General features: G+C 38.5%; 10 protein-coding genes across 12 annotated transcripts; 4 read left to right on the top strand and 6 right to left on the bottom strand.

Moving 5' to 3' along the window:
• Positions 1-1,242: 1,242 nt before the first annotated feature.
• On the bottom strand, positions 1,243-3,560 carry LOC108149914. Its single transcript, XM_017277827.2, has one exon. The coding sequence runs from the start codon at positions 3,149-3,151 to the stop codon at positions 1,838-1,840; it is 1,314 nt and encodes a 437-aa protein (XP_017133316.1). The 5' UTR covers positions 3,152-3,560; the 3' UTR covers positions 1,243-1,837.
• A 3,351-nt stretch (positions 3,561-6,911) lies between these two features.
• Positions 6,912-7,551, bottom strand: LOC108149916. Of its 2 annotated transcripts, XM_017277830.2 has the most exons (2): positions 7,270-7,551; positions 6,912-7,205 (listed from the first exon to the last, which is right to left on the bottom strand). In XM_017277830.2, exons 1-2 carry the CDS (start codon positions 7,441-7,443, stop codon positions 7,026-7,028), a joined length of 354 nt encoding a protein of 117 aa, XP_017133319.1. In that variant the 5' UTR covers positions 7,444-7,551; the 3' UTR covers positions 6,912-7,025. The 2 variants fall into 2 exon arrangements, with proteins under 2 accessions (XP_017133319.1, XP_017133318.1); XM_017277829.2 differs by having other exon boundaries at positions 6,912-7,548.
• A 7,986-nt stretch (positions 7,552-15,537) lies between these two features.
• LOC108149922 (piggyBac transposable element-derived protein 1-like) lies at positions 15,538-17,761 on the bottom strand. Of its 2 annotated transcripts, none has more exons than XR_005977277.1 (3): positions 17,489-17,761; positions 16,588-17,411; positions 15,538-15,800 (listed from the first exon to the last, which is right to left on the bottom strand). XR_005977277.1 is itself a non-coding variant. In XM_041708425.1 (3 exons), exons 2-3 carry the CDS (start codon positions 17,345-17,347, stop codon positions 16,371-16,373), a joined length of 912 nt encoding a protein of 303 aa, XP_041564359.1. In that variant the 5' UTR covers positions 17,348-17,411; positions 17,489-17,761; the 3' UTR covers positions 16,074-16,370. The 2 variants fall into 2 exon arrangements, 1 of the variants encoding a protein (XP_041564359.1); XM_041708425.1 differs by lacking the exon at positions 15,538-15,800 and adding an exon at positions 16,074-16,522.
• A 9,165-nt stretch (positions 17,762-26,926) lies between these two features.
• On the top strand, positions 26,927-27,232 carry LOC108149911. Its single transcript, XM_017277813.1, has one exon. It carries the CDS (start codon positions 26,927-26,929, stop codon positions 27,230-27,232), a length of 306 nt encoding a protein of 101 aa, XP_017133302.1.
• A 4,735-nt stretch (positions 27,233-31,967) lies between these two features.
• Positions 31,968-32,415, bottom strand: LOC108149920. The gene is made up of 2 exons (XM_017277836.2): positions 32,359-32,415; positions 31,968-32,290 (listed from the first exon to the last, which is right to left on the bottom strand). The coding sequence occupies exons 1-2, from the start codon at positions 32,396-32,398 to the stop codon at positions 32,133-32,135; spliced, it is 198 nt and encodes a 65-aa protein (XP_017133325.1). The 5' UTR covers positions 32,399-32,415; the 3' UTR covers positions 31,968-32,132.
• Positions 32,416-33,018: 603 nt separating this feature from the next.
• On the bottom strand, positions 33,019-33,480 carry LOC108149919. Its single transcript, XM_017277835.2, has 2 exons — positions 33,381-33,480; positions 33,019-33,310 (listed from the first exon to the last, which is right to left on the bottom strand). Exons 1-2 carry the CDS (start codon positions 33,418-33,420, stop codon positions 33,117-33,119), a joined length of 234 nt encoding a protein of 77 aa, XP_017133324.1. The 5' UTR covers positions 33,421-33,480; the 3' UTR covers positions 33,019-33,116.
• A 2,455-nt stretch (positions 33,481-35,935) lies between these two features.
• On the top strand, positions 35,936-37,320 carry LOC108149910 (cell wall protein DAN4). Its single transcript, XM_017277811.1, has 2 exons — positions 35,936-35,987; positions 36,047-37,320. Exons 1-2 carry the CDS (start codon positions 35,936-35,938, stop codon positions 37,318-37,320), a joined length of 1,326 nt encoding a protein of 441 aa, XP_017133300.1.
• A 1,745-nt stretch (positions 37,321-39,065) lies between these two features.
• LOC108149915 lies at positions 39,066-39,938 on the top strand. Its single transcript, XM_017277828.1, has 2 exons — positions 39,066-39,141; positions 39,235-39,938. Exons 1-2 carry the CDS (start codon positions 39,093-39,095, stop codon positions 39,798-39,800), a joined length of 615 nt encoding a protein of 204 aa, XP_017133317.1. The 5' UTR covers positions 39,066-39,092; the 3' UTR covers positions 39,801-39,938.
• Positions 39,939-61,559: 21,621 nt separating this feature from the next.
• Positions 61,560-66,334, bottom strand: LOC108149921 (uncharacterized transmembrane protein DDB_G0289901). The gene is made up of 13 exons (XM_017277837.1): positions 66,166-66,334; positions 65,425-66,036; positions 64,691-65,017; positions 64,595-64,618; positions 64,401-64,529; positions 64,187-64,333; positions 63,996-64,124; positions 63,757-63,927; positions 63,465-63,665; positions 63,271-63,402; positions 62,504-63,208; positions 62,304-62,438; positions 61,560-62,235 (listed from the first exon to the last, which is right to left on the bottom strand). The coding sequence occupies exons 1-13, from the start codon at positions 66,332-66,334 to the stop codon at positions 61,667-61,669; spliced, it is 3,450 nt and encodes a 1,149-aa protein (XP_017133326.1). The 3' UTR covers positions 61,560-61,666.
• A 932-nt stretch (positions 66,335-67,266) lies between these two features.
• On the top strand, positions 67,267-67,740 carry LOC108149917. Its single transcript, XM_017277832.1, has one exon. The coding sequence runs from the start codon at positions 67,293-67,295 to the stop codon at positions 67,713-67,715; it is 423 nt and encodes a 140-aa protein (XP_017133321.1). The 5' UTR covers positions 67,267-67,292; the 3' UTR covers positions 67,716-67,740.
• Positions 67,741-69,685: the final 1,945 nt, after the last annotated feature.

Raw genomic sequence — 69,685 nt, 5'->3', positions numbered from 1 at the left:
AGACTTATATTATATATCTTAGGTTTCTATGTTGATTTGCAGTAAACTAGGTTTCAGTTAACAGACTTTAACTAGGCAAATATAAGTTATAAATGAAAGATTTCGACAACTAAGATACATCTTAATGAATTTCCATTATTATAATTGAAAAAAAAACTTAAGTAAGGCTAGCTATTTTCCATGCTAGTCTTTGGCGCTATTTGCGAACGGTTGTTGCCAGCACAGACGGGCGGCTTTTGGAGAAGGAGGCAGTTGTTCCGGGCTCAAAGGAGCAGTGCGTCGCCATGCTGATTACCAGGCCATACCCCCGGGCCACTCTGTCCACTGTTTACCCATTTCATCAGCGACAACAGCAACATCCAGAGCAACAGCAGCATCTCCCTCCTTTTATAAGAACAGTGCAACCACCCACTAGCTTGGCGCCACTTTGTCGCGACGCTTTTTATAATTGAAGCAAATTGTTAGTTGAGTTGGCATTCACTCGTCGTCATCGTTCTCCACCTCCTCCTCCTCCTCCCCCCCTTCCCCTCATCTTTTCATCCTTGTGCTGTTGTTATTGTCCTTGCATTCTGAGAGATGCCACCAACCACCAACCATCCTCCTTTCTGGCCTCGCGTTGTGGCATTCCAATTACAAAACAATCATGATGAGCTCTAGATACTCGCCACTCTGCACACAATAGCTAGTTAACTGAACAGATCCGAACAACCGCCGACCGCCTAAGTGACTGAATGACTGCCCGACGACCAACTCATCGTACTGGGTGGAAAGATGAATGCTTAAATTGATAAACACAAAGTTGAATGCAAAAATTTAATGGCTGGGATAGCACAATTTCAATGCGAATGAGAAGTTGGGCCATTAAAAAGATAAATCAGAGGGTTGGCAAATAAAATACAAAGTTTATAGGTCGAATTAAAGTTGAATTGTTGGCTTAGCTTCGAATGAACTAATATGTACGTGTTCATCTTCATCATACAATACTAAAAGGTGCTAGTTCGTACAATTTATAGATGTACTCAAAAGTTAGGTATTAATGGACCTTAAAATTATTTAATGGAAGATTACAAATAAAATACTAATGCCGCGAATTCTTTATGAAATTATTTAGAATTGACACTATAGAATAAAAAATAGAATGGCATTTGCCCCGTTTTAAATACTTGGCTCACCAATCCGATCCGCCTTCGCCCGCCCATTAATCGAGATGCATGGAAAACTACAATTTTTTATTTACTTGAATAGCTTGCAAATATAAAGCGCTGAACCAGGACAACTCGATTGTATGTGGTTGTTAGAACACCAAAGGGAACATCAGGCAACGAAACATCCTTTGGAGGCAGCAGCTCGACAAATGGCCGGCCCCATTGGGCTTCTATATATATATATTTATATATATATACAAAATTAAATATATATATATATACGTATATGTCATCGTGACTTCATTTGCGGACAGTGGATCGTGGATCTGAGGATTGCGGATCACGCATCACGCATCGGGGATCGCACGCATCACTGGTCCGCGGAACATAGTTCACTTACAATAAAACCATTATTTGCAAGCTCGTCTTTGTGGCACAGGACTCGGGGCTCTGGGGTGTGTGCAACTCACAGGACTACAGTCTCTCACAGCCGCGAGAGCTGTGCTAGCTCAAATATAAAAGGTATGAAGCCAAAGCATATGAAACGTTGAAGTGGTAGGATGCGGTATGTGATATCCAGGATGCAGATTGCAGGATGCAGATTGCAGGATGCAGGATGTGCGGTTTTAGATATGTATGTATCACGGTTGCGGGCGCACATTTCGCAACCGTATAGAGCTTCCTACAATACCCTATCGCTTGCGCCAGGATAATGGCTCCTTCTCCAGCTCCTTGGCGCGTTGGGCGGCCGCCTGATTGCGCCGCATGATCTCCATCTGATCAGTTTCGGACATGAGTGTATACCGATTGCCATCCTTCTTTAGATAACCATTTATGACGGCGGTGTGCAATGTATGCGGCAAATGGCGCTTCAACTCCACCTCCGGCCTTTGGAGTCTCACTGCCAGGGTATTTATAATCTCCGGATAGCTTACGGATCGCATAAGTTCGCGCATCAGTGAGATAACGGCTCTAAATAGATCCGGCAAAGGCTCTTTGCGCCAACGGATACTTTGCCGGGAGGTGCAGCCATTAAGCTGCAATCCCTGCTCCGAAAACTGTGGTGTTGAAGGGTTTAGCGGATTTAGTGGTGCTGCCGGCAGTACTGAGGTCGTCGGCAGAGCCAGCAAGCCAGCGGGTTTGAATACAGGCGCCTCGACATTGAGCCTAAAATCACCAGAATTCTTCGAAGGTTTCGGCAAGAGTCCTCTTCCTTCAGTGGTGGGCATGGTATAAGCAGTGGCATTGGCATTTAACGTGGATTTGGCCGCCGTCAAAAAGATGGATGCAGAGGGCTTCTCCGTTGACGGAGGTTTGCAAAACCAAAGCTCATCCTTCTCCGTTTCTCCATCATCGTGAACCAGCGTTAAGCAGCTCGGACGACCCTTCACATTTAGCGAATCACCATTATTGTCCTGGACAGGGTCATGGGCCGAGTGAACTTGGGCTTGGGTGGTCCATCTTCGGCCACCAAGACCAATTCCAGATCCATGATCGTTGCTCGTGGTGCTGGTGCTGCTGGTGCTACTGGTGCTACTGCTAGTACTGTTCGTACTGCTAAGATCCAAATTGACTGCTAGATCCAGATCAAGATCAAGACCCAGGCCCATTTGTATTTGGTGGGGAAGTGGGCGTTGCTGCTGCATCAGTTGATGGTGATGATGATGATGATGATGATCACCAGTTAGCTGATGATGATGATGATGATGATGATCACCAGTTAGCTTGTGGCTTAAACCCAAATTGAGATTAAGACCCGATGAGAGGCGATTCAGATTAAGTTGTTGTTGAAGTTGCTGCTGCAACTGCTGGTTCAATTGACTTAAATGATTTAACTGGCTCAGCTGATTGAGCTGATTGAGCTGATTGAGCTGATGATTCAAGTGATGATGCGACGCTTGCTGTAATCCAATTGCAGAACCCAATTTCTGGCCCAAAATTAAACTGTGCCGGGCGGCCAGCGCCTGCTGCGGCAAATTGCCGAGCTTATGATGCAAATCTTCCATCGCTTACCTCTTGCCGGGATATTAATTTGCTATCCAATATGTTCCCAAAAGCGTTCTTCGGTAAGAATTCGTTTTAGGAGCTGATCACTGGATGGCGGCTTTAGATTTTTGGGCTTTTGTAGATTTTTGAAATCGTTATCGGTGATGTAATCTTCTTTAAATTTCCTTATTCTTTAATCGTCTTCGTTGGGCTTATCTGCGACTATCTTGTTACGAAAGATACGTTCTGGAGGAAAACCGGGAAATTGGTAGTCTAGACACTGAGAAACAAAAACCCAGCAGAAGAACACGGTACAGATACGTTAATTTACAACAGTTTGCTGTGTGCTGCCGAAAGAGAAAATTTTGCCGATTGAATGAAGGGTGTATGTGTCGTGTTTATATTTTTAGAAGGCTCGAAGTGAAGTGAAGTGAAGTTAGATCGAAAACTGCCTAACTGCCTAACTGCTGAGACCTAGCTGTCTGAGTTTTTTTTTTTACATACAGCAACAAAAATATAGTTAATTGTGGTTAAGCTTAGTGAAAATAAAAATGCAAATACTCAGACAAATAAAATAGTTTAAGGGCTGTTTTCATCAATTTCATACGTTTTTTTTTTCAGTTTAACTCCCCGCAATCATTCTGCGTTTCTGAAAAATGATCTAAACAAAAATACTATTTGCTAAATTGTTAGATTAAATATTGTAAAAACTAAAATAATTTTGGCGACAACCAAAGTAAACTGTAAAATGTTTATAGCTGAAGTACCAAATGTAGCTCTTTTGACCCCAAAAAGAGAGACCAAATGTCTATTATGGGGTGAAAAATGTAACTTTAATATGTACAGTACATAAATAAAAAGAAAACCTCAACAACAAAAGGGCATAACAATTTTGGGACCCGAGCTTTTCGGTTGGGTCGCTTTTAACCCAAAAAAGGATGACTTTGCCGCGGGCCAAAATACAAGCCCAATCCGTTTACCCAAAAAACCATGTAAAACAATATGCCACCGAAGGTCCCAAGATTATGCGATATAAACGAAATGAAAAGGGGGCGCGCGTTTGTTTAGCCTTTGTGATGAGGTGCGAAAAATCACAAGAATTGGATTTCGTTCTTGAATTATGGCCAATCTCGCTCAAGGGGTTTATTCATTTTTTTTTTGTTTTTTTTTTTGTTGCTCTGGTGGGGGGTTTGGGTGTCTGGCAATTGGAAAGCACTAATTTGGTGTGTTGGGATGGAGAATGGGGGGTTGGGCTCAGAAGGGATAATCCGACATTAGTGAGCGACTTTCAATGAATAACCAGTTTGTATTTCGAGTGTTAATGTGCCACGTCACTTCGCTCCATCATCACTGAACGGGTCCGCAGTGTTGGGTAATTTCACAATTTTCAAATTACACACCGCAAAATCTCATTTAGCTGAGTAAAGCCAGTTGACTGGACTAAACTCTGGGACCACACTGCACATACACAGGCACACACACAAATTACTAAATGAGTTGCCCAAGGGGGACTTAGAGTTTGGGCGGTTTCATGGTGGTGGAGATGCTGCATCATTGTAATGTGCTTCGTCCCTCACGCTCGCTTGCCCCGTTCAACGGGCGTGAAAACAACGCACTCGAAGCTGGGAACCTAGGACCTCTAAAAGCACCGAGCTCTCCGAGTCCAAACAGGTATTATCACACATTAAAACGAGTGTGTGTGTGTGTGACAGTCAGTGTTGGGAAGTACCTAGATACTTATAACTAGGTACGTACCCAAATAACAAAGTGAGGTCATTAAAACCTTACCTAGCTAAACAAATACATTTGATTTGATTGAATTGATTTGCGCATACCTTAGAAAAAAGCTAAGTATTTAGCTTCTGAAATATTGGCCTTTAGTTTTGTTTTCAAATTTTTACATTTTGTATTGTGTTCTAGTACCTTTAACAACTCTGGTGCTTCTGTGTGAGTGGGGTGCATATGGCCAAGGACATAAGCGTGACTAAACCCTAAGCGCAGTGACTTCCGCCTCCTCCTTCAGGGGGAAAGGGATGGAGGGATGATGGAGGAGCGTGGCCGCATCCTGTTTGGAGCCTTTATATGCCAGTTGGTGTCGCAACAATCAGTGAACTCAAACAGTCGCTTACACACATGCTCTCTTAGTAGCACAGAGCTTTATATATATACAACAGGGATGTTAAAGGCTACGGAAAATTCCGATTAGATATTTATAACGCTTTCAAAAGGTTTGAAAACCCCAAGTACTCATATAATAATAAAAGTACTCTTTTATCGATAAAGGGTATACTCTAGCAATATATTCAGGAATAATAATACATTTTATATTAAAATAATATCGGACTTAAGCACAACGACAATAAATCGATAAGGAAATAAACCGATACCGAAATAAATCGATAAGGAAAAAAACACTCTTGTATCGGGCTATAACCCAACAACAAATGATAGCTTGGAAATATTTTGGGTATTACTGAAACGACTGAATCTCTAAATTGCCGAAAATTCAGCAGAAATATACTGAAAAACGGGCGGCTGCTACTTGCGATGAAAAATAAATCGACTAAGAAAGAAAAGCACTCTTATATCGATAAAATTTATATAACCCAGCAACAAATGATAGATTGGCAATATGATTTATTTGACCTAACACTTGTATTTGATCATTTATTTCATATGTCATTGATTGCAACATTATTAAAGCCATCTATGCTTTTGTCATCGCTAATCGGACCCAACTGGACCATGTATGCTGCGTACATATACTACATGGTGGGTCAAGGGGGAGAGTTCAATATGCGCCCGAAGCTGACACCACATCAAACACAAAGGACGCGATTGAGGTCGCCCGTCTTAGTCAACGTATCCTTGTTGATATGACCGCAAGCTCAAGGCACTCATATGACAGCATCACACCTCAGGAGGGGTGGGGATTGTTGGATTGTTGGGTTGTTGGATTGTTGGGTTGTTGGATTGTTGGGATGTTGGGTTGTTGGGCTGGGCATTCTGCCTTCGAGTTGCATTTCAATTAGCCCGTTTAGCTACTGGCAAGGAGTCGAGGAGGTTGAGAGACCAACGCAGTTGACACACAAGACGTTCGGGATACGGGGAATGCGTCCACCGATGCCGCACGTCGATCAGCTTGTAGGTGTAGAGCAGAGTAGAGCAGGGTAGAGTGGACTTTGCGGACCGCATCGTCCAGTTGGCCGTTGCTTTGCGGGCTTAACTCCCCGCTCAGTCAGTTAAGTGGGTTGCCATGGGGAGCTGGGAAACTAATTGAGGATTACTTGAAGGAATAATTCTCTACAGGAAACCGATTCTCTCTATCTCGTTACTGTGTTGTTTAAAGCCAGAACTTATTTACCTCAACCAAACGTCTCTAGTACATTAAGTAAAGAATTCTCTTGTAGCAATAGGATAGTGACAGAAAGAAATAGCTTAATAAGTAAGACCTTTGTGAAAAAAAAAGGGAAACGAGCAATTCAGAGGGTTTTAAATTTAAGTACTTACATTTTTATATTTAATATGGAGCACAGTTTATTTAAAATTGTAGCTGTGATTGAAAAACGAAATCCAGGGCACACCTGTTGTCATTATTCAAGTGAATGCAACAATGCCTGGTGCTTTCATGCTTATAAAAAAAAGAAGAACTTTTAATGTATGACCATTGAATTGCTAGTGTAAAATTTTTTTAGTGCTATAGTTCTAGCTCTTTATAGCTTTGTCCCACATTTGAGTAACTTATTATTAAAGTGGTATATTAAATACATTTCTTGGTAGTTTTAGTTGATAATGGTATATTTTTCGATACATTTAAAATTTGTTTTTATCAATTTATTGGCTTTTCCGGCTCCGCCGTCACCCTTTTGATGGCCTGCTCCGCTGACCTGCTCATTAGTCCCTCCTGATGGTTGTTGGATGTGGATTGTTGATTGTGATACCGCTCCCGATCCCGATTTTGGCCACTGGTTCCACTCGAGATCCTCTCCTGCGCTCGGTGGTGTTCCGCGGTGGCGGCGATCGATAAGCTCTCCGGATGGTGGGGATGATCATCGGGGTCCAGGCGACTGGGAACTATCGAGTAGCGATAGTTCTTCACCCGCAGGTAGCCGTAGATTAGGGCATCGTGGAGGCTTACCGTGATCTGGCGCTTGAGCTCCTCATCGCTGCGGTCCAATCGATCGGATACGGCCTCCACGATCTCGGGCTCGGTTAGTGGATGGTCGGCCTCGGCGATCACCTGCAGGATGTTGCTGAAAAGATTCGGGATGAGTTTGCGTCGCGGTGCCCGGTTGTAACTGCTGTGCAACATCCTGGGATCCTTGGGCTATGGGGCGGAGGACAGAGTTCTGAGCTACAAACTACAGCTTGATAAACTGTATTAGGCTTTGCTTTTATGTGACACAAAAAACCACGATGCCCAGTCTCACTTTCGAGTGGAACGAATTTATACTATAGGAAAGTCAACATAATATGTTCTTCCAACACAAAAAGTTTTGCCTAAAACTACGCTTCAGGTGTTTATTAAAGAGTCACAAACTTTTCTTTTGTCGCCAACCTAAAAAGTTTGCCTTTTTTGCGGTTCCCATTTCAATTCGACTGTCTTTCTCTTGCTTTTTAGCTATGAATTCAACATTTAAAATGTCATACAAATTTGTGAACCCCTTGTTTTGTTTATATTCCGAACTAAACTGTAAAAATCTTTATCCCTTTTAATCTTTTAATGAAAACTTGTTGTCTGCTAAAAGAAAAAAATAAAGCCAGAAAACCGAAACTAGATAATGTAATTTTAAATATTGATTCCATTTGAAATATATTCGTTTAATTGGCAGTGACTTGAAAAGTTTATCTGGTAATCGTAATGAATAAAGGCAGCCAAGTTATCCTATCCTTGAGTCGCAACCACCGACTTTACGCTTTTTCGCTTTCCTCCGTCGAGACAGTCAGTTAGTCAGAGGTCGGAGGCCAAAGACGATTTTGTTGGCAGGGGGGCAGACAACCAGACGGTCTCAATATCGATTTACAGTTAAAGTTGCTGCTGCGGATGCGGATGCCAATGCGGATGCCAATGCGGATGCCAATGCGGATGCGAATGCGGATGTTGCTGTATGGGTAATCAAGTACAAATGCGGGGATCGCAAAGTAAGAGCCGATGACGCCATAGACACAAAAGAAGAAGGAACTGTGCGCGACACAGGCGCTTCAAATTTGCATGGCACATCGCAACGGAAGAGGACCATCGCATCGTTGTTAGTGTAATTTGTTATTGTTGTTGTGTCTGGCACGTGTCGCATGGAATTTCAGATAGCAGAAGATTTTTTTAGTGGGCGGACTACTGGATGGTTAAACAAGGCAAGGCAGGCGGCATATAACACAATAACCGCAACCCGATTGAAATCTCCACGAATGCAGAATCGCATTAATCTGGCCGCGAGGGGCGGCTAATGAGTTTGGCATCCGCAAAAATTCCTTTTCAGCTGGCGCTCTATGTGCATCTCACAGTGCGTTCGCATTCCTAATTACACCACCATCAGATGAGGCCAAAGCCGTCAGCAGCAGGTAGGACATACACTGCGAAAAAGGCTGCAAAAACATATACACGAAGTTTGAAAAATTTTGAATAAATATGAGATTTTATGAAGAAATATCTATATAAAATTTATGATTCAGATTGCCTTTTCACTTTTCCTTGTGTGTGTGTGTGTGTGTGTGTTGATATAAAGTTGTGTCTTAGGCTTCACCTTTCACTTTATAAAAGATTTTCACTTCGACATTTAAAAAGATAAATCAAGCAAAAGTAAGCAAGATTGTAAACTGATATATAGTATATATTAGTTATATTCTCCCCAGTGCATGTGTACAGAGAATCCAATCACTATCTCCACATTCCCCTTAGCAGCTGTCAAGCTTGATTAGCAACTTTGAGCAGTTGGAACGAAGCAAACTTTTGTTTCACATCCATTTCGGTTTCATATTATTTTCCACCAACTCTCCAACTCTGCAACTCCAACTTCAAACCGAAAGCTAAAACTGAAGCTCTGAACTCAAAGCTGGGGCTGCAGCTGAGTGTTAATTATGACTGACAGCGTTGGCAAGCGCTACACATTTCAGCACTTGGACACCACCCAACCACCGAGTTAGTGAGCAACTGAGCCACCGGAGCCACCCAGGCAATGAGCCACCCAACTACCCACGTCCAGTGGCTGCAAGTTTGACTAATCCGGCGCCAGTGATTAGGCCAGGCTCCAAATGCGACTGCTAACAATTAAAGCCAGCCAGTTGCGGCTGGGAAAGTTTATCCTCCTAAAAATCGCATCTTCCATACACGGAAAAAAATCACATATATGTAGGGTAAAACAGAAAGTCAGAAAAATTTTAAATAACAATTGTTTAATAATCCAATCAATAAAATGGGAATGCATTATTAAATCGATACTTTTGACATGCTTATGTATGATTAAAATGGTCGAAAAAAAAGTTTTTTTAAATAGTTAGCTGCGCCTACACTTCTTAAATCAGTTTTTAAATCTATTTTGAAAAATATATATTTCAATTTGAAATTGTTTGGGTTATTGCCTAATGGAGGATAAAACAATAATTTGTTTTACTCGAAACGTACCAACTTAAAAAAACAATTCTAAAATTGTGTACAATCTATTCATGTAATGATTTTTCCTCAGAATATTTTTCTCAGTGCACTTCTCACTCATGCAATTAACTGGAACTTTTATGCTCCATTTGGGTAGGGGAGTGATGCAAGAATTATGACTCGGAATCAGGCGAGCAGCGCACACATGGAAAATAATTTATTTTACGATTAGCGGACAACGATATAGCCCTCCCCTCCGCCATTCTCCTCTGGCCGACGATGCGAATAAGTGACTGGGCGTCATATAGTACACCCGCTGGTCCGGTGAATAAGTGCCAAAGCATATAGTAGTAGTAACTGGACATTGTCCAATGCAAAAGCGGCGTCGCTGTCGTCAGCAATTCCATTCCAACGGAAGTTTGGCCATTCAAAAGCAACTGGCAATAAACTGAAACGTGAGTTATCGATGTGGGGTAGTCAGTTAGAGATAAATCTACGCAATGATAACGTCAAAGTTGCTTTTGATTAATGGTTTATTTTAACCTTTTGAATAACAGTTTTACATAGCTAAGATCGATTTATTTTGAATTGGTTTTTTGAAAATGATTCGTATTAGTTTAGAAATAATTGTAACGTCTTCCCTTCAAGCTTAATGAAGATTTGACATATTTAAAAAATATTTAAATATTTATTGCCTTAATGGACCTGCATAAAATTATAAGGTTTAAGAATTGGAGTCATAATACCAAAACAAAACAAAAAAGTTGCTGGTTAAATTAACTAAAATTAATTGAAATTTAATGTTTTGCGATATAGGAACTACTTTATTAAGTTCTATACGTTTTTGACATAATCACATAATTTTCTCAACCAAAGAACATAAAACCATGACATAATCAACAAAATATTTGCAAATAAAGGCCAATCGTAAACATGACGCATACTTGTCGGGCAGAACGTTTCCCAAGTTGGCTCCTAAAGTTTTGCCCCAATTGCACTTCTTCAGTAAGTAGTTAAGTTCATTTCCAGTGTGCTAACATAATCGCACGGGTAGGTGAAAGTACGAGTAAAAGTGAAAGTGAACCAAGGACAGAGAGGCACACTCAAATAATAATAAAAATCTTTTGTGGGTGGGCATCTTAATGGTAACGCTAAGCGGAAAAGTTTTTATGAATTTTATTAGTTTCGTCGCGCGATGGGATGCCAAAACAAATGGCCATTCCAGTCCCTTCGTAATATATATATGGGCATCCGGGATTGGATTGGATTGAGTGGGGTTTTAAGCATATCGATTTGCCGCCTTGGCGTTTTCCCGTTCAGATTTATCAACGCCACACGCGATGGACAGGTTTGGTGGATTTCCTCTGGCTGCATGTCGATATGGATGGAATGGTCAGCTGTCGATAGGGCGGTTGGCATGGGTTCGAGTCCCGGTCCACCCTCGAGGCGTTGCTAATCTAATTTGCAGTTATTGGCGGGCCAGATTAGCACACGCGCACAAGGCGGACACACATGTGTGTGTAATGCGTATCGCGTGTGCGGAGATTCCATTCCGAATTGCCTATAATTTGGCGCACAATGCGCACAAAAACAAATTTTTTTTTTCCAAAATGCTTAGGATCTTTTTTTTTTTTTTTTTTGATAATATTTTAATGAATTCGATTTTATATGAAAAATTCATTCAGCCGAATATAAAACACTAATAATAATAATAATAAATGCTAATTTTTAACTTAATGTATTAGTTGAATCAAATTTAAAGGGATTTAACGTGACACTTAAAAGAAACCAACCAACTTTTAATGTCAATTTGATACTTTTACTATTTCAAGTTGAAAATGATTAGTAGCCGAGTACACTTTTAAAATTTAGGAGTATCAAATTTATACATACTGTTATCGACAATAGCAGTAGTTTAAATATTTTCTTATTAATTTTTTTTTGGGTGTATCTAATTTTATAAAAGTTTTAATCAATCTATGAAAAATATAGACCAGTGTTTTAATACTCGCTAGTCCTCTCAAGAGGAAATCTTATAAAAATATTTCAATTTTAAAAACAAAGGTAGTAATTTTTTTCTAAGTGTGGCAGATTCAATGTGAGGCACAAGGACATATTACCATCTCAGGGCTGAGGCCTCGGAACTACAAACTCGAAGGACTCAGCCACAGCCTGGCACCCACATATACATTAGTCGAAGCTGTGCAAGTGCAAAACATAATGAAAATGATGTCAGTTTGATAAGATTTCGCCGCAGGGTGTACGTACGTACGTACATACACATGTGGGTGGTGCGATATTGTGGGTGTTCGTGTATGGCTGCCATTGTTTTTGTGCGAAATGCTCGCATGTTATGAGAAAAGTTTCGCCGCTTAAAGATGTTTCGATGGGAAACTTCGGCACCGCATGCTCCAGCGCAAACCCAACCCAAATGTGCTGTTCGCATGCACATTGAATGTATCACATTTGTTTTTCGAGGGAAACAAATCCCATCGAAATAGTTTGTATGCCAGTTGGTAATAAAAAAATTGGACAATAAACAAATTTCGCTATTCGTGTGAAACAGTTTATTGTCGTTTCTCTGTGGAAAATTAAAGTGCATATTAAAAGTTTACTGATTAATATTATTATTAATAATTTTAGTACAAAATGTATAATATAATGACGAAACCCTTAAAGAGCACAAACTTGAATGCTGTGAAAATGGAAAGAGTGCATATTCAAAATGCTGCAACTGCAATAACAACAGACAGAAGCTTAGTCAGTGCATTCAAGCTAAACTGCATAAATTACTCTGAACGGTTTTTGCTTATCCAAAGGCCAACTATGCCCAGTAAAACAGTTTATTTTGGTAATATCTGTCTGGGCCAACACCCCGGACACAGTGGTTAATAGCTTTAGTAGAAGTCCCTTTTCCCTTTCTGTTCGCACAACACACACACACCTCCGAGCCTTGGAAAGTCCTGCAGCAGACACTCAAAACACGTCCAATCAGCCGGACCATCAGTTGCTGTTGCTGCTGCACCAAGTTGCGTGTTGCTGCTGTGTGCATGTGTTGCTATTGTTGCCATTGTTGCTGCTGTTGCTGCTGCTGCTGCTGTTGCTGCTGTTGGGAGGACACATTGTCAGGATGGCAGCGTTCAGCTGACAACACGCCTATCAAATTAAGCAAAAACAAAATTGCATTAGGTCGCCAAAGTTGCAAGCAGTGCACAAAAGCATGGGGTGTGGCATGTCGTCAGCGCGCCACCAAAATTATTCATTGCACAATGCGGTCCAGACAATTTATGCTAATCAACATCAATCGATTTGCATCCCGTGCCCCGGCCTGGGCCTGTTTTGTCCTGTTCTATCCATGTCCTACCCTGTCCTTTTCCGTCCTTTCCTGTCCTTTCCTGTCCTATCCTGTCCAAAAGGATAAACGACGTGCACCCTAGCCACTGGAGCCATCGTCCTGTTTATTGGGCGGTTCCGATGGCTGCGGTTCACTGGCAGCCTCTGGCTTCCACAGTGGCTCCTCGACATATCGCACATCGACAGCCAAAGTGGACAATCACTGCATGTGGCTGATTGCTTATGTATATGTGGAGTGGGCGTGGCGGGTGGGCAGACGTACACTGTTGCCATCTATAGAGATCGGATTTTTGGACTGGGGTGATGGTGCCTGCGGCAGCAATAATTTCATAATGTTTATAAAAAGGGAATAAACAGAATCCCAGACGATGTGGAAGGGGAAAGGTTTTGAAAGTGGTGGACAGATCCTATGCATGGGGAAAAAGTGTGAGTGGGAAATTCTGGTGATTTCGTTAGGTTCGATTTACTGCACTCGGTTAATTCCATTGTCTAGTTTTTGTTGTATCAAATAACTTAAGTTTAGGTTCGTAGTTTTTAAATACATTGTATTTTGTATGGTTTTTTAATAAATTTTACATATGTACATACATCGTAAATATTTCGTAAAATACAATTTTTGAAAAAAAGACGAAACCGGATTTCGAAAAAAAAATACAATAGTTCTAAAAAAAAATTTATAAATTGACGTTTTTATAAAAATACAACTGAAAAATCCTTTAATTTTTAATTGTTTTTGTTGTTCAAAACCTTGTTTGTTAATTAATACAATTCTTTATAACAGCTAAGTTTTCATCGTCAAACAACAGTTTTAAGTTTTTGTCTTTTGTTTATCAATCCAATATGGAGATTTATAACCATTTAAAAATACATATATCTTATGGCATGTCAGGCTTACTTTCATTAACTCTTTTTATAAAAACCACTTCATATGCATGGTAAAATCAAAGTGCTCGCTCATCTCGCTTATGAAGTAGCTGAATCATACTAGGCTGACCGCGCCCATCTGCCCATTTTGAATGGCATGTAGCGACACTTAACCCAACCGCCCACCAATAATAATCAACCCTTTCGCCACCCACAATCACCCACAATCCAACAACACCCACCGCGATGTCCGGTCGTCCGTTTTGGTCCTTGCAACGCAGTTTATAGTCGGCGCTTAGGCACACATGTTGTCATCATTGCCATCGCCATGGCCATCATCATCAACATGAGAGTGTGCAGTGCTGTAGTGGTGTAGTGGTGTAGTGGGTAGGGGAGTGTGTGGGATGCATGCTGTTTTGGTGGTCATAGTTGACCCCCAGTTGAGCATGCTCATGAATTTGGGCTGTATGGCAAATGAAGTCGAGCCCCAGCTGGAACCACGAGAAGCGAGAAAAAAGAGACTGCAAATTTACTCAATTTTCCCCTAGTCGTGTGTGTATGTGTGTGTATGTGTTAGTGGGTGGTTTGAAAATTTTTGTAAATTTTGTTTGCCAAATTGTGTGGGTGTGTATGTGCTTGGGTGTGGGTGTGGGTGTGTGCGGGCAATTTTGTAATTGTTGGACATTTGTCATGGCTGCAAAAATTGGGCCACAATCAGAGCTATGGAACGAAAGGGAGAGTATGCAATCACAGCTCTGATTTCCCAATTTGTTCTTACATTTTCTACAAACTGTCACAGAAAACTATGACCAAATAAAAAATTGAATTTTCTTAGAAGAAATACTTGTGTTTGTTATAAAAAAAAAGAATTGACAGTATTATCCTAATTTTCGGACTCTGGCAAGCTGAGTTAACCTGTAACGCGAATTCTTTAGCATAGCATAATCACAAACAGAAGTGGCCAGAAATAAGAGATCCATGATATTTTGTTGCTGATTCCAGGGGGTGAATCGTAGGTGCAATTAGGTAAATCATGGTATGCTTTGTAATTTGCCACAGGCAAAACGCACTGAGCCACTGACAGGCAAATTGCGTTCATGGCTTCAGAAGAACGGACGGCGGAGCTTCCTGCAAGGACAGAAAGTTTCGGCAATGAACTTCCCCGGCTCTACGGCTTAACACATCCGGTCGGAGATGGAGCTCAGGTGTGCTCTGCACAGACAGAAAAATAAATTTATAAACACAGCAAACTTACACTTAACTTACATTTTTTATATTTTTAATAAAACATTTGCATGGTCATATGACTCTTCAAATATTTATAGAAATCTTATTGAAAAGTAATCATATTTAAAAGAGATTTACTTTAAAACAATAGGCTTTTAAATATGTAAATGTTTGCAAGAATGTTGGTTATAAGTATGTCATTTAATAACTTATAGAACCTCAAACTTAAAGCCTTTCTTTAACCCTTTCGACCCCAACTTTTTCCCTGTCGAAAAAAAAATATTTTTTTTTTGTATTCTGTTTGTATTGGGCCAAGCAGTATTTGAGTAAAGTTTGAACTCCCCACCCCCACTAGTTTAGGCGCTACCGGATGTTGCTTGTGGGCAACGTTGGGCCATAGTGTATATTAAAGAATACATTTTTAGTTGATGGTTATTTTTGTTTATTTTCAATTTTTAAGTATGGTAAGACATAAAACAGTTTTTATTGTTGTTACAGCATAGGTGTACTTTACATTTAATACATTTTGACATTGGGGTTCCTGTCTTACACAGTCTGCAACGCCCTTTTTCAGTAAATACCACCCAATGTTCCATGCAATCGTAACGCATAGAATTTGTAGGATTTGGCTGAAACTTGTATTTTTTGGATTGATTGGAAGACACACTGCTAGTTGGAGAACCCAAAGATATTATTGAGTTTTCTCTTTGCATATTTGATGGCCGACCCCTCTTTTTTCAAATGAAGTAGAGTAAGTACATTGTAGCAGCTCATGAGCAACTTCCATTTGAAATTTGATGAGCGGTATATACTTTTGATTTGGGTTTAGAAAATGAAAATTTTTTCTATACAGCAGCCATGCATTTGTCATTGATGTTCCCAAGCACCAATAAAAAATTCTAATGTACCACTTTCTTGAACGGTGGTTTATTTTATATAGCTCCATAAGCATGTCCGCTAAGTCTACTCCTCCCATACCCTTGTTATAAGAGCCTACGATAGCAGGCCTTACAACATCAATGTAAACTTTTTCTTTAAGACTCCATCGTTTGCACATTCCAACTGGCTGATGGTCTTCATACGAAGATAGTAGTTGAACCGACTTATTATCAAACCATTTGACGCATATCAGATTATTGTTTACTTCATATTTTGTATCAAATGATCCTCTTCCACGTTTTTTCAATTCTGCATCTGAAAGAAGTCTACAGCTGCTTATGCGGCAAGTTTGGGCAAGTGCCTTCGCCAACATACAGTGTGAAGTCATAAACTAATCCAGATGTTCCAGCGCGCGTAAACATTTTTAAACCCCATTTGTGAGGCTTAGCTGGGTTGTATTGCTTATAAGACGATTGGCCTGACAAAAAATTAAAATTGAATTAAAATTAAAATTAAATTTTAATAAAATTTAAATCTGAATACCTTTGTACGCAATGATTTGCTCATCAACGCTTTGATGTTCTTCTTGGGGTAGTTTACCAAAACTTTTTTTGAGAATGTCAAGTAAAGGGCGTATTTTGTACAGTTTATCATAGTTCAAATCACCTTTTTTTAGTTGTTTTGTATTATCGTTGAAATGTAAACATTGTTTGATTTTATCAAACTTTCCTCGTGGCATTGCATCCGATATAGCAGAAAGCTTGTATTCTTTTGACCAAGCCATTTTAAATTGAGGTACTTTTATGACACCCAAGTACAATAAAATTCCGATATACCTTTTTATTTGATCTCCAGTACATTGCAGCTCTATGCCGTGCTCTTGCAACCCATACAAATTAGTTTGATTTGTAATTAAATCAATAACATTATTGTCAAAAAAGCTGCAGAAATACTCTACAGGGGTCTTCACTTCATCGATTTGGCGATTACTATCTTCTTCCCAAATACACCCTGGAGCTTGAAATGGCCTATTTCTCCACTTAAGTGTTTTGGGATCAACTTTTTCAAAGCAATTATCAGCCACAACACTATTTTCTTGAATGCTTTTTTCATCAATCAAATTTTCAATATGCTCAAATTCTATTGATTCTCCCCTTTCCAATATACTTTTTAAATTATTCTCCAACATTCCAGAGATGTCTTCCATTTCATCACCACTTTCTTCGTCACTGGAGACATCCCAATCGAAGTTGACAATTCTCTCAATATCATCATTTGATAAACCTTTTTCTTTTGGTCTCATATTTTGGTGGTGCAATGGCCCAAGGTTGCTCACAAGCAACTTTATTACTTTGAAAATTCCTCAGCTGTTTTTTAATAGAAATCAATTAGATTGAACTACAACATGCATTAAAGAATTCATTTATTAACAAATTTCACTCACATTCTTCAACTTTTAATGCGTAATTAAAAAGTAAATCACTTTCTTTTCAATATACCTCACAATACAACAATCACTTTTTACGCGAGGCACGTCCAGCACATTCCAAATAATTTCGTCAAATGATGCGCAAACTAGAATTTTTTTGCTTACATTCTAAGTATACACATCAAAGCACCGTTATCTCGAAGAATAAGCAGACAAAAACAAAAGCACCGACTACCGATAGCCGTTAAACTTTTGAAATTGCTCACAGGCAACTTCGGGGTCGAATGGGTTAAATACTTTCTTTCTGTGTAGATTTCGCAGACCAGCGATGGCAGTGTGCATGCATGAGCTTTTACAAAGCCTGTGCTCCGCATTGTCCTTGCTTAATTGTCTGCAAGGACAACGGGAGCCGGAGTTCGAAGTGGACTTGGAGTTGGAGTCAGAGTTGTGGGCTTCGTTGCCTAGGCAGGTTGACAACAAGAAGTGCCGTCCTGCGGCTTCCCCAGCACAGCAGTTGCATAATTCTCGACCTCGTCTTCGGCTCACATCCTCTTTTCGCCCCACCTGCGAATAACTCGCAGTAGAACCCATAGTTGAAGGTACACATGTTCGCATGTCCTGACATCTACCGGCATCTCTACTAGAATCTCCAGACATCTCCGGCAGCAGCAGCAGCAGCAGCAGTAGCAGCAGTTGCAACTTCATTTGTGCTCGGCCAACTTGGCAAAACTTTCGAGTGTAAATAATTGCCGGGCACTCGGTGTGTTCAGTGTGTTTTTGCAAAGAGCTCTCCGGCCAGAAAAGAAAAGAAACTCAACCGCAAAAATTTGCTACTGGCTTGGGATGCTCGGCATTTATGGTTATTTATGTGCTCTATGGGGATTTTATGTGATATCGCTCCCATTCTCTCGAAAATGTAACCATTAGCTGCAGCTCCAATTAGTTGCTGTTGAGGATAAGTGTTATCCTTCGGAGTAAGGCGACATCCGCCGATTAATCAGACCTCTGACAAAACGTTTTGTCCACCAGTCCACCAAAAGTATGTGCCTCAGATAGTTCTTTCAACCCCATTGGAGGATGACCTTTTGTAGTTTTCTTTTGTTAATAAATACCTTCAATTAAAAAATAAGCTACTTATTTTTGTTTATCAGTATTTAAAAACTTAAAGTTTTATTACTTATTTATTTGTTATATAATTTAATTTTTGTGTTTTTAGCATTGTGCTACTAAAGTCGCTTATCTTTTATACTTCTAATTATTTTAACTTTATTATTATTTATTTGTTTTCACCATATTAAATAATACTTCTACACCTCTTTCACTAGACTTTTACCTACTACAACAACCCTCACCATTTCATGTGATTTCTGATTGCTGTCGGCTAATCGAGATTGAGAAATAGTCGCAGTGGCCAAAGTTTTTCCTCAGGCTTTGGGCCGCTTTTCCGCCATCAATCATTGTAGATGGGGAAAATGGTGGAGAGAAACGAGATTGGGAAATGGAAAAGCAACCAGTTAAGGGGCACCTGCGAGGGTGAACTGTATTAATTGCAAGTAAAATCACTTTGAACTTCATTAAAAAGCCACTTAATCAAGTCAAGTGAAGTTGCGTCTAAGTTTTTGCCACCTGAGATGCGAGCACCGGCATTCTGCTGAATTGCCTAAAAATTATTAATTAGCCGCCACCCTGAGACTCCATAACCCCACCCCACCTACCTACCCATTTTCCGCCTGTTTTTCCAGCCTGGGAAAAGTACCAGCCAAGGGCTAAGAAAAACCGTGCTGCCAGCTCTTAAATATTTCATATTTAATTGCGCGCGTAAGCAGCACATTTATTGCTACAACCAGCCCCCTCGCTTTTTTTTCATCCCCCTTGGGGCACTTACCTGAACCCCCTGCACCACCACCCGTTGAAAATTGGCAACATTAATAAAATTAGACCCGTCTCACCAGGCGAATGCCGCCAGCCCCCCTTTTTGCTATTTTCCATTTACCATTTTTCACTTGATTTGTGCCCCTCGCCGTGGCTCCTTTGTTTTCATAAATGCCCTTTAAAATCTTATTAGCCACGCGCTGATCAAAGAATGGAAAGGTCTTTAAGTGGAGGAGTGCTCGAGGCAAAGTCGAAAAACCTAAATCCAAATCCCGCCAGGTGACGCCAACTTAGCAAACGACACTTTGATGAGGGTTTCGTCCTTGGCAGAGGGAGTCCATTGAATTCAGTTGACTGGCATTCAAGTGGTTGGGGTTTTTGCTTGCTTACATATTCTTAAGGCATTATAATGGCAAAACAATTAGTCGTCTTCGATGGCAAAATGTGTTGAAAATCGCATGGTTGCATTGGGTGGTGTTACTGATTGAAAGTTCTTTTATAAAGATGTTAAATGGTTTAAGCAACGCTTTCACAATTTACTTCGGTTTGATTATTTTAGGCATATGAAAGGTGCTTAAAAACTCAAAATAAATTAATTGAAACGCGAATTTTTTCGCGCACATACAAATCATCTATTAAATCTTTATTAAAAAAAGAAAAATGTATAGTTTCAAAACATAACGCGAATTCTTCAGCACAGGAATAAACTGAATTCCGATTATCTAAAATGATCAGTAAGGGAAATATTTTGTTGAGATACCAAAATGAATGTTTTTATTTTAATTTTCATATCGATGTTCAAAGCTTTTCCCAATAAAGGGATTTGACAGTCATTTGTCTTCTGAAACTTGTGCCAAGTTCATTGAACGCACAGCTCTCCATCCACTTCAATAGGCCTGCCAGTTCTTCAGTTTTCAATTAGGGCTAATCCAATTTAAATTGGTCACAGTGTGAAAGGCTGACCATGGCATCCGTATCCGCATCCGCAATGGGACGGAGCTCTTTTCACACCTCCGCAGACAGGTCCTTTAAGCCCCCGCCCCCCTCTGTCACAGCATGTCAATTTCAATTTGACATTTATTTCATTATGCGTACATAAGGGAGGGGGTTCGATGGGCGGTTTGCTATATGTGTATAATAAGCCGCATTCGTTTATTCCAAAACCGCTTCAATTGTTGCACACTCGATGCATTTGAATACCCATTGACGGCGATCCATCTGTGTGTGTGCGTATGCGGTCTGCAATTTGATGTTGCGTATGCTGGCCGCGTACCGCCTTCCGACCTTTGAACCACCCACTGATTAACCCTCTTCACTGCTAAAAATAAATTTTTAAAAATTTATAAAAACAAAGCTTATATTAATCGTTTTCACAGAAGCTCATAACTGGCTTGTTATTCATAAAACGCAAATTTAGATTTAAAAAAATATACCGTTTATTAACATACAAATTTTGAGACAATTTTAACAAATTTTTTTTAAAAAACTTTAAAACAAATAATTTTAGTTAGTCTAAAAGTACAAAAATATTTTATGTTTTAAATATAATTTTTACCTAAAACTATCTATCATCCGAAAACTTGTTTATGGCTTTGATTTTTGTTGCTTTCAATGTTTATATATTTCTTATATACCAAATTTAAATAATATTAAATTTATTAAAATTATTTTAAATTTGTTGACCATAAAATAATATTTAAAATATCTGTGTCTGAAATGTGCAAAAAAGGTTAATTCAGAATTGTCATATAAATATATTGCAACAGAAATAAGAAATTTTCTCAATAAGAAATTTAAATCTTATTTTATTTGTTTTTTATTGAGAATCACATAATAATTTGTTTTTAAATGCATTTGATTTCATGGTTTTTAATGGTTTACACAAATTTTATAGTATGATATTAGAAATTTCTCACTGATATCAATATTTTTTGTTTTCTGTGTGCCCTACGGCAACATTTTGTGGTTTTCATTGCTGTTTTCGTTGTGGCAGAAATCCTTTTCCGCTGGACACGGAAGTGGGTCCTGCGGGCAGAGGTGTGGGCCTGGGGGGGAGGAGGTATGGATTGGGGTTGTGATTGCGATCGGCGGGGGGTTCGAAAGCAGGGGGGGAATGCACGCACGACTACATTGTCAAAGTTTTGTGTGTCATTATTGTGGCTGTTGGCGGTTGCTCTGTGCCCTCGTCGTGTTCGGCTTTGTGTGCCCCCAGAGTTGCCCGCTTTTCCTCGCCTTTTCCCACCGTTTCCCTTCGTGTTTGTTGTTGCGGGGTTATTAAAAACTTTTACCGCTCGCAAAAGACCCGCCCACAGAGACAACCATCCGTCCGCCCAACCAACAGACCGCTGCAGTTGCTCGTTTTCGTTTTCATTTTGAGTTTCATTGTGAATGTTAATTACTCCAGCGGCGGTGACAACTGCCAAAGCCAGGATCTGTTTTGGTCCAGGTCTAGCGACTGAAACTGCTGTCCGGCACCTCCACTCTTAATGGGCACAGAAAAAAAAGTTGTATGCTAATGTAATTTAATACGTTCTAGTTTATCAATTAACTAAAACAAAAAAAAAAAATCTTCTTCGCTGCCTTTGATTTCCTAATATTTTGTGTATTTCAAATTTGAGTTTAAACCGTAAGTCAAACCAATCTGAAAGCAAACTATAAATCTTTTTTTTTTTATTAATTAGCCATCCAATGTTTATGTAAATTAACAATAAATAAATTTATTGAGCAAGACAATTTGTTTTAGTGAAAAAATATATATTTGAAGTGTTTTTTAAAAGATCATGAAATGGTTTTTCTATCATCTAGTTTTCCAAAATTTTGTATATCCTGTTAATTGAGAAAACTTTTAAATAGTGCTTGCTTTTTTTACGTGTCTTTTTCTTGCACCCATTTTTTGTACTCACTTTTGCTCCCTTTTCTCTGGCTTATAATCAAACTTATTTACTTTATGTGACTTTTATGAGAATTAAGCTGCATGCGGTCACCTCGGTTTGTAGTGGTTGGTGTTTTCGTTTATTCCGATCATGACGATGTTAATGACGCCGTGGATGAGTTGTGGACCAGTTGGGGACCAAGGGAAATTCCATTAATTAGAGATATGGCCCCAAAGTGCCCGCTCAGAATGAGTGCTACACAAAGCAGACAATAGGGTGCTTTTCCCCAGCAAGAAAACACTTTAAACACTCTCTTTTTTTATTTAAGTAAGTTTGGTCTTTTATAGAATATTTTACTTAGTTTTCAAACTATTTATGTATTTTTAAAAATAACCATTGTTATAAATGATGAAAAATATGCCAATGTGGAGCTAAATTTCACCGTATAACTTTACCGATAACTTAAAAAAAAATAAATCACGTAGGAATTACTTCCGGACATCTGGGATGCTAAAACTCTTAGTCTCGTACTAAATCGAAAATTATTTGAATGGGGGGTACCACAAATATTTTGATATGTTGCGTCGCGCTGTCGAGCTGTCAGAAAATTATCCCCGTGTGCCTTTGTCTTGTGTTCATGGTGCACAGAAAAAAAAATGTAAAATGATGAATTTCGTACATTTAAAAAAAAAATTAATTGAGAATTATATTATTTAGTATGATATTTATTTTTATATAAAAAAGTATTCCCGCAGGCTGTACCTATGTTCATAAAAATGATTTCTTTCTGAGCAGGGCTCAAAATATTAATAAAAGTACATCTAAAATAGTAATATCTAGTAATATTTCTTTTTTCAACATTCTGGCTTTGGTTTCCCCTTAATCCCCCTTTCCCCACGAACCATAATATCCCCTCGTTTGACCACAATGTTCTCTTTAAGTTGGGAAACAGTGTCTTTAACCGCTCTAATGTGCTGTATGCTATATGGTATATGGTAACCTTAGCTCCTCCGACATCTTCTTCCGGTCGTAGACGCAGACGTTGCCATTTCCCCGTTCCCCGGTCTCTGGTCTCCGGTCTACGGCCTCACTTCTCCGGACTTCAGACTCCTTTCTCCAAGTACGACGACGACTCATTGTCTTTCGGCGGACTCACGTGCTCACGTACGAAATAATTATAGCGCAAGTACGTGTCCCGCATTTGCAAGCACATGGCTTTCCCTTTGGCATCGCTTTTCCTTTTGGCCCAAGCGGGTCATCAGTTTTGCCACCCAGCCACCCACTTTTCCAGGGCTGGGGAAGAACCATATTATTGGCATATTTTGGCAAAAACCATTTTTAGTCATTTTCCAACCGTTTGTCGGGGTACGCGTGTCCTTCTTTTTATATTTGGACGAAAAAAAATTGGCCCAAAAGTTTTCAGCTTTTTTTTTCGCAGTATTTAGCCCATTCTTTTTGGGCTTTTTTAAGCATTCCCTTTTTCGATGTGAGTTTTTATTATAGAAAAGAGTCCCTGAAAAGTTGGCATCATGTGGTCGTTGTTCTGATTGTTTCCAGACTTTCCTAGAAGACGTTTTCGTTATTACTTTTTAAGATATTACCGCGGCTTTCGGTGGCACTCTGAGTGATATCTTTTTAGTTTCGACCTGTAAGCAAACACTATTTTGTTGACAACGAAAACCTTAAAATTCTTTTATTTGAAAATTATCATTTACCGTCTCACTTTCTTGTAAAAATATTGAAAAAATTGAAAATAATTGTCTTAATTAATGTATAAAGTTGTTAAAAAATTGCAACTGCTTTAGCTCGTAACCTTAAGTAGACGAGTTAAGCTAAGCAATTTACTGCCTTTACTCATCGGCGAGATTAGTGAGGAAGTTGTCACGAGATCTTGGCAGACGGCGAAACTTAAACCAGGAGTTAAACAGGATATTTTGGAAAGGGACGAAAAAGGCACTTCAAGAGGGCGTCGTCACAGCTGTTGCATTCTGGGCCTAAACTGTGCGTCGTCTCCTCCTCAACCACAAAACGCACACGTTCCACGATGTGAAGTCCTGTGATGAGGAGGTGGACAAGATATGGAGGTGCCATAAAAGGGGCGGTGAATGGAGGAAGGGCGTTCCGAACACTCGCAAAAGTTTCCGCCGAAGTCCAACATATGTTGTTCATGCATGCCCGTCGACAACTCCTCCTTTTTCAACGGGGCCCCCTCCCATTCCAAATTCTTTGCCCTGCAGTCACTGAGTTAGTCATACACATGGACAAATAATAGATGACAAAGTTATTAATAATGATATTGATAATTGAGTAAATATAAATATAAATATAAAAATTGTATATAAACAAGCTTTAAGTTTTTAATATACTGAGTGGTGATGTTAAAATAAAAATAGGTATCACAAAATATAAAGTAAACTTAAAGATAAGTTATAAATCGCTATGATACCGATACTTAGTTGTTATAACGTTATTATTATATCGATACGATGTAATAATTAAGACGTTGATTAAATATGACATTTAATACAAGATTTTCAGAAACAAAAAGGAACTATAGTAATTTTACAATACAATTTTACAAACATTTTTCTTCATTATTTTGCAAGCAGATTGATAATACTTCCTAATATTTTCTTTCTTGTTTTAGTGATATATTTTTTAAAGTGCAAAACTTCCACACACACACACATGTTATCATCCAGCACGTGTGAGTGTGTGTGCCACAGTGTGTAATTATAACAAGTTTTCTAGGCAATTTTTCTGTTTTCCTTTTCGTTTTTCGCCCCAGAATTTCTTTTCCCTTCTTTTTTTTTTTTTTTTGGTACCGCTTCTACTGTTGGGTACTGCTCTTCTGTTGGGTATCTGAAGAGCAAGAAATAAGTTTTTGATAAGAAAGTTATGATGAGTTTTCTTCCCTCACACACACACGCACACACACACACTCATATGGCAAGGAGAAAAGATGGTATAGCACATGTACACACAGCTGTTGATTTTGGCCAAATTAGTGCAAACACGTCTTGTTTTGAGTTGTGGCCCATGTGGAACATGTGCAACTAATTTGCAGTTATCAAGAGTTCTGCCTTCGACGGGCTTGAATGGATAAGCTGCCGGTTGGACATTGATTGTGCTCCAATAATCCCATCATAACTGCTACACCCCCATCCGTCCCCATCACCATCACTAATTTGCATTTCCGGTGGTGGCCACAGAAACGGGAGGTGAAAACTTGGTATAAAGTAATATTTTTGGGGCTCAAAATCCCCGCTGGCCTGTCTGCCGACTGTCAAAAGTTTATTTATTTGACACCGAAAAAGTTGACACAGACACCAGGCCGTGGGCGTGACTTTGTGCCTGAATCGGATTTATTTATATGTATACATACATATATATATCTATGTGTAGATGTGCATGTATAGGCCTGCCTGGCCAAAATTGGATTACAATTGAGTTGTAATTATGCGACAACAAAATGCGTTCGTTCAACTGGATGGTATAGTAAGGAAGGGGCGAACCGCCTCTGTTTTCCATGTTGTCGGCAATTTGAGTCGACGAGTCCTGGCGACGTCTTTCGAAATTTCGCATTTTGCATTAATTAAAACTGATTTAATTAAAGCTTGTCGTGTTGCTTTTAAGTATTCCAAGGACCAGCAAGGATGAGAGACAGCAGGACCACTGGCTGGAATAAAACAGAACAGAACTGAACAGCCTACCCCGTCCGTCCAACCGACCAACCGTCCAACTCCCCTGGAAATGATTGAAGCGAAAGACCAAAGTGTTTTCGACTCGTCTCCCCCGTCTTGTCCCCCGTCAAAGCTTCTTTGTCGGCTTTTGAAGAGGTGAAAGTTTAATTAAATATGCATAGAGCGTACACAAGTATGTCTATTACAGGTCCAGATTCGCTCAGAGTCCTTCAATCTGATTGAGCCGGGTTTTTGAAAACAGAATACCGCTGCATTCTTGAAATACCCATACACAATTTAATTATTACCTTGTTTATGTGCTGCGTAACACTTACAAAGGGTATTATAAAATTGATCAGAATGATCGCATGCAACTTGATAAATTTGGTTGTTTTTTAAGTGTCTATCTTTATTTTTATATATTTGATAAAATAATATCGGATGCATGCCTAGACTGCAGGGGTATTATTACATCGGCTTGCCAAAGTTGGCTTCCCCTCTCGTTTTTTTTTTACAATCACAGGTGCTGACTAAAATCCAGTATAGTCGCGACAAAATATTATACCTATTCTATTTCTTTAATGTAAACTTGGTCTGTAAGAAAAAAAACATACAACTTAAAATACTTAAAATATAGCTTTAAAAAAAAATTGTTACTTAAAATAGTAAGTAAGACTTGCTTTACATTAAATAAGTAAACATTTTTTTTTTTATACAGTTAGCAAAAATAAAATTTTTTTTGGTTTTTTATAAATTGGTTTTTTATGCTTAGCAAATAATCTGTTTTATATATATTTGAGATGTGATGTGTTGATAATATCAGTTTCCTAGTAATCTTTTTGATCAGACGTGCCTTGTCGGCAGGCTGTCAGTAAAATTATAAACATTCGACACTTATCACTGGCTGAAGTCTCTTACGATCGAAATTCCGGTTAGCAAGACAAGTTCAAAAATTAAAATATTCCGAAAAAACTTTTTGTACAATAAAATTAACAAAAATTCACCCAAAACCGAGAAGCATCAAGATGAATCCGTTTCGTGCACGTATCGGCGCCAATCATCGCGGTCACTTGGTTCAGGATTTGGACTTGGATCTGATCAGGTCGTTGGAGCGATCGGTGGAACGCCGGCGGATGCGCCGACTACTGCTGGACCGCCAGTTGAACAACTCTCTGTTGCTGTGCGCCGGTGATGGTATCTACGTGGGGAGTTGGCAGGAACCCCCAACGCCCACCGGTCAAATGGGTCAAGGCGATGGCAATGTGCATGGATATGACGAAAATATTGTTGTGGCACCACCGCCGCCGGCACTACCTCCTCGTACGATCTAGAATTCTGTGTGCCGCCTCCTGTGTGTCTGGTGTCCGTTTTCTCATAAATCGATCACGAAACATCAGTTAAACATTACATAGAAGTACCCACACATATATACTCGAATCCGAAGCCTGTCCAGACGCATGGTCTCTTATTATTATATGCCATCTCTACCCCCCAAAAATAATTTCTGGGGAGGATATCCTGGGGATCGGACGACACGCCGTGGTGCACGCATATAATAATTTCCTGTTCAATGAGCAATTATCGTAATAAAGATACAACTCGGCTACTCCATAGTATATAATATAAAAATGGATACGCGGATGTGACAATGGGGCGATGCTGATGACAACGATGCTGATGATGATGATGATGATGACTCGTCTGTTCTGTGCCGTTCTGTTCTGCTCTTCAGTGCTCTGCTCTGATGTGACGGATAAAGCCCGAGTTCAAGTCTGATTCCCGTCTGTCATTTTGTCCGTGCGGTTAAGGGTTGACGGGGGCGTGACGACGAACAGACGGAAGTGCCGCCACGGAAAGTTGATTGAACTGCACTAGTTTGCCATCCCCCAAAATGGCTGGCATGCAATTTACTCATTACTTTATATACATACTTTACAGGGGGCATTAAAATTCACTTCTTTTCTGACTTTTAGATTGATAGATTCACCAAAGATTTTATGAGTCTTTATTATTCACCAATAAATTACCCAGAGAGGTTAATAAATTTTACACAAAACAATTTTGTGGCTTATTAACCAACAGATCTAATTCACTTTTCAGTGAACTCATAAATTAATTTAGTATAGTAATATATTATATTTATTACAAATGAGTTCAACAATAAATTCAGCATTGAAATTATAAATAAATTACCATTGCCTAAACTTTACTAACAATTAAATAATTTTGACAAATAACTAATATAGAACTGAGTTAACCACTCAAATTTGTAAATAGTTTTCCTATTCAGTTAATCAATGCTCTTCTGAAGATTTACCAAAAAAAATATTTATATAATGCAATTTTTTTTCGTTACATTTAATTCTAGAATGGAAACCAAAATAATACCATGATCAATTCGCTTACATTCACCAATTAATTTATGAGTATTAAATGTTAAAGGCCCAGGTGCCATGTTATCTTTGCTAGAAGCAAATCTTATTTGGCTGCCAAATGAAACAGATTTTACCCTCTCAGTTTCAACATTTGCATAATCAAAGCAAGATTTGAGAGCAGCCATAGGAGCATAGGAGCAATTGGTCTGCACTGGGTGTTTGACTTTCGTTATGGCCATCTAGCAGCTTTAGGACTTCCCAATCAGTAAGGCCAACTTGCCAGACGTCGAGTGTATCAATTCGGAAGCTGCCTTTCCTCCTTTTTTTTTATACTCGCCATTAGCAGGCAATGTCGAGCTGTCAGACAGTCCATAGCCTTTTTCGATGGGGCTTCGTTCGGGATGGTCCTTTGTTTTGTTCATTGAGAGAACATTTTATTGCTTTATGCGTTTAATGAAGTGTTGCTGCTGGGTGGTGCACAGGAAGAAATTATAATTGCCCTTAATAGTTCGCCTCAGATATAAGATAAATATTGTTAAAATTCAATAAAATTATTGAAAATATAATTTTGATAACGCATTTCAATAGTAAAGAAGAATTTATAAATCTGATATCGAAGTTGTGCCTATGATTATAATTAGGAACCGTCATAATTGTCAGATAAGCTATGCTACAAAAATCATATTTTTAAGCCGTTTTCAAAAATATACAAACGATCCTAATATATGTTTGACCTGCGAATATTTAAATACCTTCAAATCTTGTAGACATAAACACATCTTTTAAAAAATGTACGAAGATGAGTAAAGCCTTTTCTTTGTTAATTTTTAAAATATACCCTGGACCTGTTATTTTTCTCTTTGTGGAGGCACTCAAAATCCACGACCCTTGGGACACAGACAGCAACCCTTCGCTTTCACTTTTTGAACCGGGCTCCAAGACAGGAGCCAGGCAGCATATCAAACATTTCTGACAGCCTATGACGTCTGCCGGAGGAGTGACTGCCTCTTTGACTCATTCACTGACTGTCTGACTGACTGGCTGACTGACTGACTGATTGACTGATTGATGAACCGTCAACTGGCTGCCTTGGAAACCAAGACCGGTGTCACTCACTCACCCACGAAGCTCGCATGTAATGCATAAAGAATGAAGCTTAAATAAAAGTTGGGAGATGAGAAATAGGATTAACTTGTCACACAATTGAATTTAATTTTCATACACAACGAGGGCGGGCGAAAAAGCATCTGGAAAACCCGTCCAGACATTGCCCCCCCCGTCTCACTTCGGGGAATATATATATATATGGAGTTCGAGTCGACTCGAAAAATGCTTTTGTGGTAATCCCGCACCGAAGCCGATTCGGGACTTTCGTAATGAAATTACACGAGCCTCAGATTTGTCAAAGCAATCAATAGACCCGGATGTGCAACCTTCGTTTGAATGGACTGCTATTGCTGTTCGATGGGCTGAGATCTTTGATGAGTCTGTGCCATTGAGCTCACTTTGGGAATAGTCGGTCGAAAATAGCCAACAGAAAAGGTATATTCAAAAAGAGGTACAAAAGAGTTTTTTGCATTGCTCTGTAGCAGAGTTTATGGGGCATGAAAAACCTTTCTTAACGTTAATAAAAGCGGTCAGGATAAGCCATATTTTCAACGCCATTTGAAAACGCACCATAAGCGAAAAATTATTTTAAAATCAACTAATTTTTATTTCCTACAGTCGTATCAGGAAATGCTATAATTATATGTTATAAATAAAATTTAAAAACAGGTACAAAAAAAAAAAAATGTTATAGACAAAAGCAGTGGTATTTTTTTTTTTAAACCATTTCTCTCAAACCATTCGCACCCTAGATCGAAGGTTCCTTTGACAATTCCCCATTCGCTTTTCATTATGCACATCATCCATCAATTAATTGACTGCACTCCATCGCTTCATTGCGTATGCCGCTCACATGCCGCTTGTATCTTTGATTAGCGAAAACAAAAGCGAAAGAGTGACGGGAGTTCATTAAATGTCACACAAATGTGCCAAATGGAAGGATGTACGCAAGTGGGTGGAGGTGGGAGGTTATAGGGTAGTGGGTGGTGGGTGGTGCACCCCACATTCTATCCATATGCTAGCACTCACCACTTCGCTCCTTTGGTCCGTTCAACTTAATTAAATAGCAACAGATTCGAGGGTGCGGAATCCTTTCAACCCAGAAGTTAGCCAACAATCACATCCTCACTTTCGTACACCCAGAAAAAAGTGCATTATATATATATATATATATATGTATGCCAAGTGTCTATTTTACTTTAATTAACAAATACTATTTAAATTTAAAAAAAAACTAAGATAAGAAAAACAGTAAACTAATACCCTTTAGGATTTTAATTTAAATTCAAAATATTCAGTATTTGATATCGTAGATCTTACGTTGATTAAATTGAAAAGTTAATGCCAACTGCAGTAATTGAAGTCTTTTAGCAGAAAATGTTTCCATTTGTGTACCGCTAAATGTACTGCCACCTTTGAGAGCATTCCTCCTTTTTTCGCGGTGCAAACCGTCAATATCACCGTGGTGCACATAAAAGTTTCTAATCCATTTGCCCGATACTTATGCACGCCTGCACTCGAGGGATTAATAAGTGTGGCTGCTTGTAGTGCCACCCCAACTCGCTGGCTCTTTCCTCCTTTTGCCGAGCTACCATATATCCATCTTGCCGAATCGGATGGTTTGTTTCAACCACCGCCAATCGCTCGACTTTGCAGCCAAATCAATTTCAACTGTCAACTGTCAATCAGGTCGCAATTCAATCACGCAACGTCCTCGGAGAGAGTGTTGCTTTTCTCCTTCTGCGACAGCGACGACGACGAAGAAGACAAACTTTAAGAAGAATCAAACCGAGCCCGAAGAAAGTATACTATACACCATAGCACACCACACCACATTTCCCTGAATTATTCAAAGGCATCGAACGGAAACCCCAGCCCACAAAGCAGCCTGTGTGTTATTAATGTTTTTTGACTCCGAAAGGCGGCGAGGCGAGTCACGACCAAGAGTCACAAACATTTGTTCAAGAGAGTTTTATGAATTACATCGTTAGACGCCAGAAGAAGGGGGTGTTGTACACAGATTTTTATTGGTATTATTGCCATTTACAACTCGGCACCCGTTACGTTTTGACCCGGCCCTCTGCATATGCATTACTTACCCGTAGTTGCTGCCCAAAGAACCCAATCGCTAAACCAAGCTGGATCAGAAGCCCTGGTAAATTTCGCAGTCAAGACACATGTCACGTATTTTGCTCGTAATTATGGCAAACGTGAGAAATTTCGTTAAGATTTTCTTAACACATTTTCTTGTGCATTTATACAAACATACATACCCTCGCATCTATGTATATACAAAGTGTGTGCTTTTTGCTCGGGCAGTGGCATAATTTTAGGCATTTTGGCTCAGTCGTGTGCTGTACAGTCACCATAAGCATGTGGTGACCTTACAAAGCACGAGCTATAAAAATAATGCCCCATGAGAGATCTAGGTTTAATTTGCCACCCAAGACGCTCATTAGTTCAAAAGTCACTTCAAAGGTTTAGCTTTAAATCCCAATTGGTTTTGTGAAACCAATTAGTATTTTAAAATAAGTAATAATCAGTCGTGAGTAATATTAGTTATATTTGAGTATAAGCACAGATATGAGAGATGATTAAGTACAAATATTATTTATATTTATTGTTGTCGGAAAATTTTATTCACAAAGAATCTTAAATCGTGTAAATATTATTTATTTAATGTGAAAACATGTTTATTAATTGGCAACACACTCTTTTCTATTTTATTGTACACTGATTGATATTAATCCTATTTTTTGGCTGAAAGTTCCTGCAACTGTTTAACTAATAAGATTATCAGTTCCTGAACCTTGGCCACAAAATCCTTGATAAGCTGCCTTTTCGACGTCGCTGTTTCCGTCATATTTAGAGTCTGACTGGGCAGACTCCAGGCCACTGTCACCATCACTGTTTTGGATACAATGTTAAAGCTTAGCGTTTTCTTGGCTAGCTGGTAAAAAGAGGAAATAACTTACGGCAAAGCAGGGCAACGAGCAATACTTTTTGGTTGGACATACTCGAGATGAGAACTGTGCCTTTCTAAGGGCATGCACCCTACATAAATAGTTCAAAATTTGGTCCTACGTGGTCTTCAGCGCGTCGACTGCTCACGTAACTGAGATTAATTTTGACTTGGGTTTTGGTTTATGGAAGGCTTAGCCATTTCATCGGCTTAAGTTAAGGGTTAGGTACTATTTTATTTGTACTAGTAAAGCTGTCATGGAAATAACCCATAATGTAAGACTGCAATTTTCAAAATATATTACTAAGAAATTTCATTTAAATATTTTTTAGCTCTGAAATATTAATAGTGTTTGTATTCCAATTTATGGTATCAAATATCAAAAGAAAGAATTTGAATTTTTAAAATTCTTTGTTTATAACAAAATTGAAATAATTTAAAGTTTTATGCATCAATTTGAAAAATTCCAATCTTAATATAGTTAACATTGTTAGTTGAAAAACGAATTTAAATAATAATATTTAAAAAATAAAGAAGCCTGCGTAATGGTTACCCGTTTCCACTATTTATATACAAGTTTCTGAGGGTCCTGAAATTTCTGAAGTCATACTTTGGCACTTGTTTTACGATGACTTTAAATAAATTTTCGAAAATAATATTTCAATATGCTCAAAACTTTACTTTATTTTCAATTAAAATTTTACAAATCTTCACAAACTAAATATTTATATATGAAACATTGTTAAATTGACATCAAATTGATTTCCGGCTTTAGAGGTGAAGTGGCACTGGTAGTGGTGGTAGTGGTAGTGGTAAATCCGGTTTTGATTTAAGTGGGTTAACATTCTCTACCAATGTTGGGACTGTCTCAACCGCGGCAGCCACTCCACCCATTACTAAGGGCTTAGCTAAGTTTAGTGGATCAGTGATGTCAGGACGAGCCTCAATAGTGCCCAGGTAGCAGGCTGAAATAAGAAATTCAATAAATAAATGTTTACCCCAGGAACCGATACTCGTGATCGAAGGAATACACACCGCACACAATTAGGGCAACGACGATCGATTTGTTGAACATTTTAGCACGGTTTGGATGTATCGACTGCTTGATCCAACTAAATCAACTTCGGTATTTATAGTTCTCGGTCGTAGAACTTTCTGGGCCAAGCGCACGTTTTAGCTATCACTATCTAGAGCGTGCTCTATGATTTATCACGAGCTTGAAATCGTGGTTATATACTAGTAGGGCATACGTCATACCTTTCGCAGTGGATTTATACTTCACCAGAGAAATGCGTTTGCAGAATTCAAATATATTTGTAAATACCTTAAATCTTCAAGAGAGATTTAAGTTGCGACACCTTTTTATAACCGTTATTTGTAAAGTAAATGGATGTATTGTGTTTATAAGTAGAATAAAGCGTTTCTGACCCTATTAAGTACAAATATTTCTGATCTGGGTCAAAAGCCTGCTGTTCATAAATTATATGGTAAATGGTATAACTGAAAGTCCATTCCTCTTCGATCAGATAAGTCAAATTTAATGAAAGTGCTGCTAGGAATGGGTCAATTTTGAGAGCTTTGCGGTTGCTCAACTTAGGCTTAGGCAAGCGATTGGGGAATATTATATAAGAAATATTAAGTTTAGAGTTACAACTTAGTAGCCAGATAAGGATTTAATTCATTGGTGCGATTCTGTCTGTCCGTAAGAACATCAAATTTTGGGATACTATAAGAGCTTAAGAGTAAAGATTAAAGATGCAGATTCTGTATGCAGCTTTTTTCCGGTACAAATGTTGGTAGATAAATGTTTTTGGGAGGTATATAAATTTATAATCGATTTTTCGAAGTAAGCAGTAATTTCTAGAAAAAATATTAATGATTAATGCCGTCAGCTGGAAGATAAAATATACCTTAGGGGCAGATTGCTGCCCCAATAAAATTGCATGTGGGCACTTTTCTTATAAAATTGGTTTACACTAAATTTTAGCTTTTTGCTAAAGTCTTAAAACTTATAACCATTAATAAGAAAAAACATTAAGCTTATACAATGTTGTATATTTATATAAGTCTTATTGCCAGGATGAACATATATTCTTTTTCCCAACTGCAACCAGAGAAATGCTAAATGTAAAATATATTATTTCATAAACACAACTAAAAACTTATTTATGACAACTTCGTTGGGTGCTCTTCCCTGTTTTTGTTTTAACTTTTAACTTTTTTGCACTTGCATTCTGTTTTAGCAAATTGCTTTCATAATAATTCGCTATTCGTTTCTTGTCACGTTCCAGCTCAATAATTAGCATATTCAGCTTTTCAAGAGGGGGTGGTGATGGAATGACATGTAAATACATAATTAAAATTCTGTGTTTTTTTAACATCAACAATTAAACCAATTCCATTGCATTCGTCGCTTGTTATCAGAGCTAATCGGATGCCGTAATTTCTGTGTAAATCTCGTTCGATTTTTCCATCGCTTCATCATTTTCTTGAATCACTTTTTATTTTCCATAACTGAATGAAATTGGTTTAACAATTGACGATTGCTGGCTTGTCGCCTTATTAGCAATAACAGTTTTATTTGAAATTTGGATTGTTCAGTGATAATTTAAGTTGAGTACATAAAAATAGTGTCTAAAAACAAAGAATTAATAATATTAAAAAATGTACCAATCAATATTTTTTAAAGTTCTTATACAATTTTGTATTTAAAATCTTGAGATAAAAACTCAAGATAAATGCATATATTTTTTTAATTTGAATGAATACGGTATTTTAATAATATTAAATGTGATCTTTGAAACTAAATCTAAAATTTAAAATTAGATTCTATAAAAACCATTATATAACTTTAAATAAGTATATATCAGAATTTGGGTCTGGTCCAGTTTACTTTTATTGTTTAAATAAACAATAAACGTTTTATGGAATAAAAGCTGCAAAAGTGCTGGATATGTAAGGACAGAAATTGTTCTCTTTATTAAATCTGTTTGAAAAAATGTATTATATTTACATAAAAAGTACATTATTTCTTTAAAACTACATTGCTTTAATTTATTTATTTGCAATCGTTTTATTAATGAACACATTTAAACGCGTTGTTTTTGTATTGACCACTGCTTTTCGAAGTTGCTTAAGATTACGTGCTCGGTTGTTAATCGAATGCATGTGCCATGCATCCGGTTGGTATGCTCGTAGTACATATTTTAAAGAGTTCAACAAGTGTAAGCTACTTCCGGAATCGGAATTCAGAATCTGAATCTGAAGACATCTTCAATGGCGAAGGGGCGAAAAGTGGAGAATGAATCTGGGGAATGAGAGTAAGAGTGAGTGGCAACAGCTGGCGCATCGAGATTGGAATCGGTTGAAGACGCGATAAGTTAATCGGCAATCGCACGTACATAGCACACGTTTCCGGACGTGGTGCTAGTGTACATCGATATAAAACTGGACCATCTGAGCACTCAGAAAATCAGTTCAATTAGCCAATTTTATAGAGCAGTACGCCCAGTAACAGCAGCAACACCATCGACTAAAGGCTTCAACTCAGGGCTAATTAAGGAAACGGAAAGGAAAGCAGCACGTCGAAAATGCTGCCGTCACGTAAACATTTAATTGCCTTCCTTGTGGTGACAACATTAGGTAATTAGTGGTTGGCTCACATGACTTTATCTTGGATGCTAATTCTTAGTTCATTTCAGTCTGCTTAACAGTGGGACAGGATTCCTCGTTTCAGGCCACGATCACTAGTTCAAACAATCAACTTCAGTCGCCGAATGGAACGAGCTTGAACGAAACCATTACGATTAACATTAGCGAAATAATTGCAGCTGCCGATGCTTTATCAAATGACACAAACATTTCGAGCTCTACAGCTCCAACAGGAACATCAACAACCTCCTTAACGGATTCAACAACAGCACAAGCAGCAATAACCACAACTACAGATACATCCACCAGCACACAATCGACAACAACTACTTTAGCCGAAACAACAACCACAACAAATTCACCAACTACAACAACAACCACACAAACTTCTACAACAACACCACCATCCACTACAACCACACAAACTTCAACAACAACGCCACAATCCACAACAACCACACAAACTTCTCCAACAGCGACTACAGAAACTTCAAGTACAACGCAGCAGTCTACCACAACAGTTCTGGTCACAACAAGTACACTAGCATCCATAACCACACCCCAAACCTCTACAACAATTACTCCGACTTCAACAACAACACCAGAATCTACCCCAAGCACTGCTCAAGTTTCAACGAACACACCGCAAGTCACAACAACACCACTAACCTTAACAACATCAACAACACCGCAATCTACAACAACATCAGCATCACCGCAATCCACGACAACAACCACGCCAAACCCATCAACGACTTCACAATCCACAACAACAACAACACCTCAAATTTCAACAACACCACAATCCACAACTCTACCTTCAACAACACCGCAAATTACCTCCACAACATCAGAATCTATAACAACAACCCCTCAAATATCAACAACAGATCCACAACCAACCACAGCAATAGAACAGACTTCAACAACAGCACAACCTACAACAACAACCAGCACTGAAGTTTTAACAACAACCACTAGCACAACACCACTTGCTTACACCGTTTACACCATGGAGCCATATCCAAATATTTATGGCCGAACAAACCAGAGCAGCCAGACACCACGCAGATTGCGAATGGGTCGCAAAGGACGCAGGGGCAGGAGACCACGTCGTCGCACTACCTTGACACCACTGTCTTCTAGCAGCAGCACCACCACCACAACAACAACAACAACAACAACTGCCAGAACAACAGTGAATGGCGATGATTTTAGCGGGGACTACGACGACATTATCCTAAACTCAAACACTGTGCTTGAACCGTTTCCGCAACTGCCTCTGGAGCTCGGAAATATCGAAAATAACAGAATCCCGAAATAGTGATTCGTTTGCAATATCCTCCAGGAGACTGAACCAAATCTCATCATCAGCTTAGTTGTAACAATTCATATAAATTTAATAAGTGTGTCACAAAATGATGTTTACATTATACTTATATTAGAAAAAGGTATCGTTTTATATCGTAGAAATAACTTTAATAGAAGAAAAAATGTTTTGTTTCTTAAAAGGCTTTATTGTTTAGTTCTTTATTTTTCTAAGTGTAAAATTATAAGACAACTGCCAGACAAATACTTTGATAATCTCGCCAGTCTCCATATCAATGAGCGTGTCGACACCTAGGTTGCAAACAAAGAGCAACAAAATATTTTAAAATGTATGATAATGCCATGCAGTCAAATTATAGCTTATATTAAATACATTACATTGCAAGCTTTAATTCAAAGATATAAGTCTTAAAGTTTCTACTGCAACAAAAACAATTTGAAAATAATAATGCATCACCTTTACTGAAATAAATGCCGTACCATTGTCGGCAGTATATCATTACAGTTTAATTAAACAATTATTAATTGCCTTGTATGCAGAAAGACAAATTATTTTCTCAGTCAATGCTTTTGTGCAGATTGAATATTTTTGCCTTAAGTGTCCATTTCGTGCATTGTATTTCCATGCACAAAATCTCTATTCAACCGAAGAAGATAATTATTTTTGTGTGGCAAAAAGCTCTGACAACTCAACAGCAATACATTCCAATCTGGCGAGCCTCATTAACGAGGCAAGTTAGTGGACGCAAATGGGGTGGGCAAAATGGAAACAGAAACTTCCAACCTGAAAGGAAACCAGGGAGAAACTCATAAAACACAAACGGACAAACAGGCAAATAAACAGTTGGTGTGCAATTAATTTGGCAAACTGTTTGCCCAACACAAACATACACATACACACACACACACACACCCAGTGTAGAGTCAAAGGGGGGGGATCCCCTTCTCTGGTTTCCATGTGCACGAGGCGCACTGAACAAATACAATTTAACTTCCACTTTCAACACATCAGCAAAAACAAGCCAGGCAACACCAGATACCACCACCACCCCCAAGATAATGGTCGAGTCAATTAGCAGCGCCTGCTTTTCGAGTCGCAAGCCATCGCATTAAAATCTTGGCCAACATTGCCAAAGATGCCATTCTCCCCGTCTTTGCTAAATAACTGTCAGACTAATCAAATTGACAGCTGACCAAGGGACAGACTAAATCTTACACTGAGCGAAATCTTGTCTCGAAAATGGAGTATAAAAGCTCTGAAATTGGGCATGCCAGTAAATTAATTAGTAGAAACATTTATTATTTATTATATACTAAAATTGGTTTTGTAAGTTCTTTTAACTTGTAAATTGTTTAAGCGAAACGAAATAAATTATTGCTTACAACAGCTTTTAAGTTTACAGTTTACAGCAAAAACAAAAATTTGATTCTTACCATCAATTTTAACACAAAGTATTTTATACTTAGTATTTACTTTAAGTATTAGGTTCCTAAAGATTATGAAAATATGTCCTGCACTTATTTTGAAGAACAATTTTTTTTTTCTGAGTGAAGGCAGAGCATTGAACCCAGTCGAAGGCCCAGTATCGCTGAAGGCCCAAATATGCCGCAAGCTTGATAGATTGCTCGGCCAAAATGCACGTGCTTATCGCAGCACGTGCTTTCCAGATGCAGTGGCTCGGATTTTCGGGTTATAAGTAGCCAGACCAGCTGGTTGGGACCAAACAGAAACCGAAGAAGAGTCCAAGAACCGAAAGCCAAAAGACAATGCTTAGATTTGGACAACAACTTATGCTGCTGGCGATGGCCTGTTTGGGTGAGTTTTAACAAGGAGCACACACAACATGGGACAATAGCTTATAACACTGTCAAATTTTGGGAAACCATAATAAAAAAAAAACACCCGCAGCTTTGCAAACGGCCCACGGATGGTTTTTGAAAGTGCCCAAGCTGGAGACGCTACTAGAGGCCAAGGAGGACAAGGATGAGGCAAAGCTGGACTGGTTCGACGGCAAAAAGCAGAAGGAGCTGCTCAAGAAGCTGGATATCCTCAATTTGTTCACCGAAAAAGAGGAGGACAAGCTTGAGAAGAAAACGGACGAGTGGGAGAAGTTCAAGCAGTGGTGGGACGAAAAGAAAGAAAAGGAGTTGTCCTTCTTCGAGGCCAAGAAGGAGAAGGAGCTATCACTTTTCGAGACCAAGCTGTCCAAGAAGACTGGCAAAAAGAGCAAACCGAAGAAGAAGACCACAGTGAAGCCTTGCTACGGCTACCACGATGAAACTAACGCTGGCTATTATTCAGAGGAGGAGCAGGAGGTGGTGACCGAAGGCGAGTACGAGGAATCGGAGGAAGTCACCGCAAAACCCTACCGAAAAAGCTACGAACGTAAGAGCTATGACAAGCCCACCTACTCAATGCCCACATTTTACGATATGAGGGACGCTTCGGCGGAGGGCGTACGCTACTTTACCTGAATAAAGGACCAAGCAAATTGGCTCGGATGGATGGACGGATATTTTTATTTATTGCATTTTCTCTGGCCGCCGCCACCGCCGTGTCTCTCTTCACTTTTTACATAATTACATTTTTAATAAATATAATTAAAATTCAAATAGCTCAACGCCTCCACGCATCGGTTTTTGGGCTTGGTTTCAAATTCAGTTTTGGTTTTTTTTTTTTTTTTTTTTTTTGGTATTTGATATTGGGTTTGGGGTTTGTTGTCGCCTGTCTTCAGCCCGCCTCGCATATCATTTGCATATAAATTGAATTCCCCGCTTCAGTTCAGTTCGGTTCGGTTTGGTTTCTTGCCTAGAATTCGTGTAGACAGCCAATATTTTATACATTTTATGTTCACACATTTGGGTGTGAGGTGTGGTGTGCTTTTGTGGTGTGTCTATGTGTGGTTTTGATCCATCATACCGTGTAGCAAAGCAGGCACTAGCTTCTACATCCGCATTCGCGTCCTGTCGGCGACACTTCATCCAAAACTGTCAGCTGGTGGCTCAGTGACACATTGCGCCCATTATTTGCATAAGGGGTGATCGGGTGTCCTTGGACCCGCACAAAGTGGTTTATCCTGTCATTGCTGCCATTACAGGTGAGAATGCAGGGGGGAACCGGGGAAACTTAAGCCGCGAACAGGAAGACAAAAAGTTAAGTAGCGCCCGAGCATGAATTGTATAATCTACGTTATAATTGCTGCTCGGACACCACTTCATTTCTCTTCTTGCTTTCAATTTAAGCTGTCATGTTTACCTAAAATCTATTTTATCGTTGTAGTTTAACCTGCCATGTTTTATTAATTGCTTTGAAATTCGTTTATTCAATAAAAAAAAAATCCATTAAGTCCATTCTATTTTGTATTGTATGTTTCAATTTCATTTCATATTCACAAATTGAAAATGTAAGAATATGATTGTGTAAACATTTGTACGACCTAACACGTACGTTTTTACTTTTCATTGTACTAATGTGGGCAAAAATATAGATTAAAAAACTGAACCATAGTGAGCACTTTCATTTTCGTTCTTTTGTGCATGCAGAATTTTATCAATCCCAGGCAGTTAATTTTTTTGCATTGCTTCAATTTATTCATACACAATATTGCTTGCTTTTAATTACTTTAAGACATATTTTTTTTATTTTTATCAACACCAAAACCTTGATTCTCTTTTAAAAATTGCAAAATTTATTCATCAACTTTAATTTAAATTCACTCTATTATTTTCTGAATTTGTGAATCATAAACCTAGCATTGAATTATGCTCTCAATGCATATGGAATATATCATTAATATATATTTAAATTGTTCCCATTCGAAGACCCACATGTCAGTCACACAGTTGTGAAAGTTCGTATACCATAAATGTACATATATTCGGAATTTTCGCTGCATTGACATGAAAATGCTTTTTCAGCTGTCAATGGGAACATTTGGCGGGGTTTTGGAGAACCTATTGCAACATTTGCGAAACCCAAAAATTGCGGAGTATTCACACACATACATCCTCCTTACTAACAGCTAATGGTAATCATAATAATAATTCGAGTTTTGTTTGTTTTTTGCTGCCGATGCTGAGGCAGCAAACATTTTCAGGCCAAAAGCATTTCATGGTTTGTAAGCACTCACCTCTCTCTGTTCGTGTAAGTGTGTATCTGTGTGTGAATTTACATCTGTGTGAGGGCAGATGGTAGTGTGTGTGTGTGTGTGTCAGTGCGTGTTTGCACGGGCTGATTCACCTCGGAAATTTTGTGCCATCCCACGAATGTTGATTTGCCCATTGAGTCGTGGCATCAAGTGCAATTAAAAATCCATTGCATACTTTCCGGTGCCACTCGGTTTCACATCGATAGCTGGACTATCGGTCAATCGATTCACTGAACACTTTCTGCATATTTTGAGGGATTTTCCAAGATGAATTTTAATGGGAGACGTCATTTTTATAGAAATAATATCCACCTTTAAACATTTTAAATCTCTTCATGCTTAAGAAAGAAACAACGTTTACCACAAATCATAGCCCTCTAAGTTTAACAATTAAAAAATGTTTCTTTAAAACAATTTTATTAATTCATTAATTATTTGGAAATTTTATTTTAAAACTTATGTTGTATAAGTGTAGAGGAAAAAATAGTCAGCCTATCTTTATTTCGATTTGCGATTATAGAGTCGACATATACTTCAATAGCCAAACCTTGGAGCCATCGATTGACCAGATTTATTGGGGGGTTGTCTTCGGAGAGTTTTTCCTGTCCCATAGATAATCATTGAACGGGGTGGAGAGGAGGGAAAACTATTATTATTATTTTCGAATTGCGATTATCGGGTGGCACTCCTCTGGGAACTGACTTTGGCCAGAGGTCTGAACTTCAGCGGTCAGTTCTTGTAATTGCAGTGGACAAAAAGAAGAGACAAACTTTGTTTATCCGTTTCAAGAAAAGTTTTCTTTTTGGTTTTCCTACCCCCCAGTACTCCTTTTGATAGCCCAATTTCTTTCATTGCCCGCCACAGTTACAGTTCAGCGGCGAGGGGGTCAATCTTGTTAATTTCAGCTCTGCGGATGAAGCAGACACTTGCCCCGGCCCCAAAAAGTCAACTCCCCGCCCGATTGTATATATTGTATTTGCCCAACCATTTGTCTGTCTGTATGTCTATCCGCCTGCTTTTTGGGGTTATGCACGCATCGGGTGGGTTTCTTTTTTTCTTTGGGGTTTTTTGTTTCCTCTATTTGGGGGCATGGGGCTTTCCGTAATCGCAATTAAGATAATCAAAAAAGTTTTGACAGTGGACTGTCAGAGCTACGGAGGCTTCGTTTTTACTTTCGTCCCAGTCCGCAAAGTTTTTCCTTTCGTCTAACAGTTCAACTTCTTTAACTTGAACTTGTTTTCGCCACGTAAGAATCCCTTCTTGTCGAGACTTGAAGTTGCAGTACAGACTGTGCAACGCTTTGATCGTAAAGGCAAATATGTACCCTGCGAAAGATCTACTCACACAAGAGTTCAATAGTGATAGGATCCCAAAACTAATATGGTATTTATTAATTTTTCTCGCATTATCCGGCTTAAAGGACCAAAATGCTTGCAGGAGAATTTCTGTTCGACTTACATTTTTTTAAAATAAATTAATTAATGTTTGTTTACAATTGGGCTAAGCTGCAAAATATTCGGCCTATCAGATACCAACTGTACCTATGTTTTCGATTTTCTTATGTTACCGCAGTTGTTGATGCTTTCTTTTTTGCTTTTGGTACGCCGCAATATATGCTGCAAGTTTTTGCTTCCATTTGGTTCTACGATTCCAAGTGCAAGAGCAAGAGCAAAAGCAAGATGATATCAACTTTTTGCTGTGGTCAAGACGGTTTTGGTAAACTTTTCAGGGTTGCCGAACTAGAGTTTTTGCCAATGCATACTTTGCGGCTATTATTTCAGGCCTTTTTTTATTTGAGCTGCGAAGCTAAAGTTGATGTTGAGCTGAGAGGCCTGCAGTTGAAGTAAAAGTTTTATTGCCTTTGGATGAACGGAAATTGCTTTCCAGTTTATGAAGACGATGACGCTGATGCTAGTGCACTTCCCACCATTTCCGTAACGATTCCTAATCCAATCACATCAAGCGCGGATTAAAGCAGGTGGAAATCGCCACGGAAACGCCCTTTAGTTGGCCAAACAAAGCAACATCCGATGTGTGTGCGGATGTGTATGAGGATGTAACCGGATGTGCCGAGTAGTGGGGAAAAGGGAAAGTTTTAGGAGGAGCTGTGGAGGATGCTTTCGACCCAACTCAAAGGGCAACAGAAACCAGAGAGCCGTCGAGACAATCCACAGACAGGCAGACAAAAAGAGGGAAGGAGTTTCCAAGTGTTTTGATGGCTTTCATGGCTCTAGAGCCTCAACACCCCCAAAAATCAAATTAGAAACTAAGGAAACTGAGTAAAAACATGTTTAAATAACTCTTTTAAAATACAATTTTATTTTACATAACTTGCTAACACAACTAACAAATTATTTGAAAAAAAAAATCCTTTTTTTCTTTTCTTAAATATAAATAAAGTGTTTAAAACGGGTTAAATTTTATTTTCTAAACATTTGTAAGATCCTTTTAGACATGATTATCAAACCCGCTGTCTGAAAATATTTTAAGATTGCGAACAAAGAACGTAATTAAAACGCCCTAATTGAACATTAAAAAAAAAAAAAATAACTTGGAAGTTAAGATCTGAAAAATCTCCTTGGAAAAGCCGCCTATATCAATTGGGGTTCCACCAGCAGCAAAACATCTTCGTTTGGGGTCAGTCTGCACGTTTGCCGCATAATTTATGCAAACTAAAATTTCCACTTAAGCATTTCATTCCATCTCGGCGCAATCTTATCTTCCCCCCCTCATCCTCATTCGTCTCATTCCGCCAGCAATTAAATGGAACACAAATTTCCCGTCCAAAGTCCGGACATTCGGATCTCAGACGGACAACTCGGAGAGAGCAGACAGTACTTGGCATTATTTATGGCTTCCTTTTGGGCCCTTTGTTGCCTCGTTGTTCTCGAGGAGTTTTCTGAATTGCGATTTGGTTTGGGATTCGGATTTTGGGTTTGAAATGGGGATTGGGTTGCAAGGGTTGGGGTTGCGGTTTGAAAATGTATGGAGGGTTAAGGGATGCACAATCCAAATTGCAATTAATAAGGACCCTTAACTTACAGTGACAACAAACTTTATTAAATTTAACAATTTTAAAGAAACAATTTTTTTTAAAATTATTAAAATTATTTGTTAAGTTATATCGTTTTTATCTATTTGATTTTTAATTTGTAATAGAAATTTAGTTAATTGAGTTAGATTTGGCTCTCTATTTGTAATGTATACTGCTTTTACTTAATATTCCCAATGTATTAACCAAATTATTTTCGGTATAACAAACGGGGCAATCGAATTCGGAACCCATTGAAGCAAAGAAACCGCTTCGGTCAACAGGATTTTTTTTTGGCTTCTCCAGGCTCTCGGCCCAATGGCTCAATTCGCTTTCGTTTTCCACGCTTTTCCCCGCCTTGCTCCTCTATTCCCCTTGCATTCCATTTTCATTTTCGTTGGCAAACAAATTAAGCAAAGTTAATAACGAAATCTTGTTTTCAACATAAACAACAAATATGCAAATGACTTCATAACATTCAATGAGTGTACGAAACCGACTCCGGAACATGCTGATGCAGCAGACAACTTCAGTGGGCTGTGGGTGGTGATTTTCCCTGAATTTTCCGGGCACCCTGTGTAAATATGTACTGTTAGCAACAGGCAAAAGGGCGGATTACTGCATAATTATCGAAATGAGAGCGAAAGGAAGAACAATTTGCATAGATTTTGAGACTTGGACCCTTCACAATGAGGGGTCATCTCAAGAGCCAGAATCTATTCTCCATAACAAAGTCAGAACGTCGTTGGGAAAACCTATAGTTGGTTTTGTAATCAGTGAAATGAAAATGATTGCTATGGAATTATTGAAGATAACAAGCAAGACAAGAAAAAGGGTAGCCGTTTTTATTAGAAACTAAAATCTGTAGAATAATCAGAGAATATAATCAAAGAATTTAAATAATACAATTACTTGAAATTGTATAAACTAAAATAAAGAAAACATTTAAGAATTTTATTTAGAACAATTTTTGCATTTAGAACTTGTTATGTTAAGTTTTAGCTTATTTTACGATTGGTGAGCGAAATCCCATTTGAAAATCTCTTTGATTCCACTTTCAGGCACTATCGCCTGGTCAATATCCATTGATGGAAAATGGATTTTATATGCATTTTTTTTAGCCATACAAATATGAGAAAAATATTTATATTTGAGCTGATACTCAGCATCGCTCCACCCAGCCGACCCCGTCCCCCTGAATAATCTGATTTAATCCAGGGGGAAGGCTATATCCTGGGGTCCACCGGCAATGCCGTGTCCCCCGCGTCCTCCAGTCAGTCAAGTGTAAAATTAAAAAATGTCAGCAGGAAATTCCTTTGGCGGATGCTTCAATGTTGCGCATTTCGCGTCACACACAATTCCCCGATATTCCTGGTACCTGGTATTACTACTACCATCTACCATCCCCCTAAATGGGAATTTCGCCAGTGCTTTATCCATTTTTTCTTTTTTGTGGGATAAAAGTTGAGGCAATTAGCAGGCGGCTTTGGCCAACAAAAGGAAACTCTCCAAATGTCCACTCAAATTTACGCATGAAGTGAGTCATTCTTCCGGCGCTCCCCACAAAAATCCAAACCTGCTATGGCTGGCTGGTCAGGTAAGACCGTAAAAAAAGGAACCCCTCATAAAGTGGCAAATCTCAGCTATTTGTCAGATTTTGTTTCGCCCATATAGATTTCTATTGTTAGCCAGCGTGACGAATTTTCCAAAAGGCTTTCCCACTGAGGGCACTCGACACTTAAGTCAAAATTCAATTGAAAATTTGCAAGAAAAAAGAATTCCTGTTTGAGCAGCGCAAATGAAAACAAATAAAATTATGTAAATCGAGTTAAAAGTAAAAGCAGTCCCATATATCCCACATATACATACTATATGTATGGACAGGGAACCCATGGGGATGACTGTTTGGTCCGCATTCTTATCACATTACGTAACAGGCCGCAGACTTTGTCTCGAATAACACACATAGTCGGGGGCTATTGCATTTTGGGGGTGGTATTTCACTTGGGGGAATGGGATGGACATATAAACATATATCCTACATATATATTGTGTAGTATGTGTGTACTTCGGCTTACACGAGATTCGAACGCCCGATAGCTGCGGTCGTCTCCCTTTTTGTTTTCCCTTTTTTAATTTCCACAAGATTTTCAAATGCAAATCATGTCAATCGATGACGAGGGCAGAAACGCATTCCTTATCTGATCCAAAAAAACCACTTTAGAACCCCACAAACCTATTATTATTATGGCTTTAAGCGTATTATGTTTTATTGCTGGCGGGAAAGTGACAAAATCTGGGACACTTCCACATTATATTATCTTCATTGGTGAAATCAATGCAAAGCTTAGAGTATCACTTAAAGGGATTGTAAAAATAATTATTTAGATGACTTTTGATATTATTTAAGGGGAGGATATAGTTATTTTTAGCTTCCGGAGACTTGCAGTTAAAAACTGTAGTTTTGATGCTTTTGAAGTTCAAATGTACCCAATTAAAATGTATATATATACAATACTTTTTTGTTAAAATTACCTTTTTGTATTTTTAGAGCCAAATTTTCAACATTTACATGTCTGTGTAAATAAATAAATTTATAATATTTATCAAGATTAACTAAGTGTGTCTTAAATGTTCCCTATCTTGAAACATCAATTCTTTTAAAATAATGTCTTGAAATGGGTTTATAAGGTTATCTTATAGACAGTCAAATAAAAGCATGATAAATAAAAGTATGATGATTTATCGGACAAACGGGGAGAGTTATTCGAGTAAATAACAACTTGCAGAGGCCACGCAACAAATCCACTCGGCACCATCATAATTTTCAATTTCTATGCCCCCGGAATATTTATATCGATTGTGGGGAAACCGAAACAGCAAACCGACATAAACATAACGCTTAAAATGGTTTCTAAAAATGAAACACATAACAATAAAAATTGTAAGCCCCCCCGGGAAATGGGTGTCTTTCTGGCCTTCTGGGTTTCGTAATGTTCTGTTGTTACCCCTTTTATATAATATATATATATATATTTTTTTTTTGCTTTTTTTTTTTGGGAGCCAAGCGGTAGCAACCCCTTGTCATTTTAGACACAATTTAAGTAAGCGTAAAACTGCAAATTGCTCTCGGACAGAGAATCCAGTTGTGTTTGGGGGAGTGTTCCGCAATAAATTCAACTAGCACGCGCTGCCTTCAGTCTCCGGTTAATGCACTTGCGGATGCGGATGTGGACGAGGATGCGGATGCGGACGCGGATGCGGACGCGGATGTGGATGAGGATGTGGGGTGGACGCTGACGACATTGTCTCATTGTCACGCTTTGCCATACTCTGCATAATAAGATGACAAGAGAAGAGCAGAAGAGCAGGCCGGCAAGCAAACGACAAACAAGAAGCACCACCACCCAACCACCTAAACTACTGCACACTGAAGAAAAACTTTTGAAACTATAAATTAATATTAGTTTTTAAAAGTAAAATAAGGAATAAATATTAAATTGTTGTCTAGAATAATAAATAATCTGCCAAAATGGCTTCCAATATAAAAAACTCCATACATAACTCAACACAAAAAACTTGTTATAAGGAATACTTTTTTTTTTTTTTTTGTTTCTTTAAATTTTGTACTGTGCCTTAGATATAAAAATCCGAAGTAACAGTTACATTTATTTTCACCAGTGTAGACTTGAACTTTGAGCTAAAAGTTGCGCCAGCATTGATGTTGCCAAGTCAACTTCCTTAGCCGAAAGTCAATTTATCATAATTTAAAATATATTTGACTAAGCTAACCCCCCGGAACCCAAGAAGTCGTCCCCATTTTCTGCCAGCTTCTGCCCACATTAAAGCTGCAACTCACGGACTTTTCCACCCGGACTCCACTCCACTCCACTTCACTCCGCCCGTCCCGTCCCGTCTCGTCTGGTAATCGTATTAGTTGCACATTTTATAGTCCGGACAGGGCGCCAGTTTCACCCCAAATCCTCGCCCGCACGATTTTGTTTGTGCTGACATGGCCCGGACCCGGAAAATCAGAATATCGGGGGGCCGGACCGATTGAAATCCATGCTTAACATGTTGTAATTGCAGTCGTCGAGTGTCGTCTGCTTGGCCAATCCATGACGTTTTGGGATTTAGTATGGACCACAGCGGATTTTGGATGCAGTCTACTACGTAATGGAATTGGCCAACGGGTTGGGAATTATAAACAGCACTTGTAATAAATCAAGGGAAAATATAGTAGGGTAACGGTGGGGAAAATTAATGTAATAATATATGTTATTTTTAAGGAAATAACAAACTTTAAGTATGAAAGTAGTTGGTTTTAATAGTAAAATGAAGACATTAAAATGTAATATAATTTACCTTAAAAATTAACCTTTTACATTATTTTTTTTTGTTTTTGTAATACAGAAATAGAACCAAATATAAGTGAAATTTTAGATTTAATATCCATGTTTAAAGTTTGTTTTATTATGTATCCTTAAACCAACCAGACAAATTGGAAGATTAATATACATTTTAAAACATTGTGGATTTGCCAAACTTAAGCCAAAACCAATAAAAAATTAAGAAATCTAGAAGAATACTTTTGTTTTTCGGTAAGAGTATAGTTAAACCCTTGATTTTGCTACCGCGAAACTTTCTTCCCAATAAAAAAAAGGGGATCGTCATTTATCTTCCACAAAAAAGCAGTGAAAGGAGTAAACAAACTAACGAAAGATACCAAATACGGAAAGCATGAAATAAGAAACAAATAAATAAGAACAACAAGTAGGAGAAAGCGCAAGGAACAACTGTTTTTTCCGGGTATAAACAAGCGGAGCCAACAAAAACGAAATAAATTTAAATCTTCTTTACAAGCAAAATCTAATAAAAATCCATTTCATTTGATGGCCAGCGGCGGGCGAAAAGGAAAAGCTGCAGCAGTAGCAGTAGCAGAAACAGCAGCTGATGCGCCCGGAAAATGGATTACAGCAATTTGCTTTGTTGCACAAACAGCCGCTCTTAGCCCCCCTTTCCCCTTGTCTTTTTATCCAGCAGGGATAAATATAAATGCTGACGCCAAAAGTCTCTGCTAAGCTGCATTTATATGCAAGAGTTCCAGTTTTACTTAAACTCCATCTAAAGGGTATTTCCGTGAAATAATTGGATTAGAGACGTTGCACGTCTACTTATTTGTGTGTTATTAATTTGTTTTTGTATTTTTTAATATTTATACTTATTCTTATATTCAATTTAATATAATATTAAATTCTCAAGTGCAAACGTCCTTAAGAGTATGCTCTAAAAATAATGATCCTGCTTAACAATCCTGCTATATATTATAATCATATTATAAGTTATTGAATAATTCTTATACCGAAAGTTCCATTTTCTTGACCAAACGCCCTAAAAAGTATGCTTTAAAAAAGTTCCTCGGAAAAAATACGTATACTTAATACGTATAATTAAATTTATAATAGTCAGTTCACACATCATGTTTATAGAAAAACTGAATTAATTTCTTAAGGTAGCGAAAAGCTTAAATGAGTTTGAGTAACCAACTAATGTGCATAATCCGACAGTTGGTTATTTTAGGATCACGTCTTTGTCCTCCCAGTCGAAGGCGAACTCCAGTCGCTGGGATTAAGCAACTATCAATGGAGTCCCGAATTTACATAATCAACAAATAATTATGCCACAGATGCAGCAGAAGCGTCTGGAATCACCCCAAAAGTGGATCTTTGGCGGCAGTGGCATGTCAGAAGTTGTGCCAGCCCCACATGGTGCCCCTCGAAGATGGGCCCCCAGCCACCACCCACCAACCCACGAAAACAACACCCACCAGGAGGGTAGCAAGGACATAAACACACACACACACACTAATGGACAATTGACCCTCATCAGGAGCAGCAGCATGTGGTTACATCTTGTTGTTGCCGGGATCCAAATCCAACCCACAAACGATGCCATTGTACATGACAATATGTGGCTGACCTCGTCGGGCACCAAAAGTATCCCCCTCCCTCTCCCCCCGCCCATGGCCCCCAGAAAAACCCTCTCAAAGGTTTGGCTTTTAAAGTGATTGCTGTGGATGTGGACAAGGAGAAGGAGTAGCCTAGCCACACACTCTCGCCCACGCAAAAAGTGCAGGCGATGCTCAAGTGAAAAGGCAGCCATAAACATGCAAACTCAATTAAAACGATTTCTCATTAAGGGCATTCAACGGCGCTGTCTCACTCATCGATACACTCGAACAGGCCCCCCCTACCGTTCAGAGACCCCTCTTCGAAATCCCCTCTCCAGATCACAGAGTCAATGTCTACACTTGGAAAAATGAAAGCTTAAAATATCGAAATTCATATAAATAATTTGTTTTAACTATTTTTAACTATAGGTCAATTCAATTTTTGATAATGATAGGGTTTATTAAGACTTGGATTTGGATATTTAAATATAATATATTTATATATAATAATAATATTATGTATATTTATATATATCGAAAACATTTCGTAGGCATGGCCACACTGGTTGTTTAAAAAAAAAAGTGCTTAAAGCCTGTATAACAAATTTTCTTAAACACGATCACATTGCTGATTGCCTGCGAATCCATTTAAACAGTTAAAATATAGTTTAAACAAAACAATTATTTGTGCGCATCTAAGCATACCTAGTTTTAAATTTTAATTATCAACAATATTGTTGTAAATTTAAATTGATAAAATTATTCACAATGTAGTCACCCTTGTCCATCCAGACTATACCTCACCAACCCACCATTTTCGGGCAGTCGGGGACCCAAACCATTACCCAAGCTGATGTCAGATTTCATTAATTATCGTTTGTAGAAGTCACCACCAAAATGGTTACGTGAGTTTGGGGCATTATAAGGGGCTTTCGGATCTAAAACCCGGAGCCGAAACATTAACCCAACGCACATTCTCGAGGACCCCAGGTGAAATGGAATCGAGGTGGTGTGGCAAATCAAACGGATAATTTACTTGACAGATTGAAGTGCTTTGACATATTGGCTTAACTCTCTTACTATCTATTTGGCAGCTTTCTATATATGGGCATTTTATCAGTTCTTCGTACATATATATTATTTATTCAATGTCAGAGGTTTCTAGAGATTAATGTTATCTATCAACTTATGAAGTAAAAAATTAAATTATTGCATTAAATCACTTTACTGTCTTCATTGCGTAATTAGAGATATTTTTCAAGATAATTCTGAGATAGGTTATTATATACCTAGGGAAAAATAAATAAAAAGGAATGAAATTAGGGTCATGACTTCACTTACTATTTCTTTCATAATTTATTTGTACTGAATTCCAACTGAGTTTCAGATCCATCTCCAGAGATAATCGACAACATTTTCGCGTTTCCGCCATTATACCAACGTTTGCTAAAGTTTCGATGTCTATGCTTCGGTGTTGCGGCAAACTTGGCAATTTTATGCTTCAATTTCCGCTTCCGTTTCGAGGGGCCAAGCATGGCAATTGAGCTGCCAGACAGACAGACAGAAAGTCAAACATTCAGACAGACGGAGAAAGTGGAGTTCTCTGAAGGGATGGAGAGAAACGGGAGGGAGAGTCTTTCGCTAACAAAGTGATATCCGCCACATAAGCTGTAAGTTCGCATACTTCTTATTTCCTTTATTTTTCCGCTTGGCTTTTTTTTTCTGTTTATTGCCAAACTGAATTTAGAAAGGGGCAGGTTTTTCGGAGGGGTAGGTAGGATATACCTGAACCGTACCATAAAGCCATATTCCAACCTCCTCGCCCCCGATTCCCAGTCCCACAAACCTACAATGGGTTTTGTTTAGTTTTTACAACAGACATTGCCGTCGACTTTAGTGACATTTGACATTTGATATGCCTTAATCAACTATAAAAGCTTGTCTCAGACGAAAGCCTTGAGGGGTGGCTATGTTTCATTTTTTTTTCCGGGAACTTTATTGGGGTCTAAAAGTTACGGGATCCGAACATAAAAATGATGCAACATGCAGCAACACGTGGCCATAAAATGAGAACACAGGTCCAAGTCTCCAAGTAAATTATATCAACTATTCACGATATTTAGTCACGTAGGCGCTTAAGTGCCTCGCTGCGGTTTCCCCCTAATTTTAGAGCTGTAGTACTCACAGGAAATTAATTAATACAAATCTTTCCTTATAGCTATTTTGATTTAATTTGTTTTTATCTCAAAAGACTACATTTTATACTCATCTATTTGGTAATCTTTCAAATTGCTTTCATAAACTTTCCTTATATTTGTTTTTATATAATTTCATTTTATCAATGTCGTGAAACATCTCTAGATCGAGTTAATTTTTAGAAAATCGACATTTTTAAATAATGAAAAATAGGAACAAAAGTTTAAATATTTAAGAAAATTTTTCTTCGTTTTTTGCAATTGTCTTAAGCTTAAAATTTAGGTAACATTGATTTCATTTTTTTTTCATTGCTTTTACTGTTTTGATTGCATTACATAATTTAAAATGATGTAGATTTCCTTACATATTTAAATTGCGCGCTTTCTTTTACTTTTTTTTTATTAATTTGAAACAATCCACATAACTTCCATCCATAATATTCCCCTTAAATTACATCGCATTTCACTATACCCCCATAATGTATTGAACTCACTGGGAAATTTGAAATTCTGTATTTGGAATTATATATATACATTTGGGTTTCCGTTTCTCTGGCTATGCCAATTCCAATTAAACTGTTAAGTCGCCGCTAAGCTTCAATTAGCTAAACTTAAGGATGACAGGCTCTAAAAATAATTTCCAAAAAGCAAACACAAGTAACCGAAGTGCTAGTGAAACGGTCGGAAGGGCACACGCAAAGAGAGAGAGAGAGTTGGAAATTTTAATTATATTTGCAATTGCAATGCCATAAATTTGCCAGCCCAACCACCGTGCCACGCCCACTGACACCAACCGCCCACGCCACAGCGAACGTGGCGACACCGAAATATGTGGCAAGTTATTTTAATATGCCACGAAAAAGTGTCGCAACTTCTCTCTTCGCTTTTGTGGGTGTGGATTGAGGCTAAGGAAAACCTTAAATTAAATTGCAATTTGTGGCTTAATTTATTTTTATCATCGTATACACATAGCGCACAGATAGGCAAAAGAGCCCAGACTTAGAGGCTCTTTGCCTCGCGCGAGTAATATAGATGGGATGGTTGGGCTGATGTGGGGAAATGGTTGCAAAAGGTGGTGGGGCTATGGGGCTATGGCGATAGCTAAGCACCTGGGTTTCCGTTAGCAGCGAGATGCTATTATTGGAATTTTAATTTCCCCATTTTAAAGCGCGTCACTCGAGGACTGGAGAACCCAGCTCAGTACCCCCCTTTAGCCAGATATTCAGGTGATCAGCCAAGCATGCCGCCCTACACAAATAAAGTGCCTGACACACACATGCAGTCAGAAATACATACAAGCACATATGGGACAAGTGTGTGTGTGCATGATGCACTGGAAAAAATGTATCTATATTTAAAGAAAACGATTTTTAGTGATTTCCACCCTAAAATTCTAATTCATGTTTTGTTCAATTCAAAATTTAGTATTTATCATATTTGTATTAATAAAATTAAAAAAAAAAAGTCAACTGATTATATTTGATTGCAAGTAAATCTCGGTTACATTTGAATTTTGTTCATTAAATCAAAACTATATTTAAATAAATAAATATTTAAGCTTATATTGGTTTTTATTTTTTTTTAATTAAACAAAAAACAATTTAGAAAAAACAAGTTCGAAGTGTATGTTGCGTGCACTGAGTGCTTCCTTCCGATTTGTTTTTGCAGCACTGCCTTCCTGTTTTTTTTTGTTTTTGTTTATTTTTTTTTTTTTTTGTAGCTACCTCCGCTGCCGTTTCTGGTTTTTGGTGTTTTCGGTGTGCAATTTCACGCGGAGTTTACAGCGCATCAATCAAAGCTGACAGCCGCTTCTCTTTCACATATCTCCTGCCGTACCGCCTAACCCCATATACCAACCCACATCGTCTAGTCTGCCGCCACAAAAAAAAAAAAAAAAACAACAAAAATAAAAATGAAACCAAAAACGAAACTGACGCTTAGTTAAGCGCCGTGAAAGGCCTTGACTTTGTATCTGATGTATCCCGTTTCGAGGGCTGTATTTTGATCTCAACCAAAGACTGGATTATTATCGATACGGGTTCTTGACTTAGGTGGTAACAATGTTTGGAAACGAATATGAACATTTAACAAATTGATGAGCCTAAATGATCCCATCAATATATAATACAGTTAAAATATCAAGCCTATGGCCTATAGCACAATAATTAATTAGTTAATTGATAAAGCTATTCTAAAAATAACTTTAAGGCTAGCAAATTATAATTATAAAGTTAAAATCAGACTTCAATCAATGGTGCTATGACGTAAACATTGTATTTATTATATTATAATTAATTTTTAGAAACTTGAATGCTTAGAATATTCATACCTGAAATCAGAAAACTAAATTTAATGGGATAAGAGGTAAAAAATATAATACTTAATTTGTGCACTTCTTGTATGTTAGTGAAATTATTCTTCTTACTCACTTGTTTTTATACTTGTGTTCTTGGAGTCTTTGAAATCCCGATTCCCGGCTGGTGTCATCTGCCCGTTGACTGCATCCCGATGTGTAATCGGCGGCTTCCGCTTACATCCTGCCTCCGAAGGACATCCTCTCCCAAGTCAGATTCCGCCGGGGAACACACACCTTTGTGGCGTATCAAACGGAACTATGCGGAACGAACACGTGCAAATGCGTGGCACAAAGGATATACCAGTAAGTCCTGCAAACCAAAAAAAAAAAATAAAATAAAAAAGTAACAACACAATGTCAGGGGACAATAACTTCATCCAGGATGAGAAAGGAGCTACGAGGCTACGTCAGACAGAAGAGAGCAGGGGTTGTATTTTGTAATTTGATCCAGTGGGTGGTTGTTGTTATTGTTGTTGTTGATGGGGGCTAGAACTGTGGGGTGGTGGTGGCGTAATAGGCGTAAACCGGAAGTTAAGTGTAAAAATAATAATAAAGGTGTGTGTCTATCCGTATCTCCCTGCTTTCCTTTTAAGGCCATTGTGTACCACCGCCCCCCAATAAAAAACCTCACACCCAAAATTTCCTTTCTGACATTTTTCCCCCTTTGCTTTTGCTTTGGCTTTTCCCTTTAAAAGTCAGCAGGACTTTAATATTCAAAAAGTGCAGGAATCTGAACTTGATTATTTGAACTTTGGTATTTAAATTGCATTTTGGTCTATCATATTTTATTCATATGTATTTATTCTTCTGGGTGCTACAAGCAAAATGCATCTTTTAAAGTGTGTCAGCAGTCATTATTTATTCATTCATTATAAAACGAAATCTAATTTAATGTTAAAAAGTTAACATGACATTTTGGTTCAGTTAATGTTCGGCAAAAAGTTTGTTTGATACATTGTATGATATATTTAAAATAAATGTTAAAATGTAAATTTGATTTTGAATTTTCAAGTCAATCAATCAAAGTAGGGAAGTTCCGCGGCTATGGCAATAAGAATTATTTAAATCTTTAATATAATGTCAGATAAATTTAACTTAGAAGCCACTGTGGTGTTTTTTAAGCAAAAATATTTGGATTGTACTTCAAAACATTTAATGAGCTTATAATTAGTGGGTTTTTTTTAACGTTGCTTTGCCCAAAAGAAAGAATATTTTTACAAGAAAATGTCATGGTTTTTCAGTTTTTTTCATATTCTTTTCCCCTTCTGACAGGGGCGCAATCAAAAGGAAATGCCACCTCTGACAACTTGAAACGGGGGAAAAAGAAAAGCACACGGGGAAAATATAAGGAAAAGTGTAAGAGAAGGAAAACGGGCAATTTCTGTTTACGCTTTTTAATTTTTGCTTTATTGTGCGCAATTTATGTTCCAACCCGTATGAGTGTGTGAATAGCAGGAAAGCGAGGAATAGCAGTTTTATGGGGCACACGTCAGCCTTCACCTTCCACTTTTCACCTTTCACCTTAAACCTTGAACCAACCCACCGCCACCCACTCCACGTAATTGTCCAACCACTGTTGCGATTCTTTTTGCAATGGTTCTTGTTTTTCTTTCAGGTGAATTTCATTAGATTTATATAGGTGTGTCAAGCTTAGATATTTTCCGCATAAGCGAAGAAATTCGAGGTATTGTCCAGTGATTTTGCGTTCGATTGCTCTTTGAGTCTTAAACTTCCATGTGCTGAAAAAAGGTTCCTTACAAATATGTAATTTATTTGCAAAACAAAAAACAAATTGTGTTTAAGAGATATTAGGATATTAAAAATTTAAAAATATACATTTTAAACATGGAAAATGTGTAAATTTATCCAACATCTTATCACCCTCAAAAAGGGGCAATGAACTCGCCCATTTCTTATCCCTTCGCACATCCTGCCTGACTCATCGAAGACACATGTGCTCCAGCCATTGAAAAAAGCAAAAAATTCTCAGCAAAGGCATATACAAAAATTTGAAACTCACAGCAAAAACACAAATTACGACCTATTTTTCGGTTTTCCCGCCACCACGCACAACAAAAAAATTTGGGGGGATGCCGTTTGGGCGGGATGAGCGACGGTTCGCATAAGGAAAGTCTATAAAAATCCACAAATAAAATGTCATTTGCCTCGAACGTGCCTGGCATCTACTTATAAACTAAATTAAGGATAACATTTGAAAAATTTGCACAAAATAAAATCCAGCCGAAAAGGATCCAGAGAATAGAATAGAACAGGACACGAGTCGCGGACACGATGTCCTGAATGCTTAAGTCGAAAATGTTTCTTACCCCAAAAAGTACACAAAACACGCACATATACACATATACACATATACAATATACATGGAGAAAAGGGAGAGGGACCAAATAAAGGCGGCGAAGAAATAGAAAAACGAAGCTGAGTGAAATAGAAAATATACACAATAATTTAAATTGCTTTACAATGAAACCCTAAAATGTCAATAGAGCGGCGCGCTATTTGCTTTTCCTATTTATTCCGCCCACACCCTGGCATACATTTTAGTATGCAAAGTGCCGTCTTCGCATTGCCCTTCTCCCATCCCTCCGAGAAACACCCTCCTCATTGCCACTTTGTTGGCTTTTTCATTTCATTTGCCAGTGGACGCATTGAAGTAAAGTAGATGATACTGGTAGGGGGCGATAACCCCTGAATAATGGCGCCAAGATCCACAAATATAGGCAAGCATGTCCAAACATTTTTCTGGTAAAATAATTGCTCTCATACTAGATGTTTTTTTTCCAAAAAAAAAAAACTTACAAAAGACAAATGTTCATTAAATTGCAACACTGTCTTTTTTATATTTGCTTCATCGATTGATTTGGTCACACTGAAAATCATCAGCTTAAAACACATTTTTTGTAAAGTAAAATTTATTACACCTTAGATTAAAGTGAAGTGTTTCTTTGTCACTTTGTAAATTAAGTCTTCGAAAATGGGGCTTTTATCATGGTTTCGTACCTGCGTAATCGCCATTTCGCACTCCCTCTAATATTAAATACCCCACAAAAAGAAAACATGCGTGCATTGAGGACTGTAAAATGTGTCTTGACACAGTTTTATTTTCCAATTTTACGTTACCGGTTGTTTGCTGAAAATCCGAAACCCAATTGGAGATGAGAACGACAACCACACAATGTCGGCACGTACGCGTTGTGCTAAATATTTCAACACGATTCAACAAACTACTCACTTAGCCGGCTAAAAAGAAAAGTCTCCTCTCCGATCCGCTCCGCTCCGCTCTGAAAGAAGCTAAAAAGCAGAGCACTGGGCATGACCCGAAAGCATTTGCACTGCATTTAAAAAACATTTGCGGTTTTTACGCTTAATCATCGTCAGCGGGCGGTGGCTTTCAAACGCGGAAAAAGAGGGGCGGGGCGTGTGGTGTGTTTATATATCCCCAGCCGACATCATTTTCTAGCTTGGAATTCCCAGCACGCTTGTATATATTAATAAAAATGCATTAGTTCACATTTATTTTCGACATAAAACGTGTAAAAGTAAGCAAGCCAGTCAGACAGACAGAGCTAGAAATAAAGTTGTGGGGGGAGTTTGGGGCGAAAATAAAGAGACAGACAGGCCAAAGGGATCCCGGGGGGCAGCTTGTAGAAGATTTCACTCACCTAGAGACAGTAGAAAAGCGGCGGGGTCGACCCAGTGGACGGTGGTTGGACTAAGAGAAATTTCTACAAGAAATGTTTTTTTTTTTTTTTTTGCAGACCCAACTCCTTATTTGTATAAAATATCAAAAAGAATTGTCAGAGTGTGACCAGGCTACCTTAAGACTCAGTGTGAACATGCAACTTTAAACTGTAGCCAGTCTTTATTTAACCATGAGATACAAACATTACAAGTTTAATTACAAGAAATTGGAATTCCAATTAAAAATTTAAAAAAAAAATGTACTTAAAAATATGCAACTAAGTTTGAAAACTTATTGTAGAAATTGTAAAAAAACGATAGAAAAGTTGTTAAATACTTCCACATTATTGTTTCTCTGTGTGTCCTGCTACTCATTTAAAGCTCGGCGACTTTTCCTTTTATTTCAACGCTTGAAAGCAAAATAATGTACACGACAACACCACCCCCTTATACTCGCATTTCCACCCACCCCCAACCAAAACATCCGCAGACAAGCAACCAACCTGTGCACTTTCGCTCTCGCTGTGTGTCTCTATGCTGGTCGTAAATTTTAGATATTCGCAGCACGTGCAAATTATGTACAATAATAAAACGGCAATGGCAACGGCAACGGCAGCGGAAAGAAGAATAATCCAGAGCGAAAGTAAGACGAGAATGGGCGCAACTGTTGTGCGGAACTTGTAGCTTTCGAGTTACAACTTGTACCCCCCCATCTCAAAATGTCTATTCCTGTCCTGTCTCGCTGACGACTGACAAGTACATAAAACATGTCTGCGCCTAAAAGTCTGCTGCATTTTCAATGCCCAATGTCCTGTGCTGGATATCGATTGTCTCTCTGTCGGCTACCAACCACACCACCCAACCAAAGACCCTTGTTAAGGGCGCACTTTCACCGCCACTATCACGAACTGGCAACAAGTGATGGAAAGTTTGCACTTCCTGTATTCAGCTCAGCGTAGAAAAGTGTTAAGTAGAGGAGATGAAATCAGCAGTGGTCTAGAAAATTGAATGTGTATAAAAAAAATGCACTAAGGAACCTCAATTCTAATATGCATTCAAAATGTATTTTACTCTTAATAAACTAGTTTAACCCATTTTTATGTAAGCTTTAATTTAATTTTCGCCTGCAATTTGCAGACTTTTATAGCTAGTCGTATTTAAGGGGGAATTAAGGTTTTTTTTTATTTTTTTGTCTTAAATTATTCTAATCTAATAATAATATCTTAAAAATGATTGCTGCCTTTGCCAGACCGTCAATATTTCTCTTTGAAAATATATTAGAATGTTCTTTAAATGTCGTACCATTAATATTTTACAATAAATAAAAAACAAATTAAAACAAATAAAAAAAAAAACAAATTAAACTTATTAAATTCTCTTACATTCCTTAAATTTTATTATGACTATTTATAAAAACTTAAAACATTGACATATACCTTAAAACTAAAAGGAAATATAAGAAATCGGAATTGCTCAAGCAAAGTAAGCAAAAGTTTTTCGGTTATTTATTCATGATTTAGTGGATTTATGGGCGAGACCACTTTGAGGTGTTAAAAGTTGGCCGCTCTTTTTGCTAAGCAATTTCGGCCAGTAGATTATTTCCCCAAACGACCATTGAATTTCTTAAGTCTACTTAGGTGCGGACAATCATTGGATTTGAAGTGCTGTCGTTTTGGTAACCCAATTGCGTCCCCGAGGTGTTGCATAATATTTAACACCCGACGACCCACTGATGGTTATCATTAGCAGGCAAAAGCAGACTCCTCCTCCCTCCACGTTAAAACTTTTTCCCGCATTTTGTCATCCCCGTAGGCATTCTGTTCTGTTTTGTTTTGTTTTTCTTATTTTTTGAAAATTTTATAATTACTTCAATATTTTTGTCTTCCGCAGTTGTCGTGCTGCGGCAGCGTTTTTGTGTTTGCCACACGTTTCATAGCCATAACAAATTACTTAGGTCATCAATTATGAGGTGAGACACTCGCACCTCAAGCGCCGACAACTTCTGGTTCTTGTACGGTTTTGTTTCTGCTTCTGCTTCTGTTTCTGTTTCTGGCTGTTGCTGATGTTGATGCTGATGCTTTTATTGCTTTCATTATGATTTCATGCGGCCTGTGGCACGTTCCGGGTCGCTTTCCATTCTCCGCCCCCTCGGAAAATTCCCCAATTTCCACCGGTTGACGACCATTTGTCTAACTTGAGGTCTTCAGGTATTTGGTGCGGTGCTCTTTTCCGTGGGTGGCTTTTGTTAATAATGTTATCTTTTATTTATAAAGCGTAACTTTTTGTTTTTCGTTTAAAATTTTTTTTTTCGTCGGTTGGGGGTGAATGTAATTGCATTTTGGTGTATGAATAGCACGTTGGGTGATTTTATTTAAGGCGTGGATGTATACAAAAGTGAATGGTGTACTTATATATGTACATCAGACAGATACAACAAATTATTTTGTGAACTCACTATACAAATCCATTAATTTATGCTAGGGCTAGCCGTTGGTAATAAATAACCTAGATTTGCTACCATAACTTGCTATCGAAAATGTTATTAAACACAACTGAATTTGTAATACAAGTTTATCTTTATACCAAACCAGGCAATTCTTTATCTATTTGCTTTGTAATTATACCATATAAATATAGATAATAGAGATGTGGTTCTTCTATAATTTCAACATTTGGTCTTATTTAAAACTATATTTTGTATAATTTGTTTGACTTACCTCTATTGATTTACAATCAAGTTTATTACCCCAATTTTATGTGAGACCTTCAGTTATCGATTCAATTTTTATATATTTCAAACAAATTAAACAACTTTTGCTTAGAGAGAATACAAAATAAATAAATGCCGAGTGGCAGTGAGGCTGGCAGGGCCACGCATAACAAGATTGAGTAGCTAAACAGCCGGTGGTTTTGTTGGTTTCGGTGGTGCTGGTTCCCTGGGTGGTGCACGATAACCGACTTCTTAGGGCTTGTATGTGAAGGCACCACCGCAGTTTTTGTAGCACAAATAGCTGGGACGAGTGCGCCATTTCCGGCAATATCTGCGATAGCAATTGTTGGGACTGGGCGATGGTGGGCGGTTGGTGGGTGGCTGAACGGTGGGTGGTCCATTGGTGGGTGGCTCATTTGTGGGTGGCCTATTGGTAGGTGGTTGATTGGTAGGTGGTTGATTGGTAGGAGGTTGATTGGTAGGTGGCTCGTTAGTTGGTGGGCCATAGGTGGGCGGTTGATCCGTAGGAGGTTGAACAGTAGGAGGTTGCACGGTTGGAGGTTGCACTGTAGGAGGTTGAACCGTAGGAGGTTGCACTGTAGGAGGTTGCACTGTAGGAGGTTGAACCGTAGGAGGTTGCACTGTAGGAGGTTGCACCGTTGGAGGCTGAGCCGTTGTGGTGGTGGTGTTGCCGCTGCAGTCATTGGCCACAGTGGTGATCAAGTGGCTCAACAAATCCACCAGTAGCAACACACTCAAATCCACATCGACCACCTGAACAATATCATTATTATTGCCAATTATTTCTGTGCCGGGCCCAGCTGAAATTATAATAAAAATGCATTCAAAATAAGACAACATTCTACAGGAGAATAGGATATTAACTTACTGTTGACCTGGTTGCAAACGCCTCCACTTCCTCGGATTATGTTGAGTACATCCAGGAAGGCCAAAACCCACAAGTCAACGTTAATCAGTTTCACTATACGATTATTGTCACCAATAACAACCGTCTTGGGACCCCCTGCGAAAATAAATAATAGATTGATTAATAAGATTTATAAAGCGAAACAAGCTTTGCAAACTTACTGTTAAGTGAGTTGCCAGTAAGGCCTCCAAGACCTAAGATTTGAGTTACCACTGATAGTAAGGGAATGAGGGCGAGGACGTTTCCATTGACGTCCACCAATTTAACCACATTATTGTCGTTGCCGACGACCGAAGTTTCGGGACCGCTGACAGCGTTGTTTCCAATGCCGCCTCCACCGCCGCTTGAAGAACTGCCTCCCAAAATGTTGGTAACAGCGCCTAGAGGACTACCAGATCCGCCTGATGGGCTGCCAGTTAAACCACCCACGAGGCCACCTACGGTGCCAAGGACGGTGTTAAGGACCGGCGGGACGACAGTGACAACGGTTTGAAGAAGGCCTCCAACGGGTGCAAGAAGACCACTTCCACCTGATCCTGATTTTGTTGCATCGCCTACTATGGGTACACTGTGTGTAAGGCTATCTACTAATCCACTTGAGCCTGATCCTACTAAGGGCAAGCCTCCCGTGAGGCCACCTAATCCGGATAATGGGCTTGCTCCTACTAAGGGTAAGCCTCCCGTGAGGCCACCCAATCCGGATAGTGGGCTTGATGAGGAACCACTTGAACCACTTGAGCCACCAGGGAGGCCACCGGTTTTCGTAAGACTGGAAAGCGCCGATAGAGCCACCAAAACGGGAGCATTGACGTCTGCAACTTTTGTAACAGTATTATTGTCACCTTTAATGCGTAGCCTCGATTGTTCTAAAAAAAAAAACAAAAAACAAATTAAGTTTAAAAAATCTCCAATAGAGATAACTACTCACGGTTGAGATTATTTGAAAAGCCGCTTCCATCTATCTGGCTTAGAGCCGGGACATTAGCTAATGCAGCAATGTTGGCATCAACGAGACTGTTAAGCGTGTTATTGCTACCATCGATGTCAACATCGGGGCCAACTATAAGAAAAATTGAGTCAATTTGTAATTTACCATGAGCGGAAGAATACAAATTGCCTTACTATTTGCATTATTTCCCACAAAGGTGCCTGCATTAGAGCCGTTTGAAGAACCACCTGAAGAGCCAGCAGAAGAAACACTGGAAGATCCACCCGCAGAAGAACCCTGATTGCTCAAGATACTAAAAACATTAGCGGCCTGATCGAGTGGGAGTCCAAGATTTACAAGTTTTTCCATAAAACTCGCGGAGTTACCACCTTGTACTGAAATGAAGAAATACGATGGAGAAATAAAAAATATATTAGTTACAAAATAACGCAGAGGATCCAGAAGATCCTGATTTGGTCGACGAACCCGTAGAGCCTGTAGATCCCGACCCGTTGGATGGACTCGAAGAAGAGGAACCCGAAGAGCTTCCACCATTATTAGTAGATAACACTGAAGCACCCACTTGAGCGGGAACTTTCGCCACAACTGCACGGTTAAGTTGGTTTCCTGATCCAACGACTAGGACATTAGGTTTCTCTGTACGAAATAATAAATAAATTAATTAAAAAATAACTAAACAAACGATAGATTTTGTCGCCACTTACCATTCAGAACGTTGCCTTGAGAACCAGTATTCGTACTTAAAATGCTGGCGCCAACTTGAGCAGGCACTTTAGCGTCAACAAGCCCATTTAGTGCATTATCGTTGCCCATAAAGACGATATCGCTTCCCACTATTGTATTAAATAAACCAAATTAAAATAAAACGAATTGGGCAAAAATTATAAAAACTTACAGTTTTCAATATTACCGGATGGACTCGAAGAAGAGCTTCCACCAATATTATTAGATAACACTGAAGCACCTACTTGAGCGGGAACTTTCGCCAGAACTGCGCGGTTAATTTCGTTTCTTGATCCAACGACAAGGGCATTAGGTCTCTCTGCACGGGATGATAAAAAATAAATTAAAAAATTACTAAACAAATGACAGATTTTGCCGCCACTTACCATTCAGAACGTTGCCTTGAGAACCAGAATTCGTACTTAAAACGCTGGCGCCAACTTGAGCAGGCACTTTAGCGTCAACAAGCCCATTTAGTGCGTTATCGTTGCCCATAAAGACGATATCACTTGCCACTATTGTATTAAATAAAACAAATTAAAAAAAAAAAACGAGTTGAACAAAAATTATAAAAACTTACAGTTTTCAATATTACCGGAACCCGCTGCAAAAAAAAAAAAAAAAATGGAAGGATGTAAGTTATATTGAACAATTAAAATTCAAATCTTTCGCTTACTCTCTCGCTTTGCAGTGGCCGCTGTTTTTGGTCCAACCATGGATGGGGTATTTGTTAAGTCACCGCCATTTACGCTGTTAAGTGCCGCGGCATTGGCCAGTTCAGCGGATGTGGAGGTCTGCATTGTACGATCGAGGGCAGTCATCAGGCCCATTAGCACCGGCTTGTCCACGCCCATGGCCAGCAGGCGAACGATCCAACTTTCGGGGGCGGCGGAGCACAAACCGCTCGTTTTGCCCTCGGCAATGGTGGACAAACTGTCAAGCAGCGATATGGATAGCATGCTAAAGGCGTTCACTTGCAGCAGACTGACGGAATCGGGACCCACTGAAAGGATAATGAAAGCATACAAATTAATAGTATGTTTAAACCATTTCTTCTTATACATTTTCTTGATGCTCCGCATTCGATTCGTTCCAATTCTGTTGGTTATTTTTCCTGTTGTTGCTTTACTTTACTTTTAATATTAATTATCGTTTAGTCTTAATTTTTTTTTGTTTTCATTTTTTACTCGCCACTCGTTAACGTTTCTCGTTAAACTTATTTTTGTTTACCAATACTTCCGTACTAGGATTCATTACTCGATACTGTTTGAGAGTCAGTAAACGTTCTCATTACTCGCTACTTGTTACTCGTTGATTTAACACCAACGCTATATGATATTAGCTTGTCGTTACCGCTTATTTAAAAGGGAGTACTAATTTTATATCAAAGGCAACTACATATATACTCACTCTCTCGCAAATTCCGTATGATCTTGTGCGCCTCACCACTCGACGCTCCGCACACCTGCAGCAAAGTGTTCAGGATGGCGGTCAGTTCGGTGATATTGCGTGCCTGCAGGAACTTTAGCACCTTGGCGCGATCGTCCTTGACATCAGCCACCTTGCGGGCGGTACGAAGTCCCGATCCCTCTGTCTGCTGATGATCTTCGACGACCTTGGTCTGCTCTCGCCGACGCGTGTGGGTGTTCTTGATCACCTGACCCACCTCCTCCTTGGCGCACTCGATGCCATTGAAGAAGCACAGAGCCAAAAATGACTTTAGTGTTAGAGTGAGGCTATTCCTGTCCTGCGACTGGTCAATATCCTGGATAATGCGACTACACGTAGCATTGTTACGAGCTCCGACGAGTATATCAATAATCACATCCATGCCAATTTCCAGGAACACATTATGACCCTTCGTGTCCTTGCTCTCATTGCTGCGAAGTGATTTCATTGTGGATTCCTGGATGGAAGTCAGCTTGGCGCCACGTGCCTGCATGCTGGCCAAAAGCAAATCGGCCAGATCCTTGGAAGCCAAGCGTCCGATATTGGTGACACGTGTGGTGGTTTTTGGTGACGCTTCGGTACTTGTCGTGGTCTGATCCGTTGTGCTGGCAATAGTACTACTACTAGTACTAGTACTTGTACTACTACTAGTACTACTACTAGTACTGCTACTAGTACTGCTACTAGTACTGCTACTAGTACTGCTACTAGTACTACTACTAGTACTACTGCTACTACTTAATTCCGTTTCCAGGAGTAACGATGCCAGTGTTGTGGTGGAAAATCCAACCGTAGATCGCTTCGTGGGCTTGGCATCGTGTGGCACCAGAAAACATGATGACAGGAGTAAGAACAAATGCAGTCGCCACATCTCGATAGTTGTTTCCACAAACTTGACTTGTCGGTGATTGATAGATTTCGCCCCAATTCAGAGCTCTTTTATACGACTTTCGCCCCGCTTATCGTCATGTAAACCCAGCGAGAGATAACCGTTCTGGCATTCTGTAAAACGTGCTTCCCCGCCATCAATACCAAAAATCTTTGTCTCGATATAGTTGAGGAATTCTTTCTGCATGCTCCGACGCAAACTACTTATCTCTTGCGGGTAATGAGTGGGCTCAGAACTTGGCTTTAAACTGAGGAAATCAGGGCTAAAGCGGTGTGTGTTAAAGATTACGATCGATTTTGGTTTGGATCTCTGAGCGGGGAAGTAAGCTTACAAATCAAATTTAGATCAGTTTAATCTAGTCTCTTTGGGGCTTAAGTTGGGCAAATCAGGTTTCTCCTTAAACTTCTGCTACAACTAATATAAATTTCATCCGTATCGTTGCTTGAATTTTAAGCTTAATAAATCAACAAATAATTTCGAAAATTACGTCTTATCATTATTTAAAATTCTAAGATTATGATATATCTCATAGATTTTAGAGTAATTAAAGTCTGTATTAAGATAGTTTCTTGCAGCTTCCAGAATTCCATGAAATTTCGAACACGAAGAATTAACTTTAACTATGTATTCATTCATGGCAAAATTTTTCATTGACTTGAAAAGCCACAAAAGCACTGATGATTAATATAAAGAAATTGCTTGAAATGTCTCGGAGAAATTGTCACTCTTCAGCTTTAATGATAGATTAGCCAAGTGTGACCCATTTGGTCGAAAGTCCAATGAGCTATCTAATTTATTTTTTGGGGGTGTTGGCACGTAACATCTGTTCTCCGAAATTTCCGCATAGAGATACTCAATAAATGAATTTGTATAAATGCAGAATAGCGGTCAGCAAATGTGTGCAGTTTCTCAAGTACTAAGAACAATTAACTTGAACAAAATGGATCAACGCTTTGTGTGTATTTTGATTATTTCCTTCATAGGAAATAGCATTTTGGGGATTTCGGAGGCGCAAACCTTTACTGCCGAGGATCGCAGCTCTATACAGAAGTTTATGGATCAATTAATTAATTTCCTTGAATTGGAATCCAGTAATGTTACCACAATTAGCACATTAGCACCTTCTTCTAACGAAACCAGCGTGGGGACTACCACATTGCCATCAGGAAATTCCACAGATGTAACAACAGAAGTTTCGGAAGCAACGAGCATTTTGGATAGCTCCAGCACCATCAGTTTAAACTCCACAACGGTGGCTAATGTCTCCACAACCACTGAATCCAATCCAACGACCGTGAGACGAAGGATTTGCTTCAAGCGTTTCTGCTATAAATTCAGCAACGATAAGGGATATATAGTTTAGTTTCAATAAAATCATAGATATCGAACTGTTTTTCTTTTCAATTCCTGGGTGTTATTTCTCAATTTTTGAGTAGACTATTGTAAATCTATGGTTACTCTTATATCCTTAAATGTTACATTAATTTTGGCAAAAACAAATAAAATCAATTCAAATAAACCTTTGGGCATTGATTTACCCTTGGCATTTGGTAATCACCATAAATATGTAATTGAAAAGACCATTATTGTTTTAGCCAATGCCTGCAGAGATCGCCAAAAGTACATTCCGTGTGTATATAAAGCAAATGTTTCGCATTTCTACGCCAAAGTTAAAGTCTCTTTTGCCCCCATTGCCTTTGCCCTTAACAAATTATTTCAATTATAAGTTTTTGAGCAAAGCACTTAATGCCAACACAAGTTGCGGCGTTTATGTGCGCAAATCTTAATTGTGCCGAAAATACAAGAAATAAATTTGTATTCTCAACCAGCGAATGTGTATGTCTGTATGCCGTATGCCTGATGGAAAAGACCAACTCAAACTGACACAAGCTTTGTGGCTTTTCATTGAGTTGTAAACAAATGAAATTTAATTCGTGCAAAGATTTACTTGAATTTGTTGTGCAAATGGTTAAATGTGAATAATGTCAACGATGGATGCCGCATCGTCAACAGGGATTCCCCTTCCTCATCGGCTTTCACAGATATATATTTGCATCTGTTCAATGTCCCTTATTGCCAAATGACAGAAATAATCTCAATAGATTAGAATAGAAATGCAAAATAGTAGTATATTAAAATAGTAATCTGGTACGAATATTAGATTTTAAATAGTAACTATTTGATTTAAAAACATTTTAAGTTAAATAGGGTTTATACAAAATTAAAACTAAATTTTCAAATATTGAAATCAAATCCCAAAATAGTCAATTTAACAATTTGAATATTTACATATTTAAATTAAATTAAATTAAATTAAAAAATATTTTGATTTACTATTTAAGTGTTATTTTAGATACACACTAAATATAATTTTAGAAAATACTGATAATATTAATATAGCGTTTTGAAAATTACCTATTTATAATAGTTATACTATTTGAAATTTAACTTAAACATTGTTGCCTTTTAAAAAAAACAGATAAGTTAATTGATTTTTTCACAGTCTTGGGCTTCTGTGTGTGTTTGTGTGTGTGTGTGTGAACGGAAGGTATGTGTGTGGGTGTTTCCTTCGGCTATCCTGCGAACTTTTTTGTTGGGCTTCATCAAGCCACGTGCCAGTGTCATTTAATTACTGACTATATTGTTATTATGGCTTACCCCCATATATATACGTATGTATATATATATATTTATATTTATATATATGCGCGTCAACAACTTAACATAGTTATCACCACACACAGAAAATGAGAGGGAGTGAGATGGGAGATAGAGCAAGGGAGATGGGGAACATCACGCACACCATGGCAGCGGATTAAGCGACCGCCGCGTGAAGCACTTTAAATTAGTTTCGTTGCATAAACAAGAAGCAACAGCCTGTACAAAAACTGCTGCCAATTTAGCTATTTTGTACTATACATATTTGTATTTTCGTTTAAAAATTTACGGAACTTTTTTGTTATCTTAAGTTATATTTTTAAAGGCTTAGCGCAGAATGATATTTACCTTAATTATTATTTTTATTGCATTGTGCTTGTTTGAGATTTGTTTCTTCTATTTATCTTTTTTTTATCAACAAGGTCTTGTCCAATTTTCTACTTAAATTGTTTACATTTTTTTTACCACTTTAATTTGAATACATATATTTTTAAGGTTTTTTTTATGATTACAGTTTATTTTTTTTTAAATTTAATTTAATAAAAAGGTGAAAGTTCTTCAAGATACTGTGGGATAATAATAATATTAATGAGTAGTACTAGCTGTTTTAGCTACTCTTCATAATGACTGACATCACTGGTGTCGTTTGGGGGATGTCGGGAGATAGGAACGAAT

This window comes from Drosophila elegans, unplaced genomic scaffold (assembly GCF_018152505.1).
Source record: "Drosophila elegans isolate 14027-0461.03 unplaced genomic scaffold, ASM1815250v1 contig_149, whole genome shotgun sequence".
In the NCBI taxonomy this organism is placed as follows: domain Eukaryota; kingdom Metazoa; phylum Arthropoda; class Insecta; order Diptera; family Drosophilidae; genus Drosophila; species Drosophila elegans.
Note: the sequence above shows the minus strand (reverse complement) of the source record. Positions and strands in the feature narration are given on the sequence as shown.

What these genes read in the sequence shown, in the direction of transcription:
- LOC108149920 (XM_017277836.2), bottom strand. Translation starts at nt 32,398, where the DNA reads ATGTCCAACCAAAAAGTATTGCTCGTTGCCCTGCTTTGCC. An exon ending in GCTCGTTGCCCTGCTTTGCC is followed by an intron (nt 32,291 to 32,358) that starts GTAAGTTATTTC and finishes TATCCAAAACAG; the next exon opens with TGATGGTGACAGTGGCCTGG.
- LOC108149922 (XM_041708425.1), bottom strand. Translation starts at nt 17,347, where the DNA reads ATGAGACCAAAAGAAAAAGGTTTATCAAATGATGATATTGAGAGAATT. An exon ending in GCAAATCATTGCGTACAAAG is followed by an intron (nt 16,523 to 16,587) that starts GTATTCAGATTT and finishes ATTTTTTGTCAG; the next exon opens with GCCAATCGTCTTATAAGCAA.
- LOC108149919 (XM_017277835.2), bottom strand. Translation starts at nt 33,420, where the DNA reads ATGTTCAACAAATCGATCGTCGTTGCCCTAATTGTGTGCG. An exon ending in CGTTGCCCTAATTGTGTGCG is followed by an intron (nt 33,311 to 33,380) that starts GTGTGTATTCCT and finishes TTCTTATTTCAG; the next exon opens with CCTGCTACCTGGGCACTATT.
- LOC108149910 (XM_017277811.1), top strand. Translation starts at nt 35,936, where the DNA reads ATGCTGCCGTCACGTAAACATTTAATTGCCTTCCTTGTGGTGACAACA. An exon ending in CCTTGTGGTGACAACATTAG is followed by an intron (nt 35,988 to 36,046) that starts GTAATTAGTGGT and finishes AGTTCATTTCAG; the next exon opens with TCTGCTTAACAGTGGGACAG.
- LOC108149915 (XM_017277828.1), top strand. Translation starts at nt 39,093, where the DNA reads ATGCTTAGATTTGGACAACAACTTATGCTGCTGGCGATGGCCTGTTTG. An exon ending in GCTGGCGATGGCCTGTTTGG is followed by an intron (nt 39,142 to 39,234) that starts GTGAGTTTTAAC and finishes AAACACCCGCAG; the next exon opens with CTTTGCAAACGGCCCACGGA.
- LOC108149914 (XM_017277827.2), bottom strand. Translation starts at nt 3,151, where the DNA reads ATGGAAGATTTGCATCATAAGCTCGGCAATTTGCCGCAGCAGGCGCTG.
- LOC108149916 (XM_017277829.2), bottom strand. Translation starts at nt 7,443, where the DNA reads ATGTTGCACAGCAGTTACAACCGGGCACCGCGACGCAAACTCATCCCG.
- LOC108149911 (XM_017277813.1), top strand. Translation starts at nt 26,927, where the DNA reads ATGAATCCGTTTCGTGCACGTATCGGCGCCAATCATCGCGGTCACTTG.
- LOC108149917 (XM_017277832.1), top strand. Translation starts at nt 67,293, where the DNA reads ATGGATCAACGCTTTGTGTGTATTTTGATTATTTCCTTCATAGGAAAT.
- LOC108149921 (XM_017277837.1), bottom strand. Translation starts at nt 66,334, where the DNA reads ATGTGGCGACTGCATTTGTTCTTACTCCTGTCATCATGTTTTCTGGTG. An exon ending in TCAAGGCAACGTTCTGAATG is followed by an intron (nt 64,334 to 64,400) that starts GTAAGTGGCGGC and finishes CATCCCGTGCAG; the next exon opens with AGAGACCTAATGCCCTTGTC. An exon ending in CGTTTGCAACCAGGTCAACA is followed by an intron (nt 62,236 to 62,303) that starts GTAAGTTAATAT and finishes TTATAATTTCAG; the next exon opens with CTGGGCCCGGCACAGAAATA.